At 35.6% G+C, this 72089-nt stretch overlaps 3 protein-coding genes across 3 annotated transcripts; 1 reads left to right on the top strand and 2 right to left on the bottom strand.

Annotated features, from left to right (window-relative positions):
* Nucleotides 1-7140: 7140 nt before the first annotated feature.
* Nucleotides 7141-7608, bottom strand: LOC122596999. Its single transcript, XM_043769638.1, has one exon. The coding sequence runs from the start codon at nt 7606-7608 to the stop codon at nt 7141-7143; it is 468 nt and encodes a 155-aa protein (XP_043625573.1).
* Nucleotides 7609-14362: 6754 nt separating this feature from the next.
* Nucleotides 14363-18857, bottom strand: LOC122594832 (ankyrin repeat-containing protein At2g01680-like). Its single transcript, XM_043767141.1, has 4 exons — nt 18226-18857; nt 17481-17621; nt 16456-17012; nt 14363-15216 (listed from the first exon to the last, which is right to left on the bottom strand). The coding sequence occupies exons 1-4, from the start codon at nt 18746-18748 to the stop codon at nt 14527-14529; spliced, it is 1911 nt and encodes a 636-aa protein (XP_043623076.1). The 5' UTR covers nt 18749-18857; the 3' UTR covers nt 14363-14526.
* A 10011-nt stretch (nt 18858-28868) lies between these two features.
* LOC122595923 (ankyrin repeat-containing protein ITN1-like) lies at nt 28869-33192 on the top strand. Its single transcript, XM_043768402.1, has 4 exons — nt 28869-29651; nt 29744-29884; nt 31251-31816; nt 32272-33192. Exons 1-4 carry the CDS (start codon nt 29132-29134, stop codon nt 32956-32958), a joined length of 1914 nt encoding a protein of 637 aa, XP_043624337.1. The 5' UTR covers nt 28869-29131; the 3' UTR covers nt 32959-33192.
* Nucleotides 33193-72089: the final 38897 nt, after the last annotated feature.

Below are 72089 nucleotides of genomic sequence, written 5' to 3'. Positions count from 1 at the left end.
TTCATATCATCCTCTTCATCTTTACTCCCATCTTAATCATTCAAATGGCATCCCCATCTGAAAATGTTCCTGAACAACAACAACAACAAATCCCTGAAAATCTCTCCTATATCACATCTAAAGTGTATGATAATGCATATGGGCCAATAACTATCTGGGATCTAAAGAGATCCCATCCAAAATCAAGGGATACTTCTCAATGCTCGACTTCATCATGGGATGTCCTATAAGAGAGGCCATTTACAGTGATCCCAAGGATATGTGTGTCCACCTCCTAAGGGAGTTTTGGTGGACGTGTGACTACAAAGTAGCCAACAGTACCATTATTGGAACTGTGATGAAAGGAGAACACTCCATCTCCATCACAGTTGATTTGCTGAGAGATGCTCTTCGTCTTCCCAAACAATCGGAAGAGCATCCATATGTTGATTTGGTCCCCACTGCAGTTTGGAAGGAATGGTTGTTAACCATTGGGTATGGGACCAACATGGAGCCAACACAACCTGTGCACAGCAATCCTTAGAAAAAGTATTTGCCAGGTGTATGGAGGCTACTGTTCACACACGTCATCCAGTGTCTTGGTGGCAACAGTGGCTCTTTTGATCAAGCCACTGCTACTCAAATGCAAATGATATATGCGCTGGCAAATGGTCGCAACATTGACTTTGCCAGCGTAATTTTTGAAGACCTGAAAGGGAAGGTCACAATAAAGAATCGGTCGAGCTCAGTGCCTTTTGCACGTTTTCACTCTCTGATCTTCAAACGCGAGTTAAAAGACAAGTATCTCCCTGAAGGTGCTCAATTCATCCTCTCCCCAAGGGTTGCAAGCTCTGTATATAAAATTCCTGCTTGTGACCCTGAGCAATTTGATTCCAAGTATGCTGTGCTCACTCCAGCAATGAAACAGGTACTATTTTCTACGTACCCTGACATATACAAGCAAAACCCTGCTGGAGCTGGTATGCTGATAATCCCCCTAGCAACCTCCAAAGCTCCCAAAAAGACCAAGAAAACCACTTGTTCTTCCACTTCACCTCCTGCTGCTGTCCCAAAACAGTAGCAACGAGTACCAAAGGGCAAACCCACAAAGGTTAAGAAGTCCTCACTGCCCAAGAACACTAGAAACCCAGCCAGCCCATCAGCAGTCTCCCAACAAACTGCTGACGAGAAAAAGGGTAACCGCAAGTAGCCACCTCAATCTTCTGTAGGCGAGGTTGGTGAAGATCAAGGGCCACCCAGCCCATTAGAGTTGAGTCAACCCCATAAATTCTTCCCTCTTCTTCTCAAGCCTTTGAGTCGTTGTCAGCAGCCATATCACTGGTGATGCTAGAGACAACAAAGTCTACGGCCGAGAGATGCTTTGGTGACACAACACACTGAAGCTGAGGCGCCCGGTTCCCCTACCCCTTTAAATTTTTCAATGGGGGAAAGGATGGGTGTTGAATTTGAAGGTGCTGAGGAGATTGCACAAGTTGAGAATGTAAATGAAGGATTTGGTGTTGGTACTGATGTTGGTGTTATTGATGAGGAGAGTGACCTGGAGTTAGGTGATTTCATGGTTGATGAATTCTAGCTGGATTCCTCCAACCAGGCTGATAAACTTGAAGCAAGTGATATGGAGGTTGATGCTGGAGAGGCTGCTGCTGATGATAATGCAGCAGCCATCATTGAAAATTTTGAAGAAGCTGCTTGATACAGAAATTACCAGGTTCACTGAACTGGAGAAATCGAGTGAACTGGAGGATCCAACTGAACTGAAGAAGTTAAGTGAAATGGAGAAAACTGGCCAGATAATGCCACCAGAACAAGCAATTTTAATTCTGCCAGTTGTCGCCCATTTTAAACAACTATTTACTGTTAGGTCGAAAATCGACTAAGCATTGTTTGTTCAAAATAGTTGAGGCTCAGTGAAGAAAGCTTGCTCAGGATTCTGAAGTCATTCAGAATAAAGCTCACTGAAGCTTCACTTCAGATTCAGAATCAACCAACACTGAAGACGTTCAGACGAAAGTCAAAGACTGAAGACTGAAGAAGAAGATCATCTCAGAAGCAGAGCTCAGAGAAGATCTTACCTGAAGTTGAATCTGAAGAGGCTTAGTGAAAAAGTAATTACAACACTTTTTCACTGATTACGAGGAAAGTCTTTTTGCAGCTTTAACTACCTTTACCCGGTTAATTACTATCAACCTGGGATTGGGAAAGTTTTAGCAAAAGGTTGGGAATAAAGTATGTCAAGTCACATCAAAGAAACTTACATACTTTACCTTAAACAAGCATGTTATGGATTTGTCCCACAAATCCATCCAACCATATTTAGTACGGCATATTGCCATGTCATCAGGACATGTTTGCCTATAAATATAAGACTTCTCACACTTGCAATATTGCTTGGAACTGTGGCAATTGCAACGTGTGATATTACTCTAAGTATTCTTACGAGTAATTCCTCGTCGCATAGATCATTTGTATTTCTAGGGTTGTTTAGATACTTTCACAAGTGTGATTATCTTTGTTCCGCAACAACTCTTGTATTTTGTTTATAACAATAAATAAAATACATTGAAAAATACATCTCGACTCATTGCCATAATACTTGATTATACTTAGTAATTTATATAGTTTCAAGCAATTATATTTTATTACTCTTATCCATTATCTGGATCGTAAGTCTAACTAGTCATGTCTAGTTTTGATTTACTTGCCAGTCGGGTTTCTTGATATAACTTGTGATTATTATTGTCTAACCTTATATTTTGTTATATCTTGATCTCTTGTACATCTTGTTAGGTGGACTTACATTTACTGAACCAGCCCAGTTATCAGTTATAACATTACTCCATAGGCAAGGGTCTCCAGATGTTACCAGTAGTGATCTACCAGTAATGTTCTCCAATGAAGCTCTCCAGTGACCACTCTCCAGTCAAGTCTACTGATGAATGCTCCAGATTTAAGTCTCCAGTGGAAGTCCAGATGTCACTCTCCAGTTGCCTCAATAAAGTTTGTTTCTGAATAATAAAGATTGTCACGTGTCTGGTGGACCTAATAAGAGAAGGTGGATGACAGCTGTGATAAAGACAAAAAGAGGGGAGTGTGACGACGTTATTCCTAACTGTTTATGGGCCCGACTGCAAAAGGAATATTTCTAGAAGCTTTATGTGTGCTCTTTCTATTGGTCCATTTTGTTAGTGGTTGTCCCCACCATGTGCCAGCCTTTTATTTATTTTATTTCCTTATTATTTTTATTATAATTTCGATGATTTCTAGACAGGTAGTTATCTATAAATAGGGGCTCATTTCTCATTGTAAAACAGATTATGTTGTTGAATGAAATTAATAGAGTAGCCTCTATTTCTTATCCAAAATCTTCATTTACCTTTATAGATCTTTGATCTTGGTGGTTTGGAGTGATCCCTTTATCTATAATTGTGGTGGTTCGTCCTTTATCAATTATAGTGGTGAGATCCAAAATCTTCGATTCCTTTATCTGTGTTTGTGGTGACTCGATCTTTATCAAACATAGTGGTGGGTTGGAGTGTTTCCTTTATCCTTGGTTCCGGTGGCTTGGCCTTTACGAATCTTAGTGGTGGATTCTTTTATCTATCATTTTATTTATCGTCTTGTCTTGTTGTTGTTTTCATGTAAAATTAGAAAATACAAAAAATAGTTGTTTTAATTTCCGCTGTGCTTGGGTTTTTACGTGATTTACGCATCACTGTTGCTGATAATAATGCAACAGCGAATGTTGTAGAAACTGAGGTGCTGACTCTTTCTGCCAGACCTCAGACTCCACCCATGCAACCAGTGAACACCATGCTTTTCCTTGGCATGCGCTCTTCCTTCCAAAGTGTTCCTGGCTGCTCATCTGCCGCCATGCCTATCGAATCTCAAACTGCCAAAGAGTTGGGTATCTCTTACTCTACTCACTCTTCTAATAGGCTGACCAAGGTGGAAAACCAGCTAAATGATCTCGCCAAGGCTGCCACACTCGTTGTTCAACTCAAAAGTCATGAAGATGACATATTGGTGAAGATCTTGGAAAGCTGGTACAAAAAGCAGAATGACACTTAAAGAAAAATCTGTTTCGATGGCTGCTGATTAAGAGAAGCTGCGCACTTACACTAATGTCATCAAAAGAGATCAGCAGGCCATTCGAGGTTTCTATCGATCGCTGTGCAAGATTGGGAATGTTGTTCGGTTTTTAGCTAAGAAGGCATCCAGCAACAGTGACTATGTTGCTGCTGACGCAAATAGGGTTGCTGACCTGGTTTCTCCTCTCATCTCCCAGGTTGAAAGCAACACCAAGGCCATCAATGCCTTGGAAACTCAAGTGGCCAGTCTTGCTCCTCGTGTCTCGTTCACTGAGGAAGATCGTAAGCGCCAAGAGAACTTAGAAAGAGAAGTTGGGGAAATCAAGCATATGCTGTCCCATCTTCTTCAGCAGCAGGCAGCCCCAACAGCAATAGTGGAGGTTGTTATTAATGATACAAACTCCAAGGGGGAGAAAGTGGATGTTGCCATCCTGAACCTTGTCAATAAGGCAGTTTAACAAGGTGGTACATAATGTTTATGACAAGGTACTTGAAGAAAAAGAAGAAGATGACACTGTCGAAGCCACTGAAACACAAATCAATGAACTGGCAATAGTGGCTGTCAGCGAGGAGGATGTGAATGCTCCCCCTGCTGGTGTTGAGGGGGGGACAAAAATGGATGCTGAAGCTCCCCCTGCTAGTGCTGAGGGGAGACTAAAGAAGTAAATGCTGAAGGGGAGCAGTAGATAGTTGTTGCCAAGTCTCCCCAGCCTGAAATTTTTGAAGAAGCTGAGCAAATGGAACTTGAAACCATCAAGCTGTATGGGAAGCTGGGTTCGCTCAGGAAATGGCTGTAGACAGATCTCATGAAACGTTGCCAATCTTTCACAGTCAATATCTGGCAAACGCTGAAATCACTCCACTTACAGATAGTTAGATGAGACAACTCACGGGGTCTAGATTCTTCAAAAAACCTCTAGCTGCTTTCACCTCCCTCTCTGCTGAATCTCTAACCATCCAATCCTCAGCAGGTCATCAACATTAAATGATTGACATTCTAGCGTTGACTGCTGAGGGTAAAACTCAAGAAAAAGCCATCAAGGAGTTGGACAAAATCAAAGAGAACCAAGAAAATGAAAAGAAAAACATGGAATTCATCAGACAGCTGTCACTCCTTGAAAAAGATCAATTGGATGCTGAGCAGAAAATGATTCTACAAACAGGTGGTGCTGAGGCTCTCTACAGATATAAACATGATGAAGTAGAGAAGTAGCTGAGTGAAAAGAGAGCCAAATTTGATGAAGAAAAGGCTAAGTGGTGCAAATACATGAATGACAGGAGGAGGCCACAAAGAATAGTGGCTGCTGAAGCCTTTCGTGCTGACATGGGCCTAAAGACTAATTTGAAGATTTTAAGAGAAGGTGCTGACAAGCCTGTCAGATATGAAGGTGTCAAGGCAACCACTTTGAGTGCCTCTGAATGGGCTGAAGTGTATATGCTTATAAAAAACAAAAAGGCTCCCAACTACAATCAACTGAAGAATATGCTGAGGGAGTACTTTGAGAAGGCAAGAGGCTTTGAAATGAAGTTCATGTGTGATTTGCCTATGCTGAGGCTAGTGTTTGGAGCTCCAGCAGCTATCTCAATGTCTGTTGGCAAGAAAATACAAAAGAAAAGAAAAGAAATGCATCAAACCTTGCTAGCAGCCCTTCCTCCTCTAGCTGGTGACACCACTTTAAATCTTCGATTGCCTCCTAGAAGTGTATTTGAAGAAGGGAGAATATTGGAGTCCCCTGCTGGCATATTCTTCCAAAACTTTCAGAATGATCAACTCTTCTTCAGATTGGCAGAGATTGAAAAAACCTCTACTGGCTTTCTGATCAGCATCTGAAAAAGATTCGCTAAAATGACAAGTGCTAGATCAGTCATTAGCAAGATAGATGAAGAGCTGATGAAGCCAACGAGAAGAGAAGATCCAGTGTTGGGGATTGCCAAGCAGGAGGACGCTTGGGAGATTGAAGCTGCTAATCTTTGGATGTCTTACTTTGTAAAAGCTTTATGCTTCAGCTTGTAATATTTTTGGATGATATAAAAGACATCTTTCTTTCATACTACATTCTTTTCTAAGTTTTATCTACTCAACAAGTCTCTTCAGCGAATATGGGGATTGTTGAGTCTTGGATTCACTGATAAGACTTGCTCGCTAACGTGTGTCATCAGCGAGTCCAGTGACTCTCTTCAGCGGGTTGTATGCTGCCCAAATTGTTAGTCAAGGCAGGTTGTATGCTGCCCAAATTGTTAGTCAAGGCAGAAAATTTTCAAACTAGATGAAGACAAGAGTCACATGGTGGTTTCTTCCAACTGTAAAATACCTTATATGGAAAAGGTACAAGTTTTTTGGGTAAAAGGTTACCCCGATGATTCTATTCTAAACAAACCATAAGTACAAGTAATGTAACTGAATGTTACATTAGTTAATGTGAATAACATGCCAAACACATTCAGACAACTAGCCTAGCTAGACTACCAATTATCATAATCAATATTACACATGATACCAATCTAGAAACAAAAAAAAACAATCAGCCAGAGACGTCTTCAGCTTGTATTGGAACTCTCCACTCTTTTAGCAAGTTATTTTGGCCTTTGAATCTAATGGTGACTACCCTCAATCGAACCATGCGAATAATCAGCTCTACAAGGACCTCCACACTACGCGAATTCTGTGTAAAAAACCTTTCATTCCGTTCTTGCCAGATAAAGTAAGAGGCTGCCGCAACAAGGATCCTACTAATCACACTTTCAACAGTTTTCTGTTTGGATCTATGAATGAGGCATTTTGCAATATCTTCCCATGACTCTGACAAATCATCCATATTTGCCAATGCCTTTATCTTCATCTAAACCTGTAACGAAAAATGACATTTAAAAAACAAATGTGAGCGAGAATCTATCCCCGTTTTGCATAGGGGACATCACAGAGCTTCAGATTAGTCTCACTCCTAGCCTCCCATGCCTTCATACGATCCTGAGTCTTCAATTTGTTTCGAAAAACCAGCCATAAATGAAAGGCATGATGTGGAATACATTGTGAGAACCAGACAACATTAACCTAATCGACTTCACCTTGTTTCCTTCTCAACGAATCCCAAACCACTTTTGAAGAAAAATCAGTCTCTACACCATTCGAACATTTCCATACATTTCGATCTTCATTATCATTGATTTGTATATGTGGTATATGAATTAGAACAGGGAACACATTATACCAAGCATCCGGCCACAACCATTGATTGTCCCGAATAAGGTCAGCCACTTTACTATTCAGATTGCACCCAGCACTTGCAATCATCCTTGGAGTGATAAAACTGAGCAAAGGGCTCTCGACACACCAATTATCTGTCCATACAAAGGTATTTACACCATTATCAATCTTCTTCCAAATATACGGTCTAATAGTGTCTCGCATTTGTAACAGTTTCCTCCACCCCCAACTCATACTTCCACGAGGAGCAACCACCCAAAAATATGAACCTTTTATCTTATAGTCATGCATCCATTGTACCCATAACGACTTCATTTTGTTGATGATAAACCAGATGTGACGAGCCATAAGAGCTTTGTTCACATCCGAGATCCTTTTAATGCCGAGACCCCCCTCATATTTAGGCAAACAAACTGAATTCCAAGCTACTTTTTATTTTCTCGTTGCTACCGATCCCTGGCTCCATACAAAGTTCCTCATTTTCTTTTCTAAATCATTGATAATACGAATAGGTAAAATGAAGACCATGGCCCAATATATATGCATTGACGAGAGAACTGAATTGATCAATTGAAGCCTACCCGCAAACGACAAAGATTTTGATTTCCAATTATCTATTTAGCTCTCCATTCGTTCGACTAAAATTCTACAATCTTGAAATTTTAATCGAGTAGAAATAAGGGGAACACCAAGATAATGTACCGGTAGGATGCCCACGTCAAACGACATAATGGACAAGATGGCTTGCTTATGATGATCCGATACATTGCAGAAAAAAGCAGAACTCTTTGGAAGACTAGGAGCTAATCTAGAAATATTTTTGAATGTGTTAAGTAAATCCATTAAAATCTTAGCTGACCTTACATCCCCTCTCGCAAAAAGAAAAAGATCGTCAGCAAAACAAATATTGATGATCTTCCTTTTACTACATTGAGCATGAAACTTGAAGCCATTCGATTCTGAGGTATTCCTCCTCAGAATTAATGATAACACCTCCATAACAAGCGTAAAAAGGTAAGGTGACATAGGATCTCCTTGGCGAAGACCACGTTTTCCCTTAAAATATCCATACACATTACCGTTAATACTTGAAGAATAAGAGACACTTGTAACACACTCCATAATCCACTGAATCATTTTTGGGTGAAACCCAAAACCTCGAAGGCACTCCTGCAAGAAATCCCAACAAACAGTGTCATACGCAATCTGGATATCCACCTTAAATGCACACCTAGGTGGACCACGATTTAGATGATAGTTGTGCATTACTTCTTGAGCTAACAATATGTTATCCGATATTTTTCTTCCTGGGATGAACGCGGACTGATTGATATCAACCAAGTCTTCTAGAGCAGCCTTGATTCTGTTTGTGATGATTTTACTGATGCACTTGTAGATAACATTGCAACATGAGATTGGGCGATAGTCAGTAACTTTAGCCGGTGTTGTTATCTTTGAAATCAAGGCAAGAAAGGTATGATTGAGTTCTTGTAGCAATCGTCCATGACAGAAGAAGTCTTGAACAGCTTCTGTAATCTCTTTGCCAACAATATTCCATGACTTCTTTAAAAAAGCCGAAGTGAAACCATCTGGTCCCGGGGCTTTGTTTTCGCCAATTGAAAAGATAGCATCTTTCACTTCCTCAGACATGACTAACTTAACCATCTCATTGGCCGTATCTTGGTCCATAACCTTGGTAAAGAGCCCTTCACAGTTGAACGGATGGGTCACATCTTTAGTACCTAAGAAGTTCTTGTAATGTGTCACCAAAGCCTCATAAACTTCTCCTCCTTCAAACACCGTAACATTGACGTCCTGTATCATAGAAATCCTGCTCCTATGATTTTGCTTTTTAGAGAATTATGAAAGTAGGCCGTATTTGAATCTCCTGCTGCTAACCAATTAATCTTCGCCTTTTGCTTCAAGAAACACTCTTCATCATATGAGACTGTTTTAAAATCTTCAAGGACCTTTGCTTCTTGCACACGTAGTGAATTATCATGTGGGCTAGAGTCAATCATTAGCTGCAGCTGATCTAGCTCATTTCTAAGAGAAGAAACTCGTTCATGTAGATTGCCTTGTTCGTATAATAGTTTTCGCATCGGTGACTTCAGCTTTTTCAGTTTTTTAACTACACAAAACATCTTATTTCCCATTATCTTCTCCTTCCACGCTCTTCCACTGCACTTAGGAACCCAGATTTTTCCGTAATAAAATTTGCAAACTTAAAGGGCTTTGGGCTACTTCTCGAAATTGCATGAAGCTTTAATATGCACGGCGAGTGATCTGAAATTCTATACGGCTGAAAAATTGCATAAGAAGCCGAAAAATCATTCATGAAATGTATATTTCCCATGACTCGGTCTATCTATTTCAGAATTCCCACACCATTTTTCGGCTTTTGCGTCCATGTAAAGTGGAGGCCGCTGCTATTAACATCCATTAACTCAGTCTCTTCAATACATTCTTTGAACTCTCTCATTGAAATAGTCATCTTAGACGAACCAGAACTACTATCCTCTAAATTAAGAGCTGAATTAAAATCCCCCATAGCTACCCATGAAGCATCTTGTATTACTGATTTGTGAGCACACAGATTCTGCCATAATTCTCGTCTTTCTTGGTAGTCATTACTAGCATAGATAAACGAACAAAATAGTACATTTCTATCAACTTTAAAAACAATCTGTACATGGACAACCTGATTAGATTGTGACAAAACCATTACATCAACGATATCCGAGTTCCATCCCAATATGATTCGAGTACCCTTATCACAACATTTACCGTTAGATGTCCAGTCCCAAGACTTAAATACTTTCATACACACATTAAACAGATTAGAAACATTCACATGCGATTCCATAATCGCACAAACTTGCAAATGATATTCCGACACCACCTGACGAACCTCGTTTTCTTTTAGAGGGCGGTTCAACCCCCTAATGTTCCATGAGGCGATACTACCCATTGGAAACCTTTGTAACGGGAGTGCTTGCCCCCTCCGGAATGTTACCAGGTTTCGTACCATCTGTCATGAAATTGGCGGTTTCATCATAAATATCTTCAACCCCCTCCGGAAAAGGTACAAGTTAGGACCAAAACAAGGGTTTTTTCTCTCATACCCGTTTTGGTAAAGAAGACAAGGGCTCTTGCATGGAAGTACAAGGAGCTAATGGGACGTCGACAACCACCATCTATCACCATTAAAGGAAGGCTGTGTTGCCTAATTCCTCCTCTATATAAAGCAACACAGCCGCAACACATTAAGTGTGTTTGTCACCTCAAAAGTGTGTGTCACTTGTAATTGTATAAGTTTGTAGTTTGTCTAGACTTAGTAATTACTTTGTTCATTTGTATTCTTCTAAGTCAAGTTTGTAATATCGACCATGTATTCATCGTTTAATCAATGATACATATGATTATACTTGCATAGATTTATTACATTTGAACTGGTCATTGTTGTTGTTTACCTTCTTATTTACTTTCTTGTCTATCTTAATTATAACATAAGTTGTGCATTTGTGGATTGTTACTGTAACACCCGTGAGTTGAGCATTTAAGTTTTCGAGTCAAAATAAAGTTTTCAGTAAATACGACCTTGTCAAAATAAAGGCCTTGTATGGAATATTCTATTTTACCTACATATAAATACTTTGTTTCTTTCACCATTCCTCATTTCCACCAGCTTAGCCTACAAGAAAAACACACACAAACCCTTACTACCTCCCTTTTTGCTACCCCAAATTGCTACCTCACTTTACTAACCCATTTTTACTACCTCACCATTACTACCCCATTTTACATCAAGTTTTATAAAAATCCAACCTTATTTTGTTTAGATTTAGCTATAACAACAGTGTTTTTACGTCCAAAACATCTTTACAAACACATATTTTACAAATTCAAGGTATAAAATCAAAACCCACTTTATGCTCTTCTTTTTGGTATTTTCGATTTTTCTTTTAATCCACACGCTACACCCACCAAGTACCAAACTTTTTACGTCCAAAACGTTTAGAATCATACATTACAACTTTTGTCAAAGTTTCGTGTGATTTCGTTAATAAAATCTTAAGATATAAGAATTTTGTACACTTTTTATAAACTTTGTTCAAATGGGTTTTCGGGTTTAAGCCCGTTTTTCGAGTTTCCGAGTTAAGGATTGTTTTTCCATCATATTAGGGAGTCTAAAAGTACAATCTGATGTTAAAAACACCTTTTAGATCTAAAGAAACGATTAGGGTTTTCTAGAATGAATTTTAGGGAAGAAGAGACCAGTTTACTATCCAGCCAAAATGTGACCTCGTATTTCAAATGTGACCTCGTATTTCTATTTGCAACCGCGTATTTCAAATGTGACCTCGTATTTCTATTTGCGACCTCATATTTCAAATGTTACCTCGTATTTGATTTGTGACCTCGTATTTCCAAATGAGACCCCAAATTTACTAGCTTCTCAAATCTAGCCTCTCAAATTCAATTTTGTCCTTTAGTGGAAATAAGACTCCAAATTCAAGACCTAAAGATCAATTTAAGACCTCGAATTCCAATCAAGACCTCGGACTTCGATTACTACCCCGATTTGGTCGGTTTAATCAACTTTGGTCGGTTTGGTCAACTTTAGTCAACTTTAGTCGATTTGGTCAACTTAGTCAAACTTGTAATTTGGTCAACTTTGGTCAAACTTATAAAATCTGGTCAAAGTCAAACTAGTATGCTTTTGGACAACTTAGTCAACAGTTGGCGGCACGTTTACATAAATGAACACATATTTAATTATGATAATTTGGAACAGATTATTGCGTGCCGGTTACTTGCTTCCTGATATCTTGCGTAGCTTAATCTTGTTGCTAGTATTCAGGTGAGCTTCGTAGTCCCCTTTTTACATGTTTTCTCGGGGCTGAAAGAATACAAAATGTTTTCTTGTGAAACTATATTTATTGAATATGATACTCTAACAACCTATTTTGACTACATGATTGATAACACATTTTGGATACTTCTTGATAACTTGTTTTGGATACATATATGATTTCATGACTTGGATACCTATTGATTTACATTGTGGATACATATGAATGCATTGGATACATGTTTTTGAGCACGGCTGGTTGTTGAACCATAAGCCCCTTCATAATCAACCTTAGCCTGGTACCGTAAGTGCTGTCAACCTTGATCAGTCCATGGCAACCTTATGATTATGTCAATCGTGATAAGTCCATGGCAACATTGTGACAAGCCAACATTGAGTATACATGAAATGCATCACGTTAACCTGATAACATAACCCTACGAACTCACCAACCTTTGTGTTGACGCTTTTAAGTATTCTTTTCAGGTGCACAGGTTAGAGATGGCTGAGGTTGGTAGCATGGAGCCTTTATAGCAGACTTTGGACTCTAGGATTCCTTATTGCTGCTATGTTATCTTATGTTCTCTTTTGTATTAGTATGGCATTATGTCTAACCTTTGATCCACTGCGTGGGAGTTGGATTATGCTTTATTTATGTCTGGATTTATGTTAAATGTTCGTGTTAATCTATGACAAGACTTTCTATATTTGTGGATTCATTTAGTCTTCCTATGTAATATCCATGACGCTTGTACTATGCGTCGCATCCCGAGTTTTCCGCCTTAGTCAAGGTTTGACAACATCTTCAATCAAAGTATCAGCAAATCTGGCAGTGATGGCGCATAAATATTCTGTCCAGCCAATTGTATCAATCGTTTTATCATTTGACTTCATATATGCCATATGACACTGCAACGCTTTCCTTCCATATGCATTGCTGCATAACGAACCTTCTTCTCTCCAGGAATAGCATCAATTATGAAAAAATGATCACACCTATAATTCCAGCCTTCCACGTCATCATCTTCAAATTTAGGGAAATCGATTTTTTGCTAATTGGTGCGTGTGACTCCTTTCTTCTTCTCCAAGAACGATCAACTAATTTTGCTTTTTCGTATTTCTGGTAATTTTATCAACTGAAACTTTGAGAGATATAATCATTTCCTGAGCTGTCGCGGGCTCTTTTTGCATTCGTTCCATATCAGAAGCTTGATTCTAACTGCGAGTAGTCATTATTGATTATGAATAGGAAATTGTGATTTGAGAAGAATTTTTAAAATTAGGTCAAAATTTTGTGAAATTGAAGTGGATTATTGATGAATTGAAGTAATTGAGATGAATTTGTGAAGATTTTATGAAGACCTTGTGAAAAATTATGGTTTCAATGAAATTTTTTGTGATTTTTGTGATTTTTTTTCTATAAACCAGTTAAATTTTGTAGAAGAGGTGATTGAAAATCTCGCCGGAGAAGAAGTTAACGCATCGAAAACCGCCGGGAACGACGTCTCTAATACCAATTGATATGCAGAAAGTAGAATTTGAGAAAGAGGGAAAGAATTTGTATCAAATCAATATCTGATTGATATCAATATGAATATAGGCTTATATAGCCGTTGTACAGTTGACTATTCAAACAGAAAATAACCGTCAAAATTTACACAATGACCTCCTAGACTTATGACAAAATACACTAAAGGCCCTTGTTACTTATTTGAATTATTTTACATGTAACAAAATGATCCATAATACATGTAGTAGACTACTAGTCGATATTATTATAGGTACAATTTGATATAAATGGATTCGATTGATTTTTGGATGGGTTAATAAATCTCGAAATGTATTACAGTATATAGTTCTGCTAATGGCGGGTTGGATAGTTTAGAAAAAGCAGGTTGGATAGATTAGAAAATAAGTGACCCCAATAATCCGCATTGTTTATACTCCTAAATTTTTCTTGTAGGTTCTGAGTGTGTCATATGTCGACAAAATGAATTTAGTATGATCTGATATAACATTTTTGGTGTTATCACTTTCAATGAAACTAGAATTCTTCAGTCTTTATTTTACAGATAGTCACAATACGTGCCATATTGAAGTTTTTGGATAATCTGACTTGCTTAATATCAAAGGATGCACAATCCCTGATAACATCAAAGGATGCACAATCCCTAATGTCAACAATAATGGATTTCTTAGATGTGCCAAAATACGTTGACCAACAGCTTATTCTTATTTGATAAAAATTCGTGTAACATGTACATGTCGTATCACATATATCAACATAAACTTAATTACAGAAGTAATAATGAACGATTAAAGCGGATGAAAACTTATTAATACAACAATTACGACATGTTAATTAAATGGTTATCACATTAAATAATCGCTGGAGGAGGAGGAGGAGTAGTCCTAGCTCGTACTCCAGAATACCAAACTGCAGGTTTTGGATCACTAAACTTGGAGAGAATGTTTCGTATGATATGTTTGGATTTCCGAAGGGGAGACAAAAGTTGTATCTTCTGAAACTCAAAATACGAGAATATGAAAACAAGTACCGGGAAGAAGGAGACCGCATACAAGGTGATGTCAGTCCATTCTCTGCCACTAGTTATGGTTAGAATAAGTGTCACTGCAAATGCCACCATCAACATCGCGACAGAGATCATCAACATTGTAAGTCCTGAATTCATCTTACAAATAAGAGATTTCTCAAAATCCTTAAACCTATACGACGATGTAATTATATTGAGAAACATGATGACTGACGTCAGAGCTGCAGAGAGCGACACTGCATCCGCCACCGTAAAATAGAAGAACAACGTTTTTTTCTTGAGAACTGGTTGACCCGTGTTAGGATCTAGACCCCCCGGTACCGTGTACGCAGCAGCAAAGGCAACAGTCGCAATCAACACTGCCACAACTGTGTAGTTTTTCGAGTTCTCAAGCATCCACTCTTTGGCGTCCGCGCGGAGTTGATTGTAATGCTCATTAAAGACTTCCTCGGCAGTCTTTGATTTGGAGTTACGTTTCATTCTATCCAAGGTTGTACATATACCTTCCACTTTCTACATACATAATCCAAAATGTCATATATATATATATTGAAAAAAATATGATTGATTCAATTTTTAAAGGGTTAAAGGCATTGGAGTGTAACCAACTATGACCAAAACGCTATGTAATGTACCCATCTACTCAACTTGCTTTCTAGTGTAACCAACTTTGTTTTTTGGGTTATACAATGTAAGCAACCGATACAAAAGGTTTCCATCCGGTTATATGTAATGTATTTGTGTATCTTTATGACTATATCATCATCATCATCCTCACCAAAATGGCCGGAAAAATTAAAATCGCGATAACTTTGATGTTTCTTCGAATTAAGACAAACTACCACCAATCGACTCAAAATTTGATCCCGCACAAACCCTCACCAAAAGTTTTCGAATCCAACACTCACTGGAAAAAAATGGTGATTCGCTGGAAAACACCCCCGCGGTGGTGCTTAGCGGTTGAGTTTCTCGAGAACTCCATGGAATCTTGGCTTCCTTTATCTATCCTTGATCCGTCAATATCCATCACCACACTAACGGAAAACACCCCCGCGGTGGCCATTGGTATTTGCACATTGGAAACTTTGGAAACAATTTTAGTGGTATGCGTCGAATTCAAAGGGGGAAAAACATCAGGGTTTTGATCAGAGTGCTTCGAAGAAGATCTAAGGAAGTATTTTGAAGCATGAGTCGGTTCATCGACTGGATCGCCGGAGGAAGCAGCTACCGGATTTTTCGCTCCTTTCCCTCGATCTTTAGGTGGAATTAAGTACATGAGTTTGTAGAATACCTTTGTTATATGGTTTGAGGTTTGATCAACAAATTTCGTATCTGAGCTAAAAGGAAAAAAAAATGAAAGTGGTAACCTGTAACTTGTTTCTTAGCCAGTTGCTTACATTGTATAACCCAAAAACAAAGTTGGTTACACTAGATAGCAAGTCGAGTAGATTGGTACATTACATAGCCTTTTGGTCATAGTTGGTTACACTCTCATGCCTTTAACCCATTTTTAAATAAAAAAGGTAACACCCAATACTTCTTTCATGAGTTATGAGTCGTAGTATCGTCTAAGACGGTGTTTGTTAAAATTGATATGTAAAAAGCCTTAACTTTATCTAAAGTAGAGAGACTGCTTCCAGGTTCTATATATCTACCTAAGGTAGAACTAGACCTCTGTCTCCCGATTGATGCAATGGTGTTAATCACTTGAATAAATACGTCAACATTGCAAATATATCGTATTATACTCACCTTAAACATACGGATATTATCTTGAAGAACGAATGCAGGTCCTCTTAACTCTGCATCAACATCTGGTATCTCTTTAGCAACCATATGCAACAATGTATTTGCATCGTTATCGATCTTCCCCCTCAATCTCTCTGTCGTATACTTCTTATTCATCAACAATTCAAAAACTTCATGGTTACGGTTCATGATTGCTACATGTAAAATATTGCGACCATCTTGATCGATATGTTCTATTGCCTGAGGGTACTGTTGGAGTATCTCCTCAACAATCTCCGTACACCCGTGTTTAGTTGCTAACAGTAACGGCGTATGAGGCAATCGAATTCCGGCTTCAATCGTTGTTATTTTTTCTGCTTGAGTTGTGGATGTTTTCTTTCCATATTCATGGAACTTGACTCTGTGCTTTCCAACCCTTGCTTCAGTATTTTCCCATGATGTGTCTTCTTTTACCAGCAACTTTATTAGTTTCATTCCCCATTCATATCTAAACTTGTTTTTGCGCATTTTTTTTAGAAATGACAACATCTGGCTAGTGTCTTCCACATTTGGGTCAATTACTAAGATTTGAAAGTAGAAACTATATTAGAGTTTATTTAGGTACGAATTTGAAATATTAATGTTGCATATTTAATCTCATTATGTTGTAAACATGTAACATAATATACATTCTTATTAGATTGAATCAGTATCCTGTTTAATTAGCTATCTAGAAAAATTACAAATGTTAGTAATTTATAACTCAAAATTTTGTAGCATGTATTGAACTTTAAATGCGTATGTTGTGTACACAACCAAGTGACCAACATTAATTGATTATTACGAATTAGGTAATGATAAATCCTCCTAATTGACCAACCTAATTATAAGATCAAGCCACCTGGATAAATTAAGGTGTGATAAAGAAAGATAATGAGTGGGTTACACATGTCAAATGTTTGTAGGATTATTAGGCTAAAGTGTTAAGAGAATTAATCATTTTCCTTAAATTAAACACCTCTTGAAGCGTTGATTTAGAATCATCTTACAATTATATATCTTGCGAGTGATGTATCTCTTGGGCAAAAGATTCAGTTGACGGCATGAAAGAAGTTGAAGGGGGGTCATCTCGTCTTCATCCTTTTCATAAATTAAACGTTTATGCTTGATCGCTATTTCATGTGCCATCCCTGCAAGGCCAAATACATGATCCAACACAAAAAAAAAAATTATCATAGAAAAATGTACTTGGTCATCACTTTCCAAATGCATTACAAAAAAAGAAAAAAATGAAAAAAATCAGTTACGTTCCATCGTTGTAAAGCTTATTTAAAGAAGCAAGAAAAGAGGAAATTTGCCAAACAAAAGGGTTACATGTTAATAGTCATCATAAGACAGAAGTCATTTTCGAAAGTGAGAAGTTTGTGTTAATAGTCACCATAAGCAGTTTGTGTTAATAGTCACCATAACAGAACCCCTTTGGAGAAAGTGAACAGTTGTTAAATAAAATGGACAAAATCAATTAAATAATGCGTCACATGTGGTTCAAAGAACATTTGAGTCCAATTTTAGTATACTAATTGGTAGATGATAACAACAGAATTTATTATTTATATATTACACTCATATACACATACACATACACATACATATACAATTTGAAACTATGTATATATATATATATATTTTCTGTCACAGTACTTGAATTGTAATGTTTTTGGGTGTTGTTATAAAAGTCAACGGGGTTTTCCCCATTTACCCAAAAAAAATATGTATATATGGAGACACACTTACAGTAGTTTCTGCTAAGAATGGCAAGATGCAGGATGGTGGACTTATCATCCCTTATGAGAAAGGTTTTCATATCTGGTCCTTGATTTGTCCTCATGACTTCATCATGAAGGTACTTAAAGATTTTTGACTTGCCATGGCGAGCTGCATAGAACAATGCAGTCTCACCTTGCTTGTTGCTCATACCCAGCAACATAGGAGCCCTGCGTAGCAATTCCTTGGCAACGCTAACCGTACTATTGTTAGTGCCAGTTTCATGAAGGATGGTGCTTCCGTTGCTATTCTGCCAAGTGAGTCTGTGAGTATCGCAGTGAGGCACCATATCAAGAAGAGAGAGGGCTAGGTTGGTTTTCTTGTGGTAAACAGCAATATGGATCACAGTGTCTTGGTGTATCGTGATTGTATGCAGAGGGCCCTTGGTGATGCTTGCACATATCTCAAGCACCTTTTCGTCATCCTTCTTCATCATTAGAGCTTTATATAGTTCTGAATTAGTCTTGATCAAGTTATCAGCTTCTTGATCCATGAGACCCGTATATATGCGTGGAGGATTTTAGAATGGAAAGAACAAAAAAATAGATCGAGTAGGTGTATGAATGTTTCTCGGATTTGTAACTTGGAGTGCATATATTTATATATACATTTGTTGAGGAATCTTGAGAGTTAAATAATTCTACACGTAATCTATATATACGAGTATTTAACTAATTATCTTTTGATGGTCTATAGGGAGATTCCGGAAGCTATCTGAGTTAAAGACATATTGCCGAAATATGCTTTCTCTTGCAAAGTGGTTATGTAATGATTCCACTTTTCTGGTAAAGAGCTCAAAAATTTCTCGACCTTCTCCTCCTCAAAAATGTAACCTCAAATGCTTGCAACTCTGCTAGCAAATGTTAATATCGTGTAATTAGTTGATCTAAGTTTTCATTTCTTAACCCATTAAATACATTATACTGATGCTTTAAAAGGTGTCTTCGATTCTTTTTAAGTGTTTCATCCCTTTCACAATGATTTTTTAATGCTAATCAAAGTTCTTTTGATGTATTGAATCCATTAAATTAATGTAATATTTCATGTGGCAATGGCATTTTTAAACATGGTAGTGCCTTTTTCTCTGCCTCATACATTTTTTTATTAGATTCCGTCATATCTTGATAAGCATAAACTTTGTTAACACCACTGTCCTCATATGTTGGGGCACTATATCCTTCAGTCATACAAGTCCACATTTTAATGTCCGTGAATTACATAAAGGATTCGAATTGACCTTTCCAAGAAAAGTATTGGTCTATGATCATCAGTTTAGGTGGTGAATTACCTTTACCGGTCTCATGGTCTATTAGTATTAATTGGTTAAGATAATTTGCGGCCAATGTATATTATGTTCAATCTAAGAACACGCAAATACCAAAAACACGCAAAACAGGGAACACGCAAACCAGAGAAACTCTCAAAATTCAAAGAACTCTCAAATCACAAAAACTCTCAAATTTCAAGAACAAGCAAAACACGGAATACTCAAAAGCCTTGATAATAACGAAACACGCAGAAAGGTACAAAGCTCAAGAAACACGCAAAGTACACTTTCAAGAACACGCAAAACACCACTTTCACACAATTTCTTAGATCCCGAACCCAATATTGTTCTTTGATCGATGAAACTCTGAGAAAGTGTTACTAGGATTGAGATTAATCTAATTTTGGTAACAAGATTGAACCTTTATTTCAAAAACATGCCCAAAGAATAATCTCCACCTAAAAACACGCAAAAACGAAATACCCAAAACCGTTGTCAATCTCTAACCAAGGTTATAAAAACCTGAGGCTCTTGATACCAGTTGTAAGTCCCTCGGGTCTTATCCTTCTATCGAACCGAGGTTGATTGAAGGATATGTCGAGATGCGGAATTCCTCGAGATAACCCACGGTTTTTTGTATCTACCTTTGGTGATATAAATCTACCACCTTTTTGCGTGAATACTCAACACTCGGGGAACGGCTCTCCGGACGCACCTTACCAAACACGTGGTAATCTGCGGTCTACGAGCCGTTCGGGGCCGGGTGTGTGTTTTGAGTTATCAAGTTCGAATAATTCGTAAGTACGCTTCACTTGTTTATACCCGTATGTAAATCTTTAAGATGAAGATTTCAAGCGTAAATTAGTTCATTAAGGACAAATTTGGTTATTTATTATAACTCTTTCCAAAGTGGGATTCATTAAGAGCAATTGAGTTGTATCTAAATTAACTTATTTTTAAAAAGGTGGAGTTAGAAATTTTAGGACGTCCACCTAGCATTTTTTAGCTATGCATTATACAACTCATGTGGATCTAGCTTTTAACAGCGACACAAGTATACGTTAACTCAATTGCCAACCCCGTTAAACAAATAAGAAAAGTGTGGAGATATATATTCAACTATGTATATATGTACAAAGTTTGTTTCCAATTAAAATATTACATATTCGTATGTATTTAAATTTTAATTATATATTATTGTATGTATCAGGTCAATTAAAAAGTTACAAAACCACATAACATTGTATAACTGGTTATCCGGATGCATATGGTAACAAAAAATTAAATGGTGAAACAGATTGAAGTCTGTCCATGAGATTAGTTAACCATCTCCATTTCGTTATTTTAAATTTACTAAAAATATTATGAATACAAATCATAGGAACGTATTATATGCCAAATACTTTCGATGGTTTCAATTTGAGTTGCCTTTTCTAATTCTTATTCCAAAATATCTCGAAGTTGACCATGCGATACACAAAAAGATCCATTAGTACATTGGAATTGGCTTCATATGCGTGCCAAAGCATAAATCGTTTTCACAAACAATTAAAGCAAAATTTTCCTCGAATTATGTTGAAATGGTAAAATAAAAATTAAAGCACATAAATGTTTTTCACAAAAAAAGCTAGATCCACAATTAAAAAAAAACGATACTAATGCCAGTGTAACAAGAAACATAATGTTTCCTTTATATTTTCAGTCGCTCTCAATGGGTATAGTATTCTTATCTTAGGAATAAGTTATAGCTAAAAAGGATACAGAATCAAGGATCAAAACGAGTTTTACAAAACCTCAAAGAAACTCATTCATATTTTTGTAATCACATGTGTTGGTTACATTGGATGCATAATTAGACACACAGTTATAATCCTATCTTACAAGAACTAATTGTGTACACCAAGACTTTAGTATAATCACATATTTTTTTATGTTTATTAAAAATGGTTCATTCTTAATTTTTAAAACAATTACACAAAAAATAGATTGGAAATGATCGAATTACTCATAATGAACTCTACCAGTAGTCACCACCATCACCACCACTCCACCCATCGCAGCCGCCACTTAACTGTCGTCGTTGTCACTATTACCACATTGCTTGGATAACGTGTTATATTAAATAAATAGGAAAAGTGTGTGGGGATATATTCAAATACGTATATATGTACAAAGTTTTATCTTTGAATTAAATTATTACGTATTTGTAGGTATTTAAATTTCAATTATATATTATTGTATGTATCAAGTCAATTAAAAAGTTATAAAATCAAATAACATTGTATAAATGGATGTCCGGATGCATATGGTAACAAAAAATTAAATGGTGAAATAGATTGAAGTCGATATTATCAGTCCATGAGTTTATGTTAACCATCTCCATTTCATTATTTTGAATTTACTAAAAATCTTATGAATACAAATCATAGGAACGTACGTATTATATGTCAAATGCTTTTGATGGCTTCAATTTGAGTTTGCTTTTTGTAAATCTTATTTCAGAATATCTTAAAATCAACCATGCGATACGCAAAAAGATCGATTAGTACATTGGAATTCGCTTCATATGCGTGCCAAAGCATAAATCTTTTTCACAAACAATTGAAGCAAAATTTTGCTCGAATTTTGTTGAATTTGTAAAATAAAAATTAAAGCACATGAATCTTTTTCACAAAAAAACTAGATTCACAATAATAATAATAATAAAATACTAATGCTAGTGTAACAAGAAACATAATGTTTTCTTTATATTTTTTAGTCGCTCATAATGGATATAGTATTTTCTACTTAGGAATAAAAGTATAGTTAAAAATGATACATAATCAAGGAACAAAACAAGTTTTACAAAACCTTAAAAATACTCATTCATATTTTTTGTAATCACGTGTGTTGATTACATTGGATGCATAATTAGACACTCTGTTATAATCCTATCTGACAAGAACTAATTGTGTACACCAAGACTTTAATATATATCTTTTTATGTTTATTAAAAGTTATTCATTCTAAATTTTAAAATAATTACATAAAAATTAGATTGGAAATGATCGAATTACTCATAATGAATTCCACCAGTAATCGCCACCACTCCACCAGTCACAGCTGCCACTACACTGCCGTCATCGCCACTATTACCACATTGCTTGAATAACGTGTTATATTAAATAAATAAGAAAAGTGTGTGGAGATATATTCAACTACGTATATATGTACAAAGTTTGTTTCCAATTAAAATATTAAATATTTGTATGTATTTAAATTTCAGTTATATATTATTGAATGTATCAGGTCAATTAAAAAGTTACAAAACCAAATAACATTGTATAACTGGTTCTCTAGATGCATATGGTAACAAAAAAATATTGTCAGGCAATTTGAAGGCGATATCTGTCCATGACTTAATGTTAACCATCTCCATTTTGTTATTTTGATTTTACTAAAAATCTTATGAATACAAATCATAGGAACGTATTATATGCCAAATACTTTCGATGGCTTCAATTTGAGTTTGCCTTTTCTAATTCTTATTCCAGAATATCTTAAAGTTGACCATGCGATACACAAAAAGATCCATTAGTACATTGGAATCTGGCTTCATATGCGTGCCAAAGCATAAATCATTTTCATAAACAGTTGAGGCAAATTTTTGCTCGAATTATATGGAAATGGTAAAATAAAAAAAACAATTAAAAAAAACTAGGTCCACAATTAAAAAAAAACAATACTAATGCCAGTATAACAAGAAACATAGTGTTTCCTTTATATTTTCAGTCGCTCTCAATGGGTATAGTTAAAAAGGATACAAAATCAAGGATCAAAATGAGTTTTACAAAACATCAAAGATACTCATTCATATTTTTTGTAATCACATGTGTTAGTTACATTGGATGCATAATTAGACACTCGGTTAAAATCCTATCTAACAAGAACTAATTGTCTACACCAAGATTTTAGTATATATCTTTTTATGTTTATTAAAAATTATTCATTCTTAATTTCTAAAATAATTAAACAAAAGTTAGATTAGAAATGATCAAATTACTCATAATAAATTCCACCAGTAGTCACCAACATCACCACCACTCCACTAGTTGTAGCCGCCACTAGACTGCCGTCATCATCATTATTACTACATTGCTTGGATAACTTGTTATATTAAATAAATAAGAAAAGTGTGTGGAGATATATTCAACTACGTATATATGTACAAAGTTTGTTTCGAATTAAAAATATTACATATTTGTATGTATTTAAATTTCAATTATATATTATTGTATATATATATATAGGTTCAAATGTTGATGTGAGCAAAATGCTCCTATAATAGAGACAATCATTTTCTCAACATGAGTTTCTCTCAAATTGGACTTGGGTATGTGAAAAGACATACCGTTGAACCCAAGTTTGTTGTTCAAAAAAAAGTATATTTCAAATTGTTATTAACCTTTGTAGAAAGGCTATCAATGCAATGCGTCAAGGCCATGGTGACGGAGGGATAATGGTGACGGTGGTAGCAAGGCGATGGTGGCAACCGCTCGTGGTGATAATGATGGAAACAAATGTAGGTATAGTTGGTGAGTTAGGAATAAGTGTTTGTTTATTAAAAGTCTTTTGTGATGTATTGTAGAAGATATACATTTTAGATAATTTAAAATCTCATTCCGAATGATTAATGAAACGAGATGGAAAAAGTGATTTATAAGAAAATATTTAGATAAGTGATATATGTCTTGCCGTAAAAGTAAGAGACATAGAAATCTGACTTCAAATTAACTAGTACAGTATCTGCGTAATGCGGCGACTATGATGGCAGCGACAACCTTGTTCATGGCGGTGATCGGTAGTAATGGTGGAGAATGTCGGTGGTGGACTGGTGGTCGTGGCATCGAGTAGTGTAAATATTTGATATAAAATTAACTAATATAAAAAGTTAGTAAAAATATTTTTAAAGATAAAAGACTAATGGTGTAATTTAATCATTAACGGTATATCGGTAAACTCCTTTATACCAAAGATGTATCTTTTCAATAAGAGGGTGATGTAATCTTTATAAGATAGTATAGATAAAATACAATTGCTTAAAAGTCATCGACCAATTAGAAATTTAATTTACCAAAATTTGGCTTTTTCTATCGTAGAACAAATGAATATATAAATTATACTTTTTTTTTCTTATATAATATTAGATTTAGTCTCGTGTCAAATACATAGCTTAGCTTGTTTACGGTATATTCAAAATAAGAATTCTATTTATATAAAATTCAAAGAACCTTATAAATTCAAATGTAGAAATATACAAAAAAAAAAACTCGTAATTCAAATTTAAAGAATTTAGAGTTAATTAGAGTAATCATCCCTGTCATGGACCTTTACTTACGACTTTCGTCTCTAAGTTTAATAAATTTCAGTTTTAGTACAAAAAACTTTGCTCCGTCAAAACTTTCGATCCTGGCCATAAACCTCCGTTAAAAAAAAAGGTGACATGTCTGGCACGTGATGAGTAATCTTGTAATTTGACTTAGAGTTAATTACAGAAATCGTCCATATCGTGAACTACCATTTTAAGCTTTGGTCCCTAGCTTTTAATAATTGATTTTAAGACAAATTAGCTAAACTAAATCTAAAAACCCAAAATCTTATCAACATATATTAAACTAAATTATATATACAAACTTTTAGAAATAATATATACAAAGTTTTAATAAATCACACATCAGATTTAGTTTAATATATGTTGATGAGATTTTTACATGTTCGACTATTAATGTCATGTTAAAACTTAATAGTGCAGTTGTGTTTCTATAAAAGAAATTTTTAATAACACGAGTTAAATAGTAAAAAAAACTAGATTTTAGACCCGTGTCCAACACTGGACACAGGGTTTACGATATTATCAATATTTAGATTTTCATTACATTTAAGTCATAAAAGCTTATTGAATATATACATTCTAAGTGTTATATTTTGCAAGTTGTAGTACAATAATCATAGGTTCGTCACGGTCATTATTAGCTTAGACATATTGATGGACTTATTTGTCGTAGTCATTCCACAAGGCACGTGCTATAATAATTTCTCTATTAAATACTTTAAACCAGTTGTACTTATAATGTGATACTATTATGAAAGATAATTAAGAATTAAGATATAAAATACTTGTGATCTTATACTTGACATTCAAGTATATATATCTGATCATGATGCTTGCCCAAAACACGCAGAGGTTTATTATCAATCAATTGTCCTATGATAATTAGATAACAATTAAGATTGTTTTTATATTCTTTGATAACAATTAGGACTTTTGATTTAAGTGACAACTGTAACTTTAAACATTAATACACAAAACTAATATATATAAAAAAGGAAAAAAGTATGTTCTTTTTTATGAGAGATAAAATGAATCTTGAATGAAGTTCATATTGATTTGGATTTATTATTTAAGTAACCCTTTGTTGTAAATCGTGTTTTGTTCTATGATCGTCCCATGTTCTGTGATTCCTATTGTGTTTATGATAATGTTGCTGTATATCGTCATCTGTTATTATTTTTGGGATATGTATCTAGAGTTCAAATTGTGTTTATATTAAATATGAAACTAAATATAAATATTTATAATTTATAAAAATCTAATCTAACATGACATTTGTTAATAAGGCATTAGGTTTTGAAATAAATTTTTGTAGACAATATTTCATCTGTTGAAATTATTTTAATTAATTAAATGATTGTAAATTTTAAAAAGTTCTCTTAAGTTAATGGTTAAAAATAAATATAAATTAAGTATGGTTTTTGATCATTTGAAAACTAAAGTTTTCATGAAAATCATAAAACTGACTAAAACACACTGTGATCTTATTTAACACAAAGTGTTTTTAATATGTTTTTCAAAAACACATTATATTAAGTTTATATAACAGGGGTTTTGATCATTTGAAAACTAAAATTTTCGTGAAAACCAGAAAACTAACTAAAACACACCGTGTTTTTAATATGTTTTTCAAAAACACATTATGTTAAATTTATATCACAGTGTGTTTGAACAATTTCTGATTTACAGCGCTATCAAAAACACATTGTGATTTAAAACTTAACACAACGTATTTTAGATTACACAATAAAACACATTGTGTTCTATAAAAACACAATTAAAACACATTGGGTTAAACTTAGATCACAGTGTGTTTTGGCAGTTTTCTAGTTTTCACAAAAAATTTAGTTTTCAAATGAACATTTCACATATATATATATATATTATATCTATATAAAGAGAAACTCTAATTCTAAAATAGAAAAGTTTGGACCCTTATATGAAACTCAACTTTTATTTAGAACCAGTAGATCAGAATGGTGATATCATATACCTTTTATAACTTTTTTAAAATTAATTTTAATTTAATAAGTTTAAGTATGGACATTAATTGTGGAAAATATGTTTCTACATTTTATAATTATAGAAAGTAATTAATTTAATGATATAACTATGAAAATTAATTCATAAACTTTATATTATTTTTCAAAAATTCAATTTTTTTTAGTTGTTATTAGATTATGACTTTATATATGTTTTATCGTATAACGTAATAAATATTGACTATAATTATAAGTATTTAACTTTAATTCGATAGGGTAAAGTTATTTTAAGAACTCACAAAAAAAAAGAACTCGAGAACAATTCTGGACCACTCATTTTTACTCATTTTCTCACTTTTTTATAAAATAAGAAAGTTCATCCAAATCATTCAAAATGTTTTATCTCACAAAACGTAAATCGTTAGATGGAAAAAAAAAGTATGGATAGTCTTAAAATTTCGTCCTCTTTCATTAGAGATTTAATTCGATATACTTTTGGCGACTTTATAATTTCCGTATTTTCTTTGATACTTACACATAACCTACACATGTGTAGTTTGAACGAAAATTGTGATTCAAATGGGCTTCGCCCTTAAGGATATTCATAAATGGTAGCTAGCTTGTGTGGGCGATAGGTCATTGAGAGTGATAGGTCATAGTGCCATAGGTCATAGAGGGTGATAGATCATAAGGGGTGATCGGTGATGAGTGATCTACCTGACGGGCTCCGCCCTGGACTGACGGGCTCCACCCTTGGCTTGCCATGGCTCCGCCATGGATTGACGGGCTCCCACTTTAACCTTCATTGTTGTGTATAGATGGTTATTTACTAATTTACATGTGAAAACAAAGATCCTACACATGTGTAGGTACACAAGTACAAGGGGAAAAAACGAAAATTAAAAAGTAGTCAAAAGTATATCGAATTGCATCTCTAATGAAAAAAAACGAAATTTTAAGACTACTCATACATTTTTTTTATGTAACGATTTACAATTTATGAGATAAAGCATTTTGAATATTTCGATGAATTTTCTTATTTAATTGAAGAGAAAGAAAGATAGGAGAAATATGTGATCCAGAATTGTTCTCGCGTTCTTTTTTATTCGTGAGTTCTTGAACAACCCCTCCTATACGCCGTTAATATCTTATCTAAATAAAAAATATATTTGATTTTTATATAGTATCTACAATAATCAAAAAAATAAAAAGTTACTGTATAAAAATGACAACATCACCAAAATTCAACATCTTTTATTTGTATTTGTTAAATCAATAAAATGATACAAATATAATATATAGATTAGGTATGTGGATAACTGATTATTAAATTTTTTTTTTTTAATATATACATCATGCAATTCTCTTCATACATATACTTAAACTCATTTCATTTTCATACATATACTTAAACTTATTTAATTATATGTAAACAAATATAACATTAGTGTTTTTAATCGTGTTTAATTACAATTTGTCAACACGATATAATGAAATATTAGTATTCTATTAGTTATACATGTTTATCCGTGTATTACGCGGGATATAATCTAGTTCTAAGATTATAACACAATAATTGCCAAAATTAGAAACAATAAAACAGAAAAAGAGAGGATTAATACATATTTGCTTTTGTACCAAGCTATATGATATCTATACATGTCCTCAAACTAAAGAATGAAACAATAACATGAATATGAATAAAGCAAACACCCTAATGATGATCAAGAAATTATTAGTAGTACTATTTTTGGTATGTTTCCAATAATTTTTGCATACCCAAAATCTTAGGAACCTACTAATCATGTTATGTATTGGTATGTTATTCTTCCAATTTTCTTTTTCGTGGTGTGAAAGGAATACGTGGCAAATCTCCAAGAGTTTATGTTGTTCTGGTTCTAGATCCACCCATCATCGTTGTCTTTTTCTTTAGTTATTGTCTTTTTCTAGATCTTAGAGGCAGGATTCAGGATTGGTTATGTTTAGCGTTATTGATCTATCTTGGTATTAGTGAAATAATGTTCTAACTAAAGCGTTGTTGCAATAAGTATTGAATCATTCAGAATATTATATAAAGTTTCAAGTTATTCTATACTTCGAAAAACTTCTCAAGTCATTTAGATTCTAAATATGCATAAAAAGCATGTTAGTTTGAAGCTAATAATAAATACCCATGTGTGACACATTAAAAGATGGATCATTACAAGTATATGTACCTGACACTCTTCAGCCTACCTCCCCACCCCCACACCCCATATGGCTCTCACAAAAGTTCAAGAATTGAGGTTGAATGCAGAACTATATGAAGCTCTACTGAATGAAAAAGATGATCAAGTGATTGATTTATGTCGAAAAATTGCCAAGGGTCCTTTCCATACACTTACAATTCATGGGGACACTGTTCTTCATATGGCTATTTACCACACAAGAACCGAGCTCACGCTTAAGCTCCTAGATATGGTGAATCCATGCGATTATCACAAACTTACAGTCCAAAACCATGGTGGAAATACCATCCTCCATGAGACCAGCACAAACAGTAGAACGGTGGAAGTTGCAGCGGAGATTCTTCGTAGGGCTCCTATGTTGCTTAACATGACCAACAAAGAGGGGGAAACTGCTTTATTCTACGCAGCTCGTCATGGGAAGACAGAAATCTTTCGGTTTCTCCATGAAGAAGTTAGTAGAACAACTGAATGCCAATGTTCAAAAAGCTTTCTTCGAAGAGATGACAAATTTACCTTACTCCACATTGCAATTCTTAGTAGAAACTTTTGTAAGTTTGTTTCTATGTATCTCTCATACTAATTGTTCTCATTTTGACTATTGATTAACTTTTTTTTTTCTTTCCATTGTGTGTTTGTGCAGGGATTGCATATCAGATAGCTATCACTTATAGTGAATTAGTTATCGCAAAGGATGCAGACGAGATGACTCCTCTTCAACTTCTTTCAACCATCAAACCAGAACTTCGTCCCAAAAGTGTCTTCAAGCGCATCATGTTCAGGAGTAAGATAACACTTATATACATTGCAAGGGTGAGTTATTTTAGGGACTCCTTATTTTAGGAACCATTAGGGACTCGTGTTTTTTGTAACTTACACACCACCATCATCATCTACTACGATATACAACACTTTTTTGTAAAAACACTAAGACATTCCGGCGACGGGCCCGCCAGAAAATCATGTGTAAGTTAACTTACACATGTGTTAGTGTGTAAGTTACTTACACATGTGTAAGTTAACTTACACGTGGTGGTCGGAGATGACCATGGTGGTGTGTAAGTTTCAAAAAACACGAGTCCCTAATGGTCCCTAAAATAAGGAGTCCCTAAAATAACTCACCCCTATATATGGAAAAGTTAGATTAGAGACTACTCCTTATTTTAGGGACCATTAGGGACACTTCTCAATCATTCATTTTTCATCATCTCCAACCACCATCACACCATCATCTCCGACAATGATCTTCCGGCGACGGCGATCACCGCCACCACGACTTACACATGTGTAAGTAGAACTTACATTGTACTTACACATGTGTAAGTTATACAACCACCACCACCACCATCATCTTCGACCACCACCATGATCCTCCGGTGACGGCAACCACCGCCACCACGACTTACACATGTGTAAGGTACAACTTACACATGTGTAAGTTACATGTCCCTAATAATCCTTAAAATAAAGAGTTCCTAATATAACCCAACCATATATATATATTCCCATTTAATTTGACTGGTACTATGAGGCGTTTAAACTTCCCTTACAGAAATATCACTGAGTATTGTGGCTTAAAGTACATTAGTTTGTAAAACACTAGGATAAAAAATGTTAATGAATATCTAATTAACTAAATATTAATCAAATAAAAAGTTTTCGATGATTAAATTTAATTTGGTATATGCTTCAACCAAACTAAATGCTCAAAAGAAGACTGATATATAATCCGAATTTGCCAAAGCTTTGAACAACCAGTATCTAACTATTTGTATAATTTCAAATAAATATTCAAATACGCGTAATTAAATGGTTTAGTTTGTAAGGTATAAAATTTCAGGAAGTATTTCACCTTCGTGAAACTTAATAGCCTTGATTGATTGGGTTAAATGTTTACATTATGTGAGACCCTCCTTAATATTGGTACAATGTTCTTTATTACGAGTAAGTTTTAAGGGTATATTTAGAATTTCACCCCTACAAAAAGAAAAAAGAAAAGTACATAGAGCAAATAATATACATACACAAAACTTAAGACTAACGTTTTAAATTTGCCTCTTTAGAATCTCTCCTTCATGTCCATTTGATCATCGAACTGCGTGTTACTAGTGATTCTAATATTTGACTAATTTGTTTCCTTTTCGTGTTAGTAATTGATGCAAGTCCTAAGGTTAAAGGCAGGACATTGGAGTTTATTAAAGATCTGAAGAAAGAAAAACATGCTTGTGAATGGGCACTTAAACTTGCTCAGTTGTTGATTACAAATGACAACTCATGGCAGAAAACAGAATCATGGACTGATAAGCGTGGTTCTAAAGTTCACGAGTATGGAAAGACTACATCCGCGCTTAAACATGAGCAAAAGATCGCAATAGCTCAAGAAGCCAACATTGATCAGAAGCCGGATACTCCATTGTTATTGGCAACTAAACATAATTGTCCAGAGATTGTTGAGGAAATACTCAAAGTGTATCCTCAGGCTGTAGAGCATGTTGATAAAGAGGGACACAACATTCTGCATTTGGCAATCTTGCATCGAAGACTAGCGATCATTGATGTGATGGAAAACATGGAGTATCCATTGCAAAGACTAAGAGGAAGGCTTGACAAGAAGTATAACACTTTGTTGCACATGGTTGGTCTTAAAGCAAATGACCTAGAAGACGAGGTAAAAGATCCTGCTAAACAATTAAAAGATGATCAACGTCTATATAAGGTAATGAAAACGCACATTTTAAAAAAATCGTATTATTCTTACATGTTCCAAGTACTACAATGACACTTTTAATCACATCATTTATTTCATTTTATAATTTTTTGGTATTTTTTTAATGTTAACTTTAGTTATGAGCAATATAGATAACCTCGTCATTTATATATAACGTATCTTTTTTAGGTAGCATAAAAGAAATTTTGGAATGGCAGCGATTGTCATTAATGATCAATTACATGCATAGAAAATATTACTTTGTATAATGAAAACCACCCTTTATTTGCGCATAACAAAGTATACATTTTAATAAATCTAAAAAATATATAACTGCTGTTAGCAAAACCCTTAAAATAATATGTTTGACGATTATTCGAGGCATATAAGTTAGTTCCATCATTCATGATAATATAATATGTAATTACATATAAATAGTTGATCAACTTTTGTTTTTTGTGTAGAGGGTGGCGAAGATATCTACAACCGTAGACTTGATGACCCGAAACTCTGACATGAAAACCCCACAGGAGGTGTTTTTTGAAACCAATGATAAACACCGTGAAGAAGCGAAGAGATGGATGTCTGAGAATGCGAAAAACTGTTCTATTGTTGCTGTTCTCATTGCGACTGTCGCCTTTACTTCAGCATACCAAATACCAGGAGGTAATAATAATGGTCATCCGGTTCTCAAGGGCAAACCGATGTTTCTTCTCTTTGCCTTGGCTGACGCCGTTTCACTTTCATCAGCATTTACATCCGTTATCATTTTTCTCAATATCGTCACATCACCATTCCGGTTTAAGGATTTTGAATCGTCTCTTTATGAAAAGCAACTTGCAGCACTTATTTTGCTAATCATCTCTGTAGCAATGATGATGGTAGCATTTGCAGCCACACTTGTTTTAACTGTAAGTAACAACGCAACTTGGACAAACTTGACCTTGTATGTTGTTTCATTCTTCCCAGTGTTTGTTTTTGTCTACGAGTACATACAAGTGTACTCGAAAATAATTGTGGATTTCTGGTCGATGCTCAAGAATATGAAGGTTAAAGTTGTTCTGATGTTTCATGATATTTGGGACTATAAACGTCAATCACTGCATTCGGTTTCTGGTTTCGTTCATTTACCCACTGGTTCTCTTGTTTGAGCTCCTGCCCGATTTCTTTGGGCGATCACACTTTTTTAGCTCTATAGTATTAATGTGTATTGTTTTTGCGTGTACTTAACTAACTAGAATAATTTCCATTCTTGATTGACTATTTGGGGGAAAATGTCGTGTTCCTGTTACAATCGAATGTAATGATGTTATGTATTATGTAAAATGTATTGATATGTATAATGTATTAAACATAAATATGAAGAATTATCAATGTTTGTTATGTGGTTCAATGGTTTAATTTACATTTACATTATATATATATATATATATATTTATTAGAAGAAAACTGACCTAATAGCTATTGGTCAATCATAGTTTTCAATTCTTCGAAATTAATTAAATTAGCACATGTTTAAATTAACTTTTTTGTTTTCCAACACTAATATATACTTTAGCTTGATATCAAAATAGTTATTAATATTTTGTTGCATAATTTTTATCTAGTAACAAAATATACCTAAAAAGTAGAGATGTTACAATATTTTATTTTATATCATCAGTATTGTAAAACTTATCTACAAACAGTAATATACTAGATTTTTATCCCACTGAAAACCGCGGTTTAGTTTTATAAAATTATTTTAATAAAATTAGGTAAGAATTTAGCAAGATCATTAAAATTAATTAAATATTATGAGAAATTAAAGAATTATTAAGAAAAATTATTGACAAAGTTAATTTTAATTAAAACTTGAAATTGTACAAAAATTGTGTTAAAGTCAATTTTTATAAAAAGAAAATTAAAGCATTATGAAGTAAATATTTATTCACAAAGTTAATATCAATTATGTGTTGAATACTAATGAAAACATATTTGTTTTAAACTCTTTTAGGCTCAAATTTATTGATTAATATCATTTAACATCTTTGTAATAATTTTTAAGATCTATTATATTTTTAATTAATTTTATGAATAAATTTTAAATTTAATTAATAATATTACATTTGATTTATCTGATAATAAATATGATATTAATCATATATGAACTTAATTCCATGTAAGTGGACAAAAAAATATTAGCCCAAGTTAGTAAATCCATTTTGTTTGTATTAGAGTTAAAAGGAGATATTTCCTAAAATTTTATTTATAGATTTTTATCTCGCGAAAAAACCCAGTCTAGTTTAGTAAAAATGCTTAATAAAATTGGGTAAGAATTAAATAAGATCATTAAATTTAATTAAATATTAGGATAAGTTAAAGAATTATTAAGAACAAAATTATTTACAAAGTTAATATCAATTACAACAAAAATTGAAAATGTACAAAAGTTGTGCTAAAGCCGGATTTCATAAAAAGAAAATTAAACCATTATGAAGAAAATATTTATTTGCAAAATTAATATCAATTACATTTTGAATACCAATGAAAACGTGTTAATATCTCTTTCTTTAGATGTTCTTTCATATATGGTTTGTTAATAAATAAAAAAACTTGGTTAACACAAATTTTAAATTTCATTTTTTATATATAAAAACCTTTGTTAGTGAAAAATGATATAAGCATGATATAAGAAAGACATTGATATAACAACCATAGATTTTAAATATTATATACGTGCTAGTTAGGTTGTCTATGTTCCCGCAAGTCATAGTTATACTTGAAGCTAATAGATAATGCCCCTAAATTAGCAATCTAAAGCTATTGTTAGTGATAAGTTCAATTTAATAAAACACCATTGAACGAAAATTTTATTAATATGTAATCAAATTATAAATAATAATATGAGTCTCACAAGTTGAGATAACAATAAAAAATCCTTATAAATGTCCAACAAATTGAATCATCAAGCCAACTAAATAATATTTAGTCATAAAAGTGCCATGAACAACTTAAAAATATATATAACTCTTAAAAATATATATAACTCCTAAAGTACATAAAAATGTTTAAGTAGTAATAAGTATATATATGTATATGCTTAAAATAAATACAAGTTTATAAATAAAGGCTTATGTAGTAAACTTAAAACACAAAAATATATACATACATATATATATATACACGACATACACACATACATATGCTAGGACAAATAATATACTTACACTACAAATAAACATAACTTACTCTTACAAAATATATACATACATCTAATATACGTATACATGAAATACACCTACAATTTTTATAAAAAAAAAAAAAAGTAAACCACCCCTCCAAATCCCCTCCCAAGGCCGGCCCCTTTCACCACACACACTTCATTTTGATTTTTTATTTCTCATACAATCACTCTTGAAACTCACAACCAAAACATATTCTTCAACTTTTACACACACAAGCTTTTATTCTCTTTAGAAAAACACTTCTCCTCTCCTTCTTTCTCTCTTCATTTCGGCAGCAAAAAGGGGCCAAAAGGCAAGCAAAAATCAATATTAACTTGTATTAATAATAAGGGTTAGACTAGAATAAGCAAGGGTTACATTAAGCTATAGATTAAGGGTTGTTTCAAAGTTTGAACAAGGGGTTTTGGAGCCATATTGGTCACGAAATTTCTGCCCACTTTTCCATCTTCAAAAGGTGTTCTTCCAAGGTATATATCTTCATCCCTTTACTAGATTTATTTTGTTTATGTTTATATTAAAAAGGTTTTATCAAAAGATTATGTTTTCTTCATGTTTTCATACAAATATACACTTGATGAGGGCAAAGTTGATAGGATCTTTCTTTCCATGCTCATGCATGTTGAATCCAATGAAGAAAGATCCAATGATTCAATTAATTTAAGACTCAAAAGTGTAGATATAGATTATATAGCTTTTAAAGTAGTTTTTCCTTTGAAAAATAATTATATATTTTTATATATTTTGAAGTTATATTTTCTAGAAATTTTATAAAAGTATGGATTTTTCTTATGTTGTGTTGTTAGACCTATAAAAGTTAGCATGAAAAGTGTTGATTTGTGTCAATGGTTGTAAGATAATCTTTTTGCATGAAAGGATGAATATGTTTTATACAAGTTTTATGTAGATTTTTCTGTAATTTTTCATAAAATAATGCTTTTATGTTGTTGAATAAAAGTATGATAAAGATTTGTTGTTAGAATAGTGAGATTTTTACATGCATGTTAGATTTAAGAAGGTTGGATTTGTTGTTGGATTATGAGATGATTAGAGACTTGTCTTAACTGAAAAATATGTTAATCTTGGTGAATATATTCTGGAAAAATTTTGTATAATATCAAGGATATATTAAATCAAAACATGTTAAAATATGTTTGAAATCGTAAACCAAAAACATGCAAAAATGCATTTTAAGCACACACATGCACTATGAGCAAATGAACATGAAAAGATAGTAAACCTACTGGAAATATGGTGTAACAAAAGTGTAAAACTCAAATCATATGACTCATGAAAATAACAAGCTCAAAAATCACTATTTCGGGTCAATTTATCACTAACCGAAAGCACAAAATTGCACATATCACACTACCACCACTATTACGACTTGAATCACCAAAATATGAAGGACTTACTGTAAATATTGAAATAAGGATGAAAATCCATTTTGAAGTACTTAAATTGCTTAAGAAATGAGGCTTAAAACGCGTTTTCGGTAAACGATTTTTGATCATAAAGTCTTCAAACAAGCAAGACACAAGAGAAGTTAAATTGATATGAAGTTTCCTTGTTAAAAGTTGCCTAGAAAAGGCCTGTGATTTTTGGACAAAAGGTTATGTAGTAATTTCTAAGTATTACTATGATTTAATGGATTCAAATGGTAATTAAAATGTATATAAATTAATTAATAAATTATATAAATCATGAACTTGATTAAATTTACATAACCAATGGTAAAAGTAACTAAAACCTACTGGAGAAAAGTAATTACAAGAAAAGAATCAAGTTTTATATAATTTAAAGGTAAATAATTAAGTAAAAATCACTAATTAATCACTATTATTAAATAAATAAAAATAAAGCATAAATAAATGTATAAATCATAATATTATAAATCAAAAGGCATAAAAATCAGTAAATAATCCAAGTATAATTATCCATGAGTTTTAAAGACAATTTAAGAACTTAAAAATAATTATAAGGAATTATTTAATAAAAATCAATAAAATAAATTAATAATTAATTAAATAATATTAAATTGAATAAATTAAATATAAACCAGAAATATTCATCAACATTCATATTATAAGATTACAAATGTCAAACATTATTATAAAACAAAGTATGCAATGGAAATTATATAAAACAAAGCCGAACTACCGAAATTTCAATAAACGTACAAAATCGTATAAATGACCATCACCACCAAATATCTTCCAACCAAATGATGTGAACAATATAATGCACTTGAAATCCATTATTAAACAACAACCAAAGATGGGCAAGTCTACTAGCGTACATCTCTTGATCTAGTTTACTAGCTCATGCAACACACACTTACGTTGTGTATATTTAAATACCATGGTTTAGGCTTGTTTGAGGGACGACACCACTAGGCGAAGTTCACGCGTTTCATCAGCCCCTTTCACTCTCGAAACAAGTGAGTCATAGCTCCTTTTCAACTCTTTTATGTGTTTTACTTTCGGGGTGAAAAGCATGATAATTGAAATTACTTTCTATATATGAAATGATCCTTTGAAATAATGTTTATGATATGGAAATTATAATGTATGTTCAACGTGGAATTTATTATATGATGAGCTTGAGTACTGTCAAACTGTTCCACCTCGGTACACTACTATTAGCTCTTTGAGAGGCCTGTAGTTTGAGAGTTGCGCAACTAGGACTTGTCCCCTCACCCAATGCGTAACGGTGGGATGTTTGGTTTGCCTTTGTGACAACCTTTATTCCCAGTCCGACCACGCGGTGCTCTAACTACTATATCAGTGGTCATTCATATACCACGCCCCCTTCTATTATTATTATTATTATTATTATTATTATTATTATTATTATTACTATTGCACGTGATTGACGGCACGTGTTTCTTATTACCTTGGACACAACCGGTCTTAGTAGTGGCTCAAGAATTGTCTCATCAAAGCCCTTGTGGCTCAATGAATTTGATATTATTGTTGATAATTGGAAATTGTATGAACATATGGTTTGGGTACGAATATTATGAAAGAATTCTTGAAAGCTTTTATTACTTATTTCTCTTGAATATGGTTAGATTATGAATATGTTGTTAGTTAAGACCTATGAACTCACTAAACTCTAGTAGTTGACAGTTTTTCCTTCATGCTTTTCATGTCTAGAGTAGTAAGTTAGCTATTTGGACCGCCTCTTGGATGACGTATTTGCTTGTAGCATGTTGGACTTGTAATGCAAACATTCGATCTTTTGATTATGACCTTGGTTATGTAATGCTATTTAAACGTCAATTTAAACTTGTTATCTTTTGAATTTGAATGGCATTTGGAACTTTATGTTAATGTTTTATCTTTAAATCTTTTATACCATGTGGTTCTGTGGCACTTCGTGTTTCCGCCTTAGTCGGGGTGTTACAATTGTTGGCCATATTTGAATGGTTGACACCTAAGTTTTTCTTATGTTTTAGTCCTCCTTAAGTATATCATAGATGTAAAACCCGTGTTAAATGATTAACCAAATGTAAGTTAATCCAATGTAATTTGACCCCAAGTGTTTAGACCAAAAAAGTATTAGCCCATATTTATATATTTCTTTGAAGGTCCTTGTTTGTATCTACTTAAAAGCAATATTGGTGGTTCCATATTGCTTTTGATGATTTTTTAGGCGATACAATTGATCTAGATATTGGTTGTTTAATAATCTTAGATGATTTTTGTAAGTGCACGTCTATGTCAATAGCAGTCTAGATTATTTGGGCTTATAATGTAATATGTCTTTGTCATGTAATTGTCATTAATGAACTTGGATTATGCATAGAATACTAGATTAAGTTTAAGTATTGAATGTATAATTAATCTGCTTAAGAGGAAATGCGACCTCATAATTGCAGGGTCAATTACGAGGCAAGCTCTAGAAATACGGCCCCGTATTTGCAGGGTCAAATACGAGCCAATCAACAAATACGACCTCGTATTTATGACGGGCTGGGCATGGAATGCGAGGCCGACTCCCTGAAGCCCATGTCGGGTGTTTCCTATAAATACCGAACCCTAATAGAGATTAGGGTTGAACATTTGTCGAATTATCAAGCTAGTATGGCAGGTTAATAGGTCAAAGTATTGTTCCGCTAGCCCGTAGAAGATCTGCGAGGCAGCAGGTGATCTAGGGGCTTCGTTGTGAATCACCAAGTTATAGAGAGGGATTCTGCACCTCTAGATAACTGGAGCAAACTATTAACGATCCGATTCAAGGGGACTTACAAGTGGTATCAGAGACTCTAGGTTTCATACTGGAAGGTTATAGTTTGCGGTGATAGACAACGTTTTGTTTAGGGTCGTCTAGCCAGGATTCTTTCACGGAGTTCTCGACCGTTAACATTGGTATTGAGATCTGGTCGTCTAGCCGTGAGTTTTTCATGGACTTTACGACCGAAATCTTTATCTTTGAGATCTGATCGTGTGAAACTTTATCAAATTGTGTTTTCCTCCTTACACGCTTTATAGTATTAAAGCCTTGTAATGACGAAAACAAGATCTGATTAGTTTTGCATGTTGAGGCAGACCCAGATTTGTGGCTTTTCAGATTGGGGACGATTTAGGGTTTTGGGAGAAGAAAAGCTGCTGTCGTTCGAATAAGATGTTGATCAGAATGTTTTGCTACCTGGTAGAATTACGACCTCGCAATTGGTCTTCAGAATTGCAACCTCGTAATTAGCCATCTAATTTACGACCTCGCAATTGGTTTTTAAATTACGACTTCGTAAAGAACATGTAAGATGCGACCTCGTATTTTTCATAGAATACGACCTCGCATATATGTAAGGTCCTATGGTTGCGTCGATCATAATAAGACGCGATTCATTATGTCAAGAGTGCGGAATCCTCTTGAGATAACTAGATTGCTATTGCCTTTTGTCAATTAACAAGTAGTTAATCAACCTAAGGAGATGCCCAAAGCTTGTGGTTCGTGTAGGAGATCACACGAGCAACAAGTAGCCTTAATTCGTGATTTAAAAAACGTTGATTACTAATTTTCGTAAATTAGTCTTGTATTTATACTAGTAGGGTTTAGGTTCGTGTGTTCTTGGGCTTCACACGAAGTGAATCAAGCATGATCCATCAAAACCCTCGTATGGTGGTGCTGACGTCAGCACGAGGATCAGTCAACATGCTGCTGACGTCAGCACGAGGAGCGTGTCTTGGATTGCTTATTTCACTTGTACATAACGTCCAACCATTGGTTAAGTATTCTAGGGTAAAGGGTTACTCCGATGATTTTATAACAACTCAAACAATGAAGTACAAGTAATGTGACCAAATGTCACATTAGTTCATATTTGCGACAACCTCACAAATATGGTTTCGCCTAATCTAGCTAGCAAAACTAACTTAATATTCTTGACATTACAAACTAAATTAAATAAACATGATGACACATAATGTAATGAAGAAAATAGTCAGCAGTGGCACTTCAAACTTCCACATAGCTTCCACATAAAGTTTAAGTATTCTAAGACACTTATAAACCTTGGTTTTACATTCTTGTACCTGCAAAACAAAATATAACACACAAACACAATATAAAACATAAACAAATATAATATTGAAGTTCAAACGTAATCATTAAATACCAACTAATGTTCTTATGCAAATGATTACACACATAGTTTCTAAAACATAAACGATAATCAAATCTATGTTGCTATTGTCACACAAATCTGCATCTACAGACTCCCCCTTGACAGTTGCAACTAGATTTCTATAAAGTCTTCAGAACTTGAACTTCAAAGTCATCCGTCAAACAAAAGTCTTGTGCTATTCGCATGAATTCTCTCTTGTACCTGCGATAGCGCCTTTCTTCAACTCTCCAAAATTCCACTACTGAATAAGGTGTATTCAAAAAATCTTCTCTGATCACCTCTTGACAGATTGACAACCTGCATTGGATCATACATGCGTAGCAACATTTGTTTCTTTGAATCATCAACAAACATCTGTGCTTTGCCTGACTTGATATCTATCTGCCAAAATGTCATCGTTGTGAGCATATCTTGATCCCATTTGATAGTGGGAACCTTCTTTACACATTTAATCCTTCACTGTACAAAACGAAATGTGCCATCTGGATTCTTAATCTTCTTCAAAGGTGTAGGTTTAATAAACCTCTCTTCTGGCTTCAAACCTTTATCACTGAAATTTCTAATTCTTTCATCTCTGAATCTTTTCCAGTAGAAATCTGCAAGTCCATTACTCTGAAGATTAACGAACCATCGTCTTCCCCAATCTATCATATCAGAATCACTGAGAGAGTGGAAGTGTCTTTGACTTATCGACATGTACTGGCATCCTTCTTTTCTCTTGATAACAAATAACCTAATTCTGTGATCGTAGAACCAACTTTGTATCACTGAGAAATACTTGGGTGCATCCTTGTCTAAGATAGATTCCCAAAACATTGATGGTTTAAAGTTCCACCCACTTGAAAACCAGCACGAGTTACAACCACTGGAACCCTTCTATCAATAATAAACTCAGGGTCTTGCTGCACCGGAGGTATATTGAATCTTCTAAGATCAACCTCTCGTGTAGCATCAATATTCCAGTATAACTCAAAAATATTATCATGTCCTTCATCAATTATGTTTGCAGATACAGCAAACCTCAAATTTGCTGCATTCCTAGGTTCATCTGGACTTTCTCTGATTAGATTAAGATTGAGATGTTCTACTTCAGCTATTGGTTCAACTTGAATGACTTCATCTTCATTAAAGACACAATCAAAGTCATAAGGTATATCAAGCAACCTTTTCCTATCAAATTCTGAAGTAATGAACTTTCCTTCTTCCAGATTTTCATCATTGATACTATCTAAGTCATCTTCAACATCAAGATCGTCCAATGCACCTATCTTTTGAAGCTTATCTGCAATTTTGACAATTCAAATATGCAAAGACAAAGAACATAACACATAAGTCAAGACATAATAAGATAGTATAAATACATAAAAGAAATTAAAATAAATAATACTATATCATAAATATAAGGCATTAATTACATTAATATTTATCTTATAATCTTTATCTATTTAAACTTACAACAATAATATTATCATAAATATAATGTAACAATTACATTCATATTTATTTTATAATCATTATTAAAAAACAAAAATCATTAGTACTTAGGTTCATAATCCGAATCTAAATCCGAAACCCTGATCGTTCTTTCATTTGATCCCTAAGTGATCCTGGATCATAATAATCATCATAATCCATAATCTCTGCTCTAACTCTCATATGAGCATGTGGATCATGACCTAATCTCTTTTCTAGTCTATGCACAATTAATGGGTGCAAATCTGACTCTGTAGAGGCATTGGTAGTAGAATCGGTCTTAGTTGACTCATTATCCTGAGTAGATTTTCCTTTGCTAAGATTTTCTTTTTCTATATGATTATTGCAACACCCCGACTAAGGCGGAAAACTCGGGATGTAAGATAAAGCATACGCGCACATGGATGTTACATAGGAATACTAAATGAGTGCACAAAATAGGCATAAATAGTCGTCTACATAGTCAAACAAGCATAAGAGAAGTTATCCCACACATGTTCAATCGAGCATTCAAATAAAGATAAGATAAGTTCCCACGCAGGGGAAACGGATAGGCTTATTGCCAACAATCATAAACAACAGCATGCAAACTCCAAAACCTAGCCTGCAGTCTGCTAAGAGTCCCATGCTACCTGACCTAGCCATGATTAACTTGAATACATGAAAGGAATACTTAAACGTGTCAACACAAAGGTTGGTGAGTTCGTAGGTTTGAGTTCATAAACAAGATGTATAAAACGCTTTATGCCGTCAATAGAATTCGAGAGTAAAGTAGCAAAATGTGGCTAGAGGCCAACTTGCATATAAGTAAGTGTTTGTATATAGTCGTGCACACACAGTCATCAACATGACCGGCAAGTATGTATAAAGCGAGCACACACAATCCTCACCAGGACCGACTAATATGTATAAGCGAGCACACACAATCCTCAACAGGACCGGCTGATATGTAATAAGCGAGCACACACAATCCTCAACAGGACCGGCTGATATGTAACAAGTAGTCAGATAGCCATGGAGTAGTAAAAGCAGTTACGACATATATAAAAACATATGTAGTATTCCTTTCACCCCAAAACATAAGTAAAGAAAAAGGGGCTACAAAGACTCACAGTGATCCGGTACAAGCGTAGTTTACAAGCACAGAGAATGGGCACAAATATAAGTAAGATAAATCTATTCGAATCCAAGTATGTCTTGATGTCAACCTAATCACAAGTCATTGAGCATAGATGAATACATGTATTAGTTCTTGTGATAAATTATTCAATGAGTTGTCCTTGATGAACTGATGATTTGGTCCCTTAAAGATCTTTGAACGTTTTGACTCAAAAGTGTTTGAATGAACTTTAAGTACATGAACTGGACTCGAACTGAATGTCTTGGAGCTCGCACATAAGTACTTATTGTGTTAATGAGTTGACATGTCTTTAATAATGAATTCTAGCCTTACGAACTCGTTTTAGTTGTTTATGAACCTTAATGTACTCGATTAGGGTTTGCATTATAATTGTTGTTCTAGATCGATTCATGAATTAGCTTGATGTTAATAAGTAGCCCTTAAAGTGTTTAATCGAATGTTAATGATGTTTTGAACTTTGTTTGGTGTTAAATGATCAAGTATGGTGTGTTGTAGAACATGTACATGTTGTTTTATGATTGGACGAAGTCGTTTTAGGGTTTTGGTTGCAAGATCGTCCCACTGGGCATGTTCAGAATCGTTCTAGGGTTTTAGCTAGCCAAGGTCGTCCTACTGCTAGCCAAGATCGTCCTACTGCTAGCTTCAAGATCGTCCTAATGTTCTAAGCTAGGTCAAGATCGTCCCATCCTTCAAGCTACAACAAGATCGTTTCAAGAGTTCAAGGGCTTAAGATCGTTTCACTACCATAGTTTAAGATCGTCTTAGGTTTCTATATGACACAAGATCGTTGTAATATTCTATCATAAGAGCACAAGTACAAGATCATTACTAAATCAAGAACGTGTGTTTGAGGTAAACCAATCCAAAGGATTAGTTACCCATTAAACGTACCAACGCATCACAACATCATACAAGGACAAGCGAGCAAGAACCATGAATCAAGAGGCTGCCCGGACGATCTTGAGGACCAAGATCATCCTAGGGAGATCGTCCTAAGCTCCTGGTCGGCTGAATCAAAGACTAAATCAACACACGAAGATCTAGGTCGCTCCCGGGACTCGTTAGAACACAAATCTAGTACATATATACATAATAACACTACCCATTAACACTTTTTACGATTTCAAGACCATCTAAAACATGAACAAGGTGTGGCTCATTAAGAACAAGTTTTCCCTCATTTTCAAAAATGGGTTTTGTAGATTAAAACATGTTATGACCCAAATTTGTTCACAAAAAGGTTACTAAACACATTTAGACACAAACCCATTAGCTATTAACACGTTTTCCATACAAAAATTGGACCAAATCATCAAGAACATAAACTTGAAAAAGTACACTTTTAATTTGATCAAAAACTCAAAATTTGTTGTTGTTACCTGAAATTTGATGCTAGAAATATGTTTTGATTATCACAAGGAAGCTAAAAGGACAAATAATTTTGGTTTAACAACCCAAGATCAAAAGATGAATTTTGTGTGTGTGAATGGAGGCTGCAAGTGTGTGTTTTAGAGAGAGAGAAAGGTGAGATGAAGAAGATGAAGGAATAAGTTTCTCTCACTAAATTCTTCTATTTATAGTTTTCCAATAATAATGATCTTAATAAATGTAGGGACTATTTGTGAACATTTTACGGCTAGAACTTTCATAAATACGATCGTTTGCGACTCGAAGTCAGTATTTTATCGTATTAAATTATAGACTCGTCTTAGAAATTAAGATTTTTGATCAAATGGGCCTTCATGTAAACACACATCTTAAGTCTAAAGCACGTCAAGAACTTAGATAAAATTTGTGGATTTTATTTATTACATTTCTAAGACGGTTGTTACATTCTCCCCCATTTAAATGAATTTTGTCCCGAAATTCGGATTACACTTCATGTTTCATGTTTCGATTGCACACCGAGTTTACAGGCATTAAGTTGCAGGTTAAGTTTCAAGTATGTAATCACACACAAATAACAAGTAGCATGCTTCACATTGTGTTTTAAGTATCATATCGCATAGCAAGTGTCAAGTGTTAAGTTAGGAACTAAGTTCTTAGGTTTTCTCACTAGTTTGAGGTATCGGGTTAAGCGAAAAGGTATGGATACTTATGCTTCATCTGCTCTTCTCGTTCCCAAGTGAATTCTGGGCCTCTACGGGAGTTCCAACAAACTTTCACAATGGCATACTTATGTCTCTTGAGCTTTTTGACTTCTCGTTCCAATATTTCGACGGGTTCTTCTTTGAAACTTAAATTACTATCTACTCGTATCTCGTTCAAAGGGACATAGGTTGTTTCATCGGCTAGACACTTCTTGAGGTTCGATACGTGGAAAACATCGTGTACGTTACTCAACTCTTGGGGAAGTTTCAGACGGTAAGCTACTGCACCAATGCGTTCTACAATCTCAAACGGTCTAACATATCTTGGAGCTAGTTTTCCCCTCTTAATGAATCTGACTACGCCCTTCCAAGGCGAAACTTTAAGCATCACTCGATCACCCACCTGAAACTCTAAAGGTTTCCTTCGGTTGTCTGCATATTTCTTCTGTCTATCTCTTGCCTTTAGGAGGTTCTCCTTGATTTGAGCAACCCTCTCGGTAGTTTCGAGAATGATCTCTGGACCTATTAATTGCATGTCTCCGACTTCGTGCCATGCAAGCGGGGATCGACATTTTCTCCCATACAAAACCTCAAAAGGCGGACACCCAATACTTTTATGGTAACTGTTGTTATATGAGAATTCGACTAGTGAAAGGTGAGTATCCCAACTTCCTCCAAAGTCTATGACACAGGCTCTTAGCATGTCTTCAAGTGTCTGAATTGTTCTCTCACTCTGTCCGTCTGACTGCGGATGGTAGGCGGTGCTCATATCAATACGTGTTCCCAAGGCTCGTTGCAACGATTTCCAAAATCCTGAGGTAAACCGGCTATCTCTATCACTAATGATTGACACTGGAACGCCGTGTTTAGCTACAATCTCCTTAAGATACAGACGTGCATACTGCTCCATTGAGTAATCTTCCCGTATGGGTATGAAATGGGCTGACTTGGTCAGTTGATCCACCACCACCCATATTGCATCCTTACCACTACTTGTTCTTGGTAACTTTGTAACAAAATCCATAGTAATCTTCTCCCACTTCCAACTGGGAAGCTCTGGTTGTGTTAGTAGCCCTCCGGGCTTCTTGTGTTCTGCCTTGACCTTCAAGCACGTTAGGCACTTGCTTACAAAGACCGCCACATCGCTCTTCATTACTGGCCACCAAAATAGGTCTCGCAAGTCTTGGTACATCTTATCTATTCCTGGATGGATAGAATATCTTGCTTGGTGTGCTTCGTCCATTATTAGCTTCCTTAGTCCTCCATACATCGGTATCCACAATCGATCACAAAAATACAGTCCTCCATCATCTCTTTGAGTGAACTGTTCTATCATACCTCCCAATCCTTCTCTGTCAATATTCTCCTTCTTGTTTGCTTCTATTTGTGCCCCAACCACTCTATCTTTCAGACTGTTGTGCACGGTAATGCTCATGGCTTTAATTCGTCTTGGTCTAACTCTCTCTTTTCTACTCAAGGCGTCTGCTACTACATTTGCCTTTCCTGGATGATATCGAATCTCACAATCGTAGTCGCTAAACAACTCTAACCATCGTCTCTGGCGCATATTAAGATCTTTCTGAGTGAAGATATGCTGAAGGCTCTTATGATCCGTATATATCACACTCTTCGTCCCGTATAGATAGTGTCGCCAACATTTGAGTGCAAAAACGATAGCTCCTAACTCCAAATCGTGTGTCGTGTAATTCTTCTCATGAATCTTCAATTGGTGAGAGGCATATGCAATAACCTTGCCTCGTTGCATCAGCACAGATCCTAAGCGTTGACCCGACGTGTCGCAATAAACAATAAAATCTTTGGTTCCTTCTAGAAGACTTAAGACCGGTGCATTACATAACTTCTCCTTTAAGATTCTAAAAGCTTCTTCTTGTTTCTCTCCCTAATCGAAACTTCTATCCTTGTGCGTCAACAATGTAAGTGGTTGTGTGATCTTTGAGAAATTCTCGATAAATCGTCGGTAGTAGCCTGCTAATCCAAGAAATTGCCTTATCTCTATCGGTGTCTCTGGCCTTCTCCAATTCTCTACTGCTTCTATCTTACTGGGATCAACCTTTATTCCATCCTTGTCAACTACATGACCCAAAAACTTCACCTCTTCTAACCAAAATTCGCATTTCGAGAATTTCCCATACAACTTCTCAGCCCTTAGAAGTTCTAAAGCTTCTCTCAGATGGACTTCATGCTCTTTCTTAGTCTTCGAGTAAATGAGAATATCGTCAATGAAAACAATGATGGACTGATCTAAGTAAGACTTACATATGCGATTCATCAGGTCCATAAAAACAGCAGGCGCATTTGTTAATCCAAATGGCATAACTAGAAATTCGAAGTGTCCATATCTCGTGCTTAATGCTGTCTTTGGCACGTCTTCTTCACGAACTCTTAGTTGATGGTAGCCTGAACGAAGATCGATTTTCGAGAAGTACTTTGCGCCTTGCAACTGATCAAATAAATCATCAATGCACGGTAAAGGGTATCGATTCTTAACGGTTAACTTATTTAGCTCACGATAATCGATGCACATGCGAAAAGATCCGTTTTTTTTTACAAATAGTACCGGCGCACCCCATGGTGAAGAACTCGGTCTGATGAAACCCTTGTCTTGTAGCTCTTGTAATTGTGTCGCGAGTTCTTGCATTTCAGAAGGAGCTAAGCGGTATGGTTCCCTTGCTACTGGAGTTGCATCGGGTAGGAGGTCAATTCGAAACTCAACTTGTCGAGACGGAGGCAATCCTTGAACGTCATCAGGAAATACATCGGGAAAATGATGGACTATTGGATTATCGGCTAGTTTGATTACTTCGGTTGTCGTGCTCATTAGGTTTCGTCTGTGAGACTCGGGTCGTTCACCTTGGATTTCTAGTACGTCTCCCCCACTTAAGGGTATTCTAAGGATTTTTGCGCGACATACAATGGTAGCATCTACCAGGGATAACCAATCCATCCCCACTATTACATCAAAGCTACCCATTTCAACTCGGACTAAGTCTATATAGTATGAATGAGTATCGAGTGTTAGCACACATTTAGGCACAATTTGGTCAAGTTTAGAGATTCCACCACTAGCTACCTCTATTTCATAACATGCATGAGTACGAATGGGTTTCACGTTAATAGTGCACACAAGGTTAGTGGAGATAAAGTTGTAGTCGGCACCCGAATCGAATAACACAGTAGCTAGATGATTGTTTAAGAGAAATGTACCCGTGACAACGTTCGGATCGTTAGCGGCTTCCACAGCATTCAAAGCAAAGACTCGGCCCCTGGCCTGCTGGGCTTGGTTAGCTCTTGGTGGATTTGGTGCTGCAATCTGTAGAGGATTCTGATTGGCTGCGGCTGGGGCGGGTCGCCTAACAATTCTTGGGCAAGCATTGCGGTAGTGCTCAGTGCTACCACACTCATAACAAGCTTTTGGATTAACTGGAGGATTTCTGAAATTTCTTGGAGCGGCATTCAGTGGTGCTGCTGGGACTCGGGCTGCTCTGCAATCTCTAGCCAAATCCCCAAACTTCTGGCAGTTCTGACAAAATCAACATGGCACTACTGTTGAATGATAATAAGTGCAAGTAGCACACTGAGGGAATTGGCCAACATACGTCTTCTGTCCCGGTTCAATTGCTGCAAACACCTTTCCAACTCTGACCCTCTTATCAGTCCTGAAATCCCTCCTCCTACTAGGTTCACCAAAGTCCCTCTTCTTCTCTCCAGATTTAGTCAGTGTTCCAGCCCTAACCAAGTCATCAGTCATGGCACTGGTCCTTCGAATAGCTTCTTCAATCGAGTAAGGTGGAATGCCAGTCATGGTGTTGCGGATCTGAGGAATAAGGCCATAGATGTATCTCTTAATCAGCTTCGACTCAGAAGTCACCAAGTGAGGTACCAATCTAGCCAACTCTTGAAACTTGCTAGTATACTCTGCATGGCCGGATCCCACCATGGCGTGGTGCCAAAACTCTTGCTCAATCTTCTGCATCTCATTCAGCGGGCAAAAACGGTTCCTCATCATCTCGTTAAACTGATCCCATGGTGTTTCCAAAGTAGCAGTTCTTCCACGGGCTCTTAGCAAGGTATTCCACCATGACAGTGCATCATCGGTAAATGAACCTCCAGTGAATCTTACCCTCTGATGAGATGGACATTCACTTATGTCCATGACTGCTTCCAATTTCTCCAACCATTTCATAAACACGCCTGCCCCTCCTCTTCCATTATAATCTGGTGGACCACACTTCTTAAACTCGGTGTAACTGCAACCTCTTCTCTCCACAGCATACTCATCATTCCTGGGAAACCTTCTGGGTCCAGGGTCCACATACACACCTTCCCCAACAAACTCCACTTCGGGATCAATATTTTCTGGTTCTTGATTCACTTGTTGCGGTGCAACTCTTACTGGTTCAGCTTCAACTTCAGGGGCTCTTCGGTTCTGATTCGGAACAGCACCCATTGCGGCAGTCACTTGTTCGATAATCGTAGGCATTGAAGCCGCCAACTGTTCAGCAATGATAGTGGCCAAATCAGGGTTCTTGACGTGATCCGTGCCATCACCACGGCCACTACGACCTCTACCACGGCCTCTTCCTTGCTGAACTCCACGACCTCCTCTCGAGTTGCCACGACCACCTCCAGGGTTACCACAACCAACACCATTATCTTGAGCTTCAACATTCGGGTTTGCTCTTGTTCGCACCATTTTCCTATATCAGGAAAAGATGGGATCGACGTTAGAATGAGGAAATAGTCGTTCGTGACGTCATTTACGCACCCTCAAACACACTCGTGTTAGTTTTCTAGAATCCTATACACTTATATTTTCATTATCGCATGTAGCTCAAGAAATCAAGTATTACATCTGAAGGTGAGCATTATCATCATATCAATCATGCAGTACAAAGTAACATTACAATAAGATACTCAATTCATGAAGGATAGTTCGCGAGGTGAATAACATAACCATTTCAACTTAAATTTAATTTTTAAATCCAATTAACTTTTGACAGCCAAAGTGCGGTCCGGATCTAACACCTACATCCGTTGCACTAGCGGTGTATGTATACAGGGTGTACCAGCGGCTAACCCTCCACACCTCTAGTACATCTAATGTAAGGTCGGTTCACGGTACTGATATGCTCCCTAGGTATTGGCAAAGGTATGTATACATGGTGTACCAGCGGCTAACCCTCCACCCAACCAACACCTATTGAACATGCCAGAGTTGCTACCACACCCTAACCATCTTAGGCATGATCCACGTTGCCATCAAGTCCATAGAAAATATACCACACGCGAAAAGTTGATCAGGCTTTTCTGTGATGATATATTGCCGTACTTCCTTGCTAACAACACATCATTTCGCTAGCTTATTATCATTATTTAAATTCAATCACATCTCACAGTTCGAATACCAATAGCATGAGTACACGTGGCAAGATAGCATGGTTCTAAGGTCGGCGCATGAATGAATACAATAGCATGAATATCGCAGATATAGATAAGATCCATAGAAATTGAATGCACACTTAATTCCTATCATGCACCCTACGTGCGGTTCCTAAGTTATAGTCTAGGCAAATCCAACTAATTCACTATAACCTGGCTCTGATACCAATCTGTAACACCCCGACTAAGGCGGAAAACCCGGGATGTAAGATAAAGCACACGCGCACATGGATGTTACATAGGAATACTAAATGAGTGCACAGAATAGGCATAAATAGTCGTCTACATAGTCAAACAAGCATAAGAGAAGTCATCCCACACATGTTCAATCGAGCATTCAAATAAAGATAAGATAAGTTCCCACGCAGGGGAAACGGATAGGCTTATTGCCAACAATCATAAACAACAGCATGCAAACTCCAAAACCTAGCCTGCAGTCTGCTAAGAGTCGATGCTACCTGACCTAGCCACGATTAGCTTGAATATCTGAAAGGAATACTTAAACGTGTCAACACAAAGGTTGGTGAGTTCGTAGGTTTGAGTTCATAAACAAGATGTATAAAACGCTTTATGCTGTTAATAGAATTCGAGAGTAACGTAGCAAAATGTGGCTAGAGGCCAACTTGCACATAAGTGTTTGTATATAGTCGTGCACACACAGTCATCAACATGACTGGCATGTATAAAGCGAGCACACACAATCCTCACTAGGACCGACTAATATGTATAAGCGAGCACACACAATCTTCAACAGGACCGGCTGATATGTAATAAGCGAGCACACACAATCCTCAACAGGACCGACTAAGGCAGAAAACTCGGGATGTAAGATAAAGCACACGCGCACATGGATGTTACATAGTAATATTAAATGAGTGCACAAAATAGGCACAAATAGTCGTCTACATAGTCAAACAAGCATAAGAGAAGTCATCCCACACATGTTCAATCGAGCATTCAAATAAAGATAAGATAAGTTCCCACGCAGGGGAAACGGATAGGCTTATTGCCAACAATCATAAACAACAGCATGCAAACTCCAAAACCTAGCCTGCAGTCTGCTAAGAGTCCCATGCTACCTGACCTAGCCACGATTAGCTTGAATATCTGAAAGGAATACTTAAACGTGTCAACACAAAGGTTGGTGAGTTCGTAGGTTTGAGTTCATAAACAAGATGTATAAAACGCTTTATGCCGTTAATAGAATTCGAGAGTAAAGTAGCAAAATGTGGCTAGAGGCCAACTTGCACATAAGTAAGTGTTTGTATATAGTCGTGCACACACAGTCATCAACATGACCGGCAAGTATGTATAAAGCGAGCACACACAATCCTCACCAGGACCGGCTAATATGTATAAGCGAGCACACACAATCCTCAACAGGACCGGCTGATATGTAATAAGCGAGCACACACAATCCTCAACAGGACCGACTGATATGTAATAAGCGAGCACGCACAATCCTCAACAGGATCGGCTGATATGTAATAAGCGAGCACAGACAATCCTCAACAGGACCGGCTGATATGTAACAAGTAGTTAGATAGCCATGGAGTAGTAAAAGCAGTTACGGCATATATAAAAACATATGTAGTATTCCTTTCACCCCAAAACATAAGTAAAGAAAAAGGGGCTACGAAGACTCACAGTGATCCGGTACAAGCGTAGTTTATAAGCACAGAGAATGGGCACAGATATAAGTAAGATATATCTATTCGAATCCAAGTATGTCTTGATGTCAACCTAATCACAAGTCACTGAGCATAGATGAATACATGTATTAGTTCTTGTGATTAATTATTCAATGAGTTGTCCTTGATGAACTAATGATTTGGTCCCTTAAAGATCTTTGAACGTTTTGACTCAAAAGTGTTTGAATGCACTTTAAGTACATAAACCGGACTCGAACTGAACGTCTTGGAACTCGCACATAAGTACTTATTGTGTTAATGAGTTGAACATGTCTTTAATAATGAATTTTAGCCTTACGAACTCGTTTTAGTTGTTTATGGAACTCAAACTTTAATGATCAAGATAGAACATGTCCTTAATGTACTCGATTAGGGTTTGCATTATAATTGTGAATCTAGATCGATTCATGAATTAGCTTGATGTTAATAAGTAGCCCTTAAAGTGTTTAATCGAATGATAATGATGTTTTGAACTTTGTTTGGTGTTAAATGATCAATTATGGTGTGTTATAGAACATGTACATGTTGTTTTATGATTGCACGAAGTCGTTTTAGGGTTTTGGTTGCAAGATCGTCCCACTGGGCATGTTCAGAATCGTCCTAGGGTTTCAGCTAGCCAAGGTCGTCCTACTGCTAGCCAAGATCGTCCTACTGCTAGCCTCAAGATCGTCTTGGGCAGCCTCTTGATTCATAGCACATGGATGTTACAATTATGAGGATCATTCACTAGCTTTTCTCTACTCTCCCTTTTTATTCTATCAGAATTAGAATTGGAGTTACCTGAATTGGAATTTTACTCCTCTTCCTCCTCATAATCATCATCATCAGGATTATCAGGATCTGCATCTGGAGCAACCACCACAGCTTTACCTTTATCTTGAGTCCCAAAAGTACTAGCTCCAGTTGTACCAGCAATCTCTGACTCTGTCTGTCTTGGCGACTCCACCTGAATGTTTGCAGTCTCTGTATCCATAGCAGCACCATCAACATCTTGACCTTGACCCTGATTCTCTGGCTCACCAACTATGGTTGTGCTTGATTTGGACCTTGAGTTGGATCTTGATCTTCATGATCATCATCTCTTGTCTTCTTAGCAAGCTCATCATCCTTACAACCACTCTTATCTCCCCCTTGAGCCAAGAATTGGTCAAGCCTAGAACCAAGAGAATGAACAAATGTTGTCATCAAGTCCATCTCTTCTTGATGCTTGGCAGCTTGGAGTTTTAGCTGACTCTCCAAAGCTGTGACCCTCATCTCTAACATCTTCTTCTCAGAAAACAAATGACTCAGCTACACTTGAAGCGGAGCAACTGGACGCGAAGTAGAAGCAACATCAGATGTAAAGGCATGGGGTGGCAACGTAGCTTCAAATGAAGGCATACGAGCACTAAAAGTTCCTGTGGGAGGCATCTGAGGTCTTTGCAGAGGAGCTAACAGACGTCCCATGATAGTAGAAACAGGAATTGTAGCCTGAATAGTAGTAGAAGAAGGCCTAGCAGCAACTGTCGGCTCTGGCTCCTGACGAACTGTAGACTCTAGAGCAGTAGGAATCGTAACAGTTGTAGCCTTAGTGACAACTTGTGCGCAAGAACCAATTCCTCTAATAATAAACTTTGGTCTCGACCTTCTCTCCCCAATAACAACACCAGCAGAAGTAGTAGACACGAATCTCAGAGACGGAAGCTCTTAAAGCAGCAACTGATGGAGTATCACCAACATTAGGTGCATGAGTCCTCTCCATAGTTGCTTGATACGTAGCATAATCTCTATCAACTTCAGCTTGAGATCGCTGAGAAGTTGGAAGTCTCTCCACAGTGTCAACCCTTTCCCTTGTCTTCTTCTTTGCTTTGGCAATCTTTCAACCTCTTCTTCATCATCTTCTGAGTCATCAGTAACTTGTAGCTCAGAAGGACCAACATCATCACCAACTGGAGCAGAGGTAGAAGTAGAAACTCCAGTAGTTGCTGGCAAAAGATTTGCGGGATCATCAACATCCTAAATAAGAGCATCAAACTTAGGATCATCCTCCAGATCACCAATAAACAAAGGAACATCATTAAGTCCCCCAAACTGATCAGCTCACTCTTCCTGAGGATCTTCTTAAGCCTGATCATCACTAGCAGCAGCAGCAACGGGCTCGTCATCTTCCCAACCTTGTCTAGGTACAACATAGTTAGGATTAATCAAATGTCCGAACAATGGTGGATTATCAACATGGTCCGCAACATTTCTTCCCGACAAATGCTTCATACTTTCGACAAACGCCTTATGAGTAAGACGACCTAAACTGAACGTAGGTTCGTCTTGTGGCAAATCAGCTACAAAGTGCCTAAGGATTATCATCACAAATCTTGGAAACAAAAAGAACTTCTTGTCGCTTCCAAATGACCTCAACTTCTTAACAAAATTATCAAAAATGTACTGAGAAAAGCTGTACGGCTTATTTAGTACCAAAGCAACCATCTGAAAAGCAGTATAAATGTTCATCTGGTCATGTCCTGTACTCCGATGACTGATGGACCTCAAAAGATAGTAGGCAAGCAACTTCCATTTGCCTCTAAGATGATTCTTATAGTATGGGTGTGTAATAGCACCAGTATAACCCATACTACGTAGAGCACCGTCACAGAAAGCCTCTGAAAACTCTGTCAGACCTTGCTCTATGTCGACATCACCTAACTGCAAAATCGTCCTTAAGTCTCCAGCTGAGAATGTAAAAGTACGTCCTCCAACAGTAGTGTGAATGTACATATGATCACCCATCTGCACCATTCGAGCTGAGTTCCAAAACTCTCGAATGAGACTTATCACCAACGGAGGGTTCTCGGTCATAGCAAATCGAATGCAAGAACGTGCAAGATACTGTAGGACACCATGAAACTCTGGTATGCATCCCGTTTGAGTAATTTTGAGATCAATCGCAGCATTGTGCTCCTTGACGAACACGCGAGCATTAGCACCTTGTCCTGCCATACCTGCACAGAATCAGATAAAAACGACAAGAAAACAAAAAGTTAGAAATTAAAATTTCAAAAATTTTTCTAAGTGTCACGACCACCTTCGTGTGACGTCAGCACGAGGATAACCCTCTTCGTGTGACGTCAGCACGAAGTGTTCTTTGTGAACCCAGAAACACGAATCAAAAATATCTCTATTCGACGATTTAATGAACTTAAATCATCAACTTGGACTTGTTTTTTGTAAACTCATGCCCAGAAACCAATAATCGAAACGAATTCGATGAAAACGAAGTGGTTTTTGTTCTTGATGTTCTTCGTGTGAATAGTGACCGAAACACATAATCCTCAATTAATCTTGATTTTAAGTATTTTAATGTGAACTTTTGTTAGATTTAAGGTATACAAACATCAATTAATCCAATTTTAAGTCCAAATCATCAAAAAATGAAGATCGAATTCGTGGTTCGTCCTAGTTTCTGTTCACGCGAGGAAAATTCAAAAATTGGGCATTATAACGACTTGTAATCGTTAATTTTCATAGTTAAAGCATCAATAATCTATCCTAGATTGGAATTATACCAACAATCCTAGATGATTAACACAGAAAATAGATGAAATCGATCGAAAAAGGGTCGGATGAATAGTGGCACGAAGGAGACGAAGTTCGTGTGATTTACTTAGGGTTAATTTTCGATTAAGGTAATTAATGAAGTGTTAAAACCCATATTTATATTCGAAGCTTCGTGGGCCGGGCCGAACACCTAGTTCGTGGGCTGCGTGATGACGTCAGCACGAACGAAGTCGAATATCCAGTTTTTAATTCACACGAATTGCTTTCCTTAGCCAAATTTTGTCAATTTTTCCAGAAAACTTATCATAGAAAAAATTACAAAAACTTCAGAAACATAAACCTGTAGATACTCGTTATCAAAAACCTGTATCTACTCGAATATGCAATCATAAATTATCCGTACTTACTTGTCATCAAAATAATGTATCAAATGAATCTTACATTATAATCTTGACATAAAATCGATCATTTCTTCATTGATGTTTAACTTAACAAATGCAAATTTACATCACAACACATTTGTATAATGCATTACAAATACATCAAATTATCATATCAACAACCTATCACATTACATCTTAGGTTGTGATCTTGATAAAACAAATATAACCTATCACACTAAGTCTTAGGTTATAATATTCATGATTCACATGAATACCAATGTTTCACGAAAATATGTTTTCCTTGAAAATTATGATGCATTCCGCACTTTCATAGTCGAATTGATCACAAATTAATCGATCCAACCGCACTTTCATATTGAAAATGAAATTTGAAAGCTATAACCTGCACACTTAACAAACTTCATCAATGCATAAAAAATTTCATTTTCTACAAACAATTGAAATCCATTTAAAAATCATTTCAAACAATTCAAGTCCACACTTTGTCAAGCATACTTATCAACCACAAACAATTGAAATTTCAAAAATTTACTTGAAACACATTCAAAAATATTTTGACTTTTCATATTTAAAATCCATTTCATTTTCTAAATTAAATAACTTATGTATTAATTAGAAAATCCATCTTTTAAACACACTTACCATAAGCAACCATACTCATATAATTCACTAAGAATCATATAATTTCTGACAGAATCATTAGATGCTTATGAAATCTCTCGTGCAATAAGAACTAGTTTGACACTCAAAATGACACTTATTAGTACAAAAATATAAATAAAAATAAAAACAAAAGAAACTAAAATAAATACTAAACTACTTTATTTATTTACAAGAAATTCTAAGTTTCTGCGGATTAGATCAGATTAGCATTTACAAAAGTCTGCAAGTGAGAAATAATTCTCTTATTATTAGTTATGAACAGTGACCCAACCACGATTACCGGTATATTTGTCCTCTTAAACACTCGGTACTTCCAGTTTCCTTTGAATTGAGACACTTTTTGGATAACAAAATTTTATCACTTTGTGATTGAACATAATTTTCTTTTGCATTTCATTATTTTTAAGGAACCCGTGATTTTCTATGAGACCCATGTAGCGAACTTTCTGACAACCTATCCAAGTTGGAAGCTTTAGGTAGGCTAGGTATACAAAGATACCCCGAGGACATACTTGTCCGAATCTCAAAGACCACATTAGCCCCTTAATTAACATTCATTTCACTTGCATAAACAATATCACATTTAACTTTCATGCTCATGATTGGTAGAGGTTTTTGCCTATACATTGAACAAATCCTATAGTAATGCTAGATCTTTCACAAAATTTAAGGACTAGATCAATTCATTACTGAAAAGCAAGCATTCTCAGCCATATATCTGAATTTGTTTCCCACAAGAACATTGTATAAATTAAGTTTAGATTAAGGAAACCTTGCTACTTTGTGTCTACCAATATATCCCAAATTGTAATCACTGAACTAAGCAATTATATTACGATTAAGCAAACTTAAAAGCTAAGTATCCTCACGTCTAATCGTCTTAAAGCATCAACTTAAATCTCTCCATATTTTTGTCATTTTCTCATTTTTCACATTTTTATGACTCTAGCTATTTACAGACACAAACTTACAAATATAGTTCTTTGAGAGATTTAATATGAATCAACATTCTTCATCCCATTGAGAAGAATTAACTTCTCAAACCGGGTCTTATCAAATGCTTTGGTATACAGATCAGCTAAATTATCATCGGTTATAACCTTTTCCAAATGAATTAACTTCTTTTGGGCACAATCACGCAAGGAATGATGTCTAACATCAATATGCTTGGTGACCTATGCATGATAGGGTTATTAGTAATATCTATAGCTAACTTATTGTCTATTCTAATAGGAGTATCAAGAAAATCCATACCGTAGTCATGAAGTTGTTGCTGAATCCACAATACCTGGGAACAACAGCTACCAGCCGCCATATACTCTGCTTCACATGAAGACTGAGCAACACATGTCTGCTTCTTGCATTGCCACGATACTAATCTTCCTCCTAAAAACTGACAACCTCCAGTCGTAGACTTCCTGTCATTGTTACAACCGCCAAAGTCCGAATCAGTATATGCAACAAAATCAAACGTTCCACCCATAGGATACCATAGACCAAGCCCTTGGTTTCACTTAAGATAACGTAGAATATGTTTTGCTGCAACCAAATGTGGTCTTTCGGACTAGCTTGAAATCTAGCACATAAACAAACAGCAAACATAATATCTGGACGCGAAGCAGTCAGATACATCAATGAGCCAATAATAGCACGATAATAAGTTGCGTTTCGGATCAAGAACTCCTAAACCATGATTTTGCTGAATAGGAGTACCATATGTCTTGGATTCTAACATTTGAAACCTCTCCAAGATATCATCGACATACTTAGACTGGTGTATGAAAAATCCATCTTTCCTTTGATCAACTTGCAGTCCGAGGAAGAATTGAAGTTCCCCCATAGCACTCATTTCAAATTCTTTTTTCATGCTCATTTCGAACTCTTTGCACATCTTTATGTTAGATGAACCAAATACGATATCATCCACATAAACTTGTACAATTAGATAATCTCGCTTCCTCTATTTGATAAAGAAAGTGGTGTCTATCGATCCTCTTGTAAATTCGTTTGTCGACAAATGTGTCGACAACTTCTCATACCACACTCTGGGTGCTTGATGTAATCCATAAAGAGCTTTATCAAGTCGATATGCTCTTCTTGGATAGTTAGGATCTTCAAACACTGGTGGTTGGTGAACATATACTTCTTCTTTAACTTCACCATATAAGAAGGCACTCTTAACGTCTAACTGATACACCTTTATACCTTTGAAACTTGCATAGGCTAAAAATAACCTTATAGCTTCAATCCTAGCAATTGGTGCAAAAGTTTCGTTATAGTCATATCCTTCTCGTTGTGCAAACCCCTGAACTACCAAACGTGCCTTGTTCCTAGTAACTACCCCTTTGTCATCTCTTTTGCATTTAAATACCCAATGAGTTCCAATCGGTTCTTTACTTCTAGGCACATCTACTAACTCCCATACTCCAAGTTTTTCAAATTGAGCTAATTCTTCTTGCATAGCTTCAACCCAACATGGATCTTAAAGTGTTGCCTTAACATTCTCGGGTTCTAATTGTGAAATGAAACCAGAATATAAACACTCAGTTATCAATCCAGTGTCTTTCACTTCACAAAACAAACTAGTCAGTTCCTTATTCAACTGATTTCTAGTTCGAACAGGTTTTGTAGCATTACCAAGAATATTTTCAACTGGATGATCCTTATTAACTCGATATTGAGAAACCAAATCAACATTCAGACTTTCTCCTAAGTTCATTCTAATCTGAAACTCAGGGAGCTAAAATCATCTTCCGATTCTACAGAAATAGGATCATCATCAGGCAGTGAAACCTTTGACGGAATAAGTGGTATAGTATTCTCGGGTACAGTCATCTGAATCTGTTCGCTTATTCTTGTCCTTACTACCTTCTCCAATAACAGTAGACTAAACTTTGGTTGGAGTAGTATCAACATTTTGAGCAGGAGGAGATGTAGGAGTAGTGGAATAATGCATATGATCTCTTAAATGATCACATTATCCACTGTTTCGGGATCTGAATAAGAAGCAGGACCATGTAATGAAAGAAATACATTGTCATAATCGAAATTTTTGCCAGTTCCAGAATGTACAACGGGTTTATGACTGACAATCTTGACATTAGTACCCAAGTCAACTTTGCCGTTCAATTTATTGTAAACCCGTCGAATTGGAGTACCCGGTTTATAACCCATGAAAAATCCCTCTTCAACCTTCGGATCAAATTTTGACTGAGGTAGATACTTCAAGAAAGTACATGGTACACCAAATGGTTCAACATTCTGTAAATTTGGTTTCTTTTTATGTAGAAGCTCATAACATGTCTTATTATGACGCTTAACTACAGAAACCCTATTTAAAATATGACAAGTTGTATTCACTACCTCCCCCCAAAACATAGTAGGAAGCCCTGAATCAGCAAGCATTGTTCTGGCTATCTTGATTAGAGTCCTATTCTTTCTTTCATCAACTCCATTCTGTTGTGGTTCATATGGTGCACTGAATTGAAGTTGGATTCCTTTGGACAAACAAAAGACTTCCAATGTCTTATTCTTAAATTCAGTTCCGTTGTCACTCCTGATTCCCTTAATATGAACTCCATAAACATTTTCAGTTTCAACAAAGCAGTTGATCAAAATCTTTGGAGTCTCATCTTTCGATTGAAGAAAAAATACCCATGAGAATCTCGAGTAGTCATCAGTAACCACCAAACAGTAATACATTTCACTGGACCAAATAAATCCATGTGAAGTAGATCAAATGGGCTGGCAATAGAATTTTCTTGCTTTGGTTTATGGGCAGACTTTTGCTGTTTCCCTTTCAGACAAGGTACACATTTGTCTTCCATTTCAAACTGTTTCATGGGAACACCTTCAACCAAACCATGTCTGACAATATCATTCATCTTTCGGAAATTAATATGTCCCATTCATCTATGCCATAGAAATGATTCAGATTCGTTTGCTTTAGTCAACAAGCAAACTGACTCCTTTGGATCATCAACACCTAACACAAGGCCATAGATGTCTCTCATCCTAGGAGCCTTTAGCATGATCCAGTCTTCAGGAATAACATATCTTGGTTTTAAAATAAGTGCTTCTTTCTCAGTAAAATGGACATGATTACCCTTGTCACAAATTTGAGAAACACTCAATAAATTATGTGATAACTGTTCCACATAATTGACTTTCTCCAGCGTAATCTTCCCATTGACAACATCACCATGGCCCGAGATGTTGTCACCCTTGGGACCTACGAAACTAACATACGAACCATTTACATCTTCCAAGTTGGACAACACTTTCTTGTCCCCTGTCATGTGCCGAGAGCATCCACTGTCAACATACCAAAGACTAATAGGCTTCCTTGGTTCTCCCTGCACATCAGACAATAAGATGGTTTGTTTCCGAAGGGAACCCAAACCTTTTGAGGTTTAGGTTTGACGAATTCATCTCTAATGATTAATTCGGTCCAATATCCATCGCTCTGTAATGGAGCCTTGGAAGGTGGTGTCATAGACTGTTTCTATATCCTTGATATTCTTAATGATTCAAAGTAATGATCCCCACCGCTTCCCACCTTAAGTTAGTAACCTAACAGCATACAACTCACTCACGCAACACTCAGCAATGACGAAATCGAGTAAGTAGTACTCCGCTCTCGCTGTGACATCAATGGATGCAAAAGACATTTAGACAGCAATTGTCAGTACTTGGAATACTTGGGATAACCATATAGCATAGGAGATGCTATTGGGTCACGTACATAACGTACGGCGTGGAAGCTATGTTGTGTGTCAATTAAAGTACAAGAAAGCAAATTTTTACAAGCAACGTTTAAGCAATCCGCTTAACTCACCTAAGAATATTAATTTGAGTTGCTGTCTTATTCTCGCTATGAACTCTTACTCCCCACATCCACATTGAACCTAGCCAAGTGAACTTCGACAATCTCGAGGACCAAACACAATGAAAGCATTGTTCTTCTTTTCCAAAGAATTACGATTTCCTTAATCCACGGATGACTCGACGCCACACCTGAAAGTGGTGAGACCAAATAGCTAACACCACCCACTCGCAACGACGTTAAGAGAAGGACCCACTCGATGCAAGGAAGTTCAGAAAACTGGTGAGTCAGAAAAGTATAGTATAGAAGATACTACAGACTAGTATACCTAATGAAAGCGATGCCTTGGATATGGTCTACATGTGAGCGAGTGTAGAGGCATTTGAACCGAGGCCTCAATTGGTGAAGGAATTGAAGGTCCTTCTATCCATGTAAAAAGGAATCCTCGGCGGAAATTAGAAGAAGTTCCAAGACACAACCAGATTCGCATAAGCATCTATTTTTTGAGTGCCCCTTTTCCCTACAGGTTTGGCATACTGTGAAGACTAAAGCAGATATGACTAATATTGCGGACCATTGGGACGTCATGGTTGCTGGAATTCTCCCAATGGCTAGGAAGTCGAGCGTGCAAAGTGTTATAGCAAAACTGGTGCTAGCGGCTACTACATACTATATCTGGGATGAAAGAAATGCTAGGCTTTTTCGTCAACAGAAAAGAACTTGTGATCAGCTGGTAGGAATAATCATTCATACTGTTCGTCTCAAGCTACTCACGTGTAGGTTCAAGAAAACAAGGCGGGTTGAGCGCTTCTTGACAGCTTGGGATTTACCTTTTTCATTAATTCGAATGTAATTTCTAGTTATTATTTTTTGTTTGTAATAGCTAGTGGAAAATGAGGCGTGGCATGTCACCCTCGTCTGTTATTTGCTGTTTAGCATGGATGGTTTGTAAAGCCAACTTGGTAATTAGCCAAGTTGCCTGTTTTAATTTTGATGATATAAAAAGTTAGACAGGGTATCCCTTTACCCAAGTTACCGTTGGAGCGAAGATGCAATTAAGGAGGATAAGATGCAATATAAGAGTTATGTGACCCCCGCGATTTGAAGATAAATGAAAATGATTTGGGGACTACTCTAGAGGACAAGAGTAGTTACAAGTAGGATTAGGAATCTGGCGAATTGAAGGTCATCAAGAATGATAAGGAGATTTGGCGGATTGAAGACTGCCAAAGAACGTAAGAAAGGATTCAAGGAACCTAGTTAAGAAGGTGGCTAATGATCTTGCTTAGAAGAGAAAGCGAGATGATACGAAAAGCATAAAATCCCTTGCATTTTTCTAGAAGAAAAATGTTAAGGGGGTAATCGCAACAAGGAAGATACTCAAACAAGGAGTATGAAATGCAAGGTTTTACTCTATCTCTCAAGAAGAGTTACTCACTAGCGTCGTTGAAAGAGATATGAAGTAGAAAGTAAAGTAAAGGAAGACGATTAACTCAAACGGTAAAGTGAAGGTATTGATGTCATCTACAAGATGTAGTTCTGAAGGTGTTCATCTTTATGGCGCTCCACGCGTTATACTTTAAATACCTATTTGAAAACCTTTATCGAAAGATAAACTATTAGTAGAGCATATCAACTAAGCTGAGAGGAAGCGGTATACACCCAACACCCGATGGAGGAAAGCCTTGCTAAAGAAGAGGAGTATCGTTGATAAGTGGAGGAAGCACGATGACCTGTGATGGATATTCCCTCAAGGTCAATGGTCGTATGTAGGTAAGTTAAAATAAGATGAATTTGGGTGAGAAAAATTTTAGAACACATGACGAACAGTCAAGAACCATTGACGAAGTAGAGCGCAAAAAAAAAGGTGAAGAACGAAAACAACATGAAATCGCTAAGTTAGTAGTGAAAGCAAATAAGAAATACGATGTTAGAATTCAAGGCACATACTGCCGCAACGATCAAGGAAGTTGATCGCTAACCTAAGTCCCAAACAACTACAAACTGCTACTAATGGAAGGTTTGAATGAAAGTGTGATAATGATAACTCACTTATGTGATAAGTCAGGACTAAAGACGAGTACCCCTGAGATAAAACTCCAAGGACTATCGATTGCGTGTGTGTCATCCAAGATGAAAATTAGATTACAATTACTTTAGTAAGAGATGGATTTGAGTGACAAAATGGTAAGGAGTATGGTGACCCATAAGAAAATGAAAGGAAGATGGAAGGAACCACATGGTTGAGGAAAAGACGAAGTAATCGTTGTTTTACCTAAACTATTTTATATCGCAACTCCTAAGAACATTAAGTTACTTCACACAACATTATGCGAGTATATTTGAAAAGAAGCCTAGCATAGAAAGCTGAAAATGGACATGAGATTTTGGAGAGCAAGGTGATTAGAAGTTTTGTAAAGGTCATGAGGACCTAAGAAGGATTCCTCTTAAGAAGGAGTTCATATCTATGAGGATTTGAAGTGTTAGTCTTGCCAAGACGGTGAGGATGTGATATGATTATTTGTGAGCATAAGGATTGTGTAAAATCTATCGCGAGGAATGCATAGGAATAAAAGAGAAATTGGTAACAATATAACTTAGCGAGTAATGAAAGAGGCGACTTTGGAAAAATAAGGGAGAAGTTGAACAACAAGGGGCGAGTATGAGGAACAAGATGGAATTATCATCATACAATTCATGATTCCCTTACACGCCATAAAGCAACAAGGAAGACATTGGAAAACCCTAAAATGAGGTGATACGAAGACGTACCTTTGCAATTTTAGTACAACTTGGCACCCCGGTTTGTATCACTTTTTTTAAGGGGGTAATCCGTTAACAAGTGAATAGTCACAAACGAAGCCAATATCCTCAAGTAGCGGCAAGCGTGTCCAATGTCAAACAAAAGAATGATGAAAGTGGGCGACAAGTTATTGGAACGATTCTTTAATTGGGGTAGAAGACAATGAAGGAAAGTATGTAAAGTGACAATGGAAATGAGTAGTCACCAACAATCGATATTCCAACGTTTCTTATCGTTTTGTTGTAACTCATACTACAAACGGTTTGTTCGTTTTACATCTCCGTATTGACATTCTTATCATCTACTATTATTTAGTATTGGTCTAGGCAAGATTGACAGCCCATAACGATTATATACAATTAATCTCTAGTCGTCTCATGAAGTGAGCGACATTTGTAATTTTTTCGAGGCTTCTAACCATGAGAACGTTAGGGCACCAAGCAAGAGATGCCCTCAACTATGGAGATCAAAGCTTGTAAGGTCAGGATGATTTGTAAGGCAAGGATGAAATCTAGTTGAACACTCACATTTTATTCGACTCGATGAAGCTATCCTTACCATTAATCTATTCACTCTTACTACCGTGTGAACGTTCAAACTTAGAGGACGAAGTTCTTGTTAAGGGGGTAATGATGTAACAACCCTCAAATTTAGGCTAGGACAAAACTTGGATTTATCTAGGTATCTATCCCTAGAGGTTTTTTAAGAGAATAGGTCTTCCAAACATTTAAGGCATAGTGATAATTGCTCTCTAGTTCAATGAAATACCATAGATGACTTGTTATCTTAGAAATGTCAAACACAATAGTCATAATTATTCCAAACGATCTTTTGTGAGTCAAATGATGACAATCCTATATGAAGGTAACTTAAGCAATCAAGAATACTTATATTTGTCCAACAATTCTATTATCAAGCTAATTAAAGTACATTTGGACATAAAAATATAATTACCAACTCAAAATATTATCTATAAACTAGTGTGTATATAAGTGAGCTTAAATAACAATAAGTAACTATATATGTCTATTGTAAATGCAAGTTTATAAATAACGAGGTAAGTAATAAAATTAAAACACAAAAACGATATATACATACATATATAAACACGTCCTATATATATATACAAACACAAATTATGTCTTAGAAAGATTAAATTAATTTATAACATTTATACATACGTACAACCTACACATACACTTTATAAAGTTGAAATAATTAACTAATTAATTTTATATAAGAGACCAAATATACTTACACTCATATACATATATTATGAACCTAGACTTCATATGGACATTGCATATATAAAAGATTATAAAAAAATCAAACACTTAATTGGGTTTAAGTATAAAATTTCTGCCAAACACCCCCTTTCCTCACATACAACACCCAAAACATCACCAAACACCACCCCACATGAGTTAACCAATCTATGCATCCCTAATACCCCTCTTAACCAATACATTAACCCACTACAGTAACCCTAGCCACGTTTTTATGACCCCGAGACCTCACCCACTCTTGCATTTTATACAAAACAAACACACATCTCAAAACTTTCTCTCAACTTTTCTTCACATTTTCTTTTCCATTTTCGGATTTTGCAAGCAAAAATGGAGCTTAAATCTAATCTAAACTATTGTACTAATAATCTTTCTTGTTAATTCATCATCTAAGGTCAAGTATGGAGTCATTTGGTGGTCTTAAATGTCGCGAAAATCAGCCCCTTATTCACATATAATCGAGTCTTTGAAGGTAGCTAGAAACACTCTTTTCTTGTTCAACAACTTGTTTTAATCATGTTTCTTCAAAAAGGCTTTTCATGAAACTTGTATGTTATTCTTATTTTCATGTTAATCTTGAGGATGGAGTCTTGATGTTGGTAGAATCACTCACTAAGACACATGCATGTCGAGATCTATGAGGAGATTTGATGATCCAACCCATGTCAAGACCAAAAGTGTGTCTTTTCGATTTAGCTTTTAAGTGATGAAAGGGTCTTGTTAAAAATCTGTTTTTGATGAAAAATATATGTCCATATTCTGTGATTTTTCAATATATAGGAGTTTTTAAAAGGTATATAAAAGATTATAACTTATTTGTATGTAAAATGGTTAGATCTTAACATGCATGCTTGGGTTTTGTACTAGTTTAGTTGTTTTTGATATGGGATTGAGATGGATCTTTAGATTTATGATTTTATATACCTTTGGATTTTAAAAGAAGTATAATATTCTGGGTTGTATTCATATATGACAAGAAGTATGGATTTTTATACAAACTAACTAAAGCTATGTTCAAACATCACAAACCGAAAGCTTGAGAAACAAATATGAACACTTCACTTTAATCCAACAATTTAATCTATTGAAAAATTTGATATAAAATCTGTAGAAACACTATTAACATGGTAAAATATTGTTCAAATTGAAGTAAGTATATTGAAAATGTCAAATTTGGTGTTGGGTGAAGTAACAAAGTAAATGAGTAAAACACACTGAAATAGGCCAAATCACGTGCTTGTATCAAAATAAAAGATGTAGATAAACGAGTTAAGTTTAACCTCCAACTGGAATTACTCAAAATTACTGAAAAAAACGAAAGATATGATTTTTCTAATAAAACTGGTCAAAGCTGCATTTTTCTCTGAATATTTTATCAACTTTAACAATTTTTATCTCCTAATCCATAAGGTTCCATGAGGTCATACTTGGTGAAAAGTAATTTCAATGTGTTGTGAACTTAAAATAAAATCATGAGATTTTTCTAACAATTAGAATATCGAGAACCTTTATAAAACTTCTGATGTCACAAGCAGTGCCCATTCGGGACAGTTTGTGTTTTGATAATTTTCAAGGATACCAAACATTATCTAAAAATTCACCAAAAATTCACAAAAATACTAGATAAATATAAGTCGCAATTTAAAAATTATGAAGGTCCAAATAGTTCGTCTTGACCCAAAAATAGTAGCCAACATTTCATAAAAATGTGAAGTAAAAATAGAAAATTTTGAAAGAAGCTAATCATTAGTGTAATGGGCTAAAAGATGCACTAAGGAGTTAATGGGCTATCCCAGCCCAACTAATGAACCCATAAGGAATATAAATCATTAGGCCCACTTGGCCCAATAACCACTATGATCCATTAATCACATAACCCAAATAAGGTTAAGCCCAATAACTAAATTAAGCCCAAGTCACTTAAAAACCCATCACATTTTGGCCCAATTGTTAATGGCCCATAACACTTAAACGAATTTCATGAGATAAGTGAAATCGAAATAAAACAAAGATAATTAAGTGAGATAGACATAAGTAATTATGTTAACCAAGCTATATATTGATATCACAAATGCTAATTCGTGATAAAATCGGTTACACAACAAATGATCAATAAGGATAACATAACTTAATATGGCACTTCTATATGATAACCTAATATATCAAGCGAAACCACAAATGAAGCCAAGTTACCAAAGTTCTGACAACTTATAATTGCGTATATAATGGAAGTAACCTTTAACACCATCAATCTTTACGACTAAAAAGATGCGAATATTAGCAATACACTTGGATTACATAATTGGTGAAAACTTAATGAAAGTGGCATTTCTAAGTAACGGCATAAGATAGGAACTTACGTATATTAGTCCTCCCGTAGGGATAGTCTTGGCTTTGAAATGTGGTTGAGGACCATGATGGAATATATGATCAAGGAAGCAATAGATGGGAAGTATCCATTTTGGATAAGTAATTATGATGTGCATCATATCAAGGTGAGTCATAGCCCCCTTTCAAACTATTTTATGTGTTTAACTATCGGGGTGAAAAGCATGATATATAAATAAAATTGCTTTCTATATATATATGAAATGATTCTTGATATTATGATTATGAAAGGAAATTATAACGTATGTTCAATTTGATAAATGTTATCTGATGAGCTTGAGTTCTGTCAACCCGTTATTTCTCGGTACACTACAATTTACTCCGAAAGGGGAGGCCTGTAGTTAGAGAGTTGCGCAACTAGGAATCGTCCACCCACCCAGAGCGTAACGGTGGAATATGATTAATCATTTGATATATTTTTCCCTCAAGAAGATTTGACAAATGAGAACTTTATAATTACCATGGATTTTGAACGTTTTAAATAACATAATGGTATTTGGGAAAAACTCGATAATATGATATGAGAATTTTTTTCAGTCATATGGTTTGGGTATTTCGAAATATAATAGTAATCGGTTTCCTAAGTATTAAAACGGTGATGTACCAAGATTTATATAATAACCTATGCACTCGCCAACTACGTTTTAGTAGTTGACACTTTTTCTTCATGCTTTTCAGGAATTAGCATAAGCTTTGAGGATTTATATGCATCATGATTGTTTGCATTGCACTTTGGAGTCGAATATCAAACCTTGTGATGGGCAATGATCATTGTAGTATACTATTCATGTGCTTGATATTTGTTTCGTGAACTTAATATTCAAGTATGGTGGACGCATTTGTAGTATACAAACATTTGTAATTTTTTTTTTATCAAATAAAGCTATGGTGAATGTTATTTATAATCCTTGTTTTGAATACTCGACTTTCTGTACATCTCATCATTCCACCTTAGTTGGGGTGTTACAATAATAATCTCTTATATGAGCACTCATAAATTGTGGTAAAGTTACTTGTTCAATTAGTTTATCCATCCCTTTAGTTAGGAATATCATTAACATCCTTTGACTTGACTTGACGATCATTTTTAGGATTCTTGACCTTCCTATTTCGACATTCAATAGCTATAGGACCTCTCTCACGACAAGTATAACACTTTTTTACTTGTTGTTTTCTAGAGTGACCATATTCTATTTCAGGAATTGGAATATCATACTCCTTCATTTCATCTATAGTATCAAGCATTAGTATTGCTTCTTCAATAGCTCTTGTTGGTTTAAAAGGAACATAATGTCTATCCTTATATGGAATTTGTTCAACTAACCATTCTTCTTTGTTTTCTACACACCAAACTTTACCAATTCTAGATTTAGGCTGAATCCTAGTTATAGATACTTCTCTATCATAAAACACTTTATCACAGTCTTTCAAGGTATAGTATACTACTTCATTAGGATCAAAATCTAGTTCAACTTCTTTTTCATTTTTCAATCTTGTTGTAGAAATAAATCAAACTCTTTAGTTTCCTTCTTAAGAATAGCATTTTCAGTAGTTAAACTAGTTAAATTTTCTTTAAGTGTTAACACCTCAAGTTTCAAATCCGACACCATTTTACAAACATCAACAATTAAAAATAAAGAACATGATACCTTTTGATTTTCAGCCTTGCAATGTGCCATGTATGCAACGAAATCTTCAGTTGTCATACCTTCAGGTATCACAAAGTTCTTCATTTGATCTTCAATGCTCTCTTCGATATTATCATCTACCGGCTTAGATGACTCTATCTTTTCTTCAAATTCACTTACCGCTGTCATAGGTTTACTCTCAGAGCTCACAGTCTCAGCAACTTTTCGCACATCCTGCCTTACTATCTCAGATGCATTCTCTTCACTTGAGTACACAGCATAATCAATCGTCGCAGCTACCTCATCATAAACTTCAACCATGTAAGCATGATTCGAGGTATCTTCTGTTTGTGTATCCCACTGATAAGTACCATCTAGATTTTGAACAACAACTGCCTTTGACTCTATAAAATGAGGAGTACTTGCTTGTTGTAGAGAAGCAGGTAATGTTATCATTGCTTGAGTTTTCTGACTGTTTCAAGGAGTAATACCGCCTTGATTGTAGTTTTGTCTACTAGCAACGGTATTATCATTTCTCGTAGGTCGTTGACACTCTCTAGCAAAATGACCAAATCTATCGCAATTATAACACTTCACCTTGGATTTGTCAAAACCTTTAGTGCCATTTCCTACAAATCTCCCTGTTCTCTGAGTGAATCTCCTGACCTTGATGGTAAGCATAGCTAGCTGCCATTGTAGATCCATTTCTTCTAAATCATCAAGATCTATTTGATTATAATCCTCATCAATCAAAACAGGATCAATGACCTTTCCTCCGATAAATGCTTCATGAGTAGTACAAAAAGCTAAGTAAACACTCATTCTACCATCTGTAGAACTCCTACTCATTGGCATAGAATGGAAAGATTGTGTATTGCTCTTGACATTCGTAGTAGCATTGTCATAAGCAACATAACCTGCAATTCCCTATACATCCATTATTGGTGTAGCTTCAGCACCACTTAAAAATGCATTGATTCTTGAGCTAGTACTTGCCAAATGAACAGAATTGGCATGATATAGAGATGGATCTTGAGAAAAATCTGAGTGGGTATCCTTAATTCTTCACTTCATATCTCTGCTCTTAAGTTTGGATACTACCGTCTCAAAATCCCATCAATTATATTCCTTATCATCTTGTAGATGATGAACATAATCAGTCCACGATTTAGGTAGTGAGTCCAGAAACTTATCAACTAACTCAGTCTAAGGATAGAAAACCTCAAAATATGACAACTCAGTGGTCAAATGACTGAATCGATTAATAATCTCTTCAAGAGATTCTCCTTTCATTCCATTGAAGGCTTCATATTGGTGTTTCAGAAGTTTGATACGATTCTTTTTCAAAGTTGTATCACCCTCACAATATCTTTCGAGGGCATCCTATAAGTCCTTTGAAGTAGAGTATTTTTTAAACAAGTGTACACTATCCTGAGTTACCCATAGTAAGAGTAGATAATGCTTTTCCCTCAACAGCGTACTTCTTCCTTTCTTCAATCGGCATATCGATATATATATATATCTACCGATTACACCGATCTTCTCATAAGTAGGCCAATCAAAACCTTGAGTTATCACAATCCACATATCAATGTCAGTTAGACGAATGTTGTCCTCAAATCGTCTTTTCCACATCCAATAGTTTTCCATACAGAATAGCTTTGGAGGTGTGTTCCCACAACCAACTTCATGATCGTGCATGATCATCTAACTAATAAGTAGAGCATTTGGAGAGTTTGCAGCAGCCGGTACAGTAGTCATTTTGTAAATCAAAAATGTTACTGTATAATATGGTTCGTCTATACGTGGCACGAAGCAGGTTACACGAAGAACACGTGGCACGAGGTACAGCACGAAGTCACACAAATATCACGTGACACAAAGTATAGACACGAAGTCGCGATAACGTAAGCACTGCACGAAGTCTACCTCGTGCTGACGTAAGCACGAAGTTACACGAAGAAGAACACGAATCTGACTAAAAACATGAATTTTGAAATGAATTTGCAATCAATAGCAAATCAAACGATCTTACACCTTCTG

This window comes from Erigeron canadensis, chromosome 4 (genome assembly GCF_010389155.1).
Source record: "Erigeron canadensis isolate Cc75 chromosome 4, C_canadensis_v1, whole genome shotgun sequence".
NCBI classification, from domain to species: Eukaryota; Viridiplantae; Streptophyta; class Magnoliopsida; order Asterales; family Asteraceae; genus Erigeron; species Erigeron canadensis.
The sequence above is the reverse complement of the archived record's forward strand: the minus strand, read 5'-3'. Positions and strand labels throughout refer to the sequence as shown.

Coding starts and splice junctions, on each gene's coding strand:
- LOC122596999 (XM_043769638.1), bottom strand. CDS start 7,608: ATGAAGTCGTTATGGGTACAATGGATGCATGACTATAAGATAAAAGGT.
- LOC122594832 (XM_043767141.1), bottom strand. CDS start 18,748: ATGGATCAAGAAGCTGATAACTTGATCAAGACTAATTCAGAACTATAT. Junction 17,622..18,225: donor CATTCTTAGCAGAAACTACT/GTAAGTGTGTCT, acceptor TTGGCCTTGCAG/GGATGGCACATGAAATAGCG. Junction 17,013..17,480: donor CACTCGCAAGATATATAATT/GTAAGATGATTC, acceptor TTCAAATCTTAG/TAATTGACCCAAATGTGGAA.
- LOC122595923 (XM_043768402.1), top strand. CDS start 29,132: ATGGCTCTCACAAAAGTTCAAGAATTGAGGTTGAATGCAGAACTATAT. Junction 29,885..31,250: donor CAAGCGCATCATGTTCAGGA/GTAAGATAACAC, acceptor TTTTCGTGTTAG/TAATTGATGCAAGTCCTAAG. Junction 31,817..32,271: donor ATGATCAACGTCTATATAAG/GTAATGAAAACG, acceptor TTTTTTGTGTAG/AGGGTGGCGAAGATATCTAC.